Source organism: Strix aluco, chromosome 6 (genome assembly GCF_031877795.1).
Source record: "Strix aluco isolate bStrAlu1 chromosome 6, bStrAlu1.hap1, whole genome shotgun sequence".
NCBI lineage: Eukaryota > Metazoa > Chordata > Aves > Strigiformes > Strigidae > Strix > Strix aluco.
Genome location: NC_133936.1, coordinates 36,728,149 through 36,800,237, shown reverse-complemented (window position 1 = coordinate 36,800,237; position 72,089 = coordinate 36,728,149).

Below are 72,089 nucleotides of genomic sequence, written 5' to 3'. Positions count from 1 at the left end.
TATTAGATTTCTGAAATCTTCTGCAAATCATGAAAATAGAAGATATATCTCCTGTCAGAGATACTAACTTAGTGGCAAAACCCCCTAAGTATTGTAAGACTTAAAAAGTAGGATGACCTTGTGGCTTAATGGTAGATCAGGTCTGGGGAGAATCTAATAATCCTGGTTCTTTTATAGACTTCCTGAGTGACCTTGAACAAAATCGCTGTGCCTGTGTTCTCTATCAGGAATGTTTCTTTTCTCCTCTTCCCTGCCTTGCCTGTTTAGACTAATTTCCCCCCTCAAGGAGCTCTCAGTATATATTGAGTGAGTTCTCTCAGTATATATTGACAGTGACACAGTGGAGTCCTGATCAGCTACTTTCTGCTTTACTAATAATCGTTAAGCAATGACCATAAGTTTGGGATTTGAATTTATTCTGTAGAACACTGACTTGTGTGAGCTCCTGGAACTGAATAGTAGTTTCTGAGTAAAGCCACACAGGTACCAATCTCTGGCAAACATCAGCTAGCTGCATTCCTTCCACATAATTTCAGAAGCTATAAATATAAGAAAAAACCAACAAATACCCCAAATCAGAAAAACCTAGTTCCCCTCTTCCTCTCTTCCAGAAGTATGAAGCTCATGTTCTGACAGATACGTGGAACAGTGCACAGCATTGATAGATTGGGGCAGATCTGCAGCGGAACATTGTGTGTTCAGTCTTGCCAATAATCTTGTCTGGATGTTATTTTAAAATATATTTTAAAATAATACGGGAATAATATTTACTCTTGTTTACGTTCTTACATTGACACCATCAGTATGATCTCCAGTGTGATTTCCTGACTCCTAAATGATTTAGCTTTTGTTAATATACCATTGTTTAAGAGGACTAGGGTTCTGAGTGTGAAACACAAAACTTTATTGTATACTACTGTGTATTAATGCTGGTATACGGACAACAAAAAACCCCAACAAGTTAAAATATTTTCCATGAAAAGATTTGAAGCTCTATAGTTGCTGATGCCTCACCCAGCAACTGCAGATTTCTTTCAGTTACCTAATATGAGGACGATGGATTATATTTCTTCTTTTTTTTTAACTCACATCCATCTCCAGTTGAAATTGCTAGAAATTTTCCTTATTATGTCAGTGGAGATACTGAAAAATTACTTTTTAACTGGTGTTGTCATATCCACAAAGTGAGCACATCAAAAGGAAGAATGTGATTTCCTGAATCTCTGCTCATAATCTTTTCAAGCTTGTGTCTGTTGTCATTGTTTTGTTTGGTGGGGGGTTTTTTCAGCAGTCATAAAAAAAGGTCTTAGTGAATCTTTTTAAACTATTGTGTTGGTGCTGTTTAACTGGTTTTGTAACTATATAGGGCAAAGTAAATCAGATAGGTGTTATCCCAATTTAAAACAGCGTGATTCTTGTTAAAAGCTTAATATACTAATGCTGTCTACAGTATCTGGCAGGGCAGTAAGGACATTATCCTAACGCTAACCTGCAAATATATTTTTCATTAGGTGTGGGGTTTTTGTGGGGGTCAGTCCATGATCTTACTTTACCACCGTTTGTCTGGACAGCCTTGCAGATAAACAAAACCCCCAAATGAACCATTTAGTGGGAAAAGTTGTGTATAATGTTTTATACAATACATGACCTTTAAAGGTCTATTTCAGAAGTGGAGCAAAGAAATAATCACTAAGAAAAATTTATTTTGGCACCGTAAAGTGAGGCAGTCTTGATACTACTGACTACTGAGTAATTTCAAGTGATATGAACCTAAGTGTGGTATGTAATTCTTCCTCTCCACTTTTACTTCAGTTTGTACAAATGACATTGTCTAGCTGGGACTCAGATTTGCAAAAGTATGTTTTTAATGACATTACAAAAAGATTAGTACTGACAGTTTTTTATATATATTTCCTATGTGGGGCCAACTCTTCCAGCCCATTTCCTTCAGTGATATCTGCAGAGGATCTGATAAGCTTTATACTGCTTTTCACAGGTCAAAGGGCATTGTCTTCCCCTTCACTCCAGCTGCCAGCAACAAAGTCAGACATGTGTTATCACCATCACACAGGAAGCTGTGAGCCTGCTTGTGTTCAACAAAGTACAAATACAGGAAGAGCGTCAGGTTAGTTAAAAGCTGATGGAGCTCTGCTAAGGTGGTGTATAGCTAATAATGCTATAACCCAATAATGTTATTCTATATGCTGTGTATGTTTCAGTATCAGGGAAGGGTGATGATCTATTGTTGATTGGTTTAATATTACTATAGCCTAAGTACAGGTATCCATTTAAAACCTTTTACAGGTGGTATCATCTCCTGAGGTGGGGCTGCATAATGTTAAAAGAATAATTACTTATTCAGTGAAGAGCAAAGCTGCAGTGGGATTAAGTGATAATGAATTGAACATGAAGTTCATTGGAACAGATACAATTTCACACTGTCAATTAATAAACAGGATGTGAGTTGCCTTAAATTTGTTCCAGATTCCCTCATTTTAACATACAGTATGTTGTATATCAAGATTAAAATGATGTACAATATATTAGCAAGCTCATATAATGAAATGCTGTGAGTCATGACATCTTAGTGTTGGTAGAAGCAGGTTTTCCACTTCTCTGTAATTTTGGAATGTGAAATCAGCTTAATGGGAGCTTTATGTCTTCAGCACTGATAGCCAGTATTTTGGAACCATGTTCATTAGTGCTAAATTTGGATCTATTTGCAGCTTGTCTTCTGCTTCCGGTACATTGTTTACTGCTTCAGGAAAGTCTTCCCAATACATTATACTAGTTCCTATCCTCTGGCTTTTGCTCAGCACAGAACAGATCAGGTCAGGCACACTGAGTTCCAGCTACTGTCTCTAAGGAGCAGTTCAAGCTCTACTATGATGTACTGCTACTACCTGGAAGTTCTAGGCCACACCATAAATAACACATGCAGATATCTGTGGGAATAGAGAACTGCAGAAGTAGAGTTAAGCCCACTACTTGCCCATGCCTTCAGGGAAGTGAGGAATGGGGTCTTTATTCCAGTGGCAGTGAATGCAGCACTGCATCAGTGAATTTACTCCAGTTTGTCCCATCTCCCTACTTCTTAATCTTTGTTGTCACACCTTCAGTGGCTATTCCAAGAGCTTAATATGCTTTCAGAAGGGCTTTAAAATGTTTTGCTTCTGTTGAGATCACTAGATTACTTTAAATGTGTAACCAGCACTTGAGCTATAAGGCATCCAGTGCCAGTGTCCTGCCACTTTGGAGTGCTGTGTGGACGGAAACAATAAGCAAACATGAAAGTCTTGTGAAGAGGTGTGATAGATGGGTAAATAGGAGCATGTCACAACTCACACCCAAACTTCTGAGTTCCTAGTCTGCCTGTATGTCTAGCAGGGGACACCTGCTAGCAAGAGCAAGAAATGGTGCATTCACAGCAACTGAAGTTCAGGGACCATGGTGGAGCTTTTCATCTAACCCAAGGAATGGCACCACTTGGGGTCAGAGGTTGTCCCTGAAGACTGCTGGCATTAAGCAGTACTTTAGGTCACTGCTCTGAGGTGGAGAATAAGGGTAAAAATACTTGAGCTTTCGATCATGACCTCTGAGAAGTAGGCCATCATCATGGTGTCAGTGAGGAAATGCTCAAAATTAGACATATGGTGAAACTAGAGAAAGAAGAGATGAGGCTGAGGGAGACCTTTCATTCAGTTGCCATTTAAACTGCTCATTCAGAGCAGATGACCCACTCAAAGAAAAGATATTTGGAGGAGTATGCATGTGGTTCTACAGGAAATTTGACTGGTATTATTTTTCTTCTGCAATCTTTGAATTTTTTTGAGTGCTCAGTCTTTTGAGCAAAGACAGTCAATGGACTAATTTGAGTTGAACTGCTGAGATCCAGTATTTAGGTTTAGATAAGGTCTGAGTAGGTGAGCTGTTTGAATGTACAATTGATCATCTTAATTACTGTAAACCTTTTGATCTTTGTCTATCTGCAGTTCATAGAAATGGCATTAAACACTTCTAGTTCTGATATTGTAGAAGGCTGTTTCTTAACAATACTGTTCAATGCTTTGTGTTGCTTAATAACAGGTGTCTATACCCTCCAGTGAAACTCTGAACTGTATATACATGCAAATTGGAGATATTGGAGATGCTCTGAAGAAAAAAAGGGTTTGAAACATGTCTGACAGCTCTGCCCTTTCCTAACTATCTGTTTTGGGAAACGAGTAAGTGAGCTTTTCTGTCTTGCTGGACTTGTCTTTATGAAGGTTTATATAGATAACTTTGTAATACCATCAGTGCATGAAGGGGTAGTTCAGAGCATTTGTATCTTGAAAATTTTCAGAAAGTGGTTTGCACAGGCACTTTAAATGTTGCTGTGCCTGTTGTAAGCAATAGGCTCCTTCCCAGTTATGCTCAGCAGGAGGCTTGTTAGCTGGGACCAGTATGTCTGTACAGAGCTGTCAGCGTGTCAGAGCTCTGAACTCTGATCATGTTCTGGACCTCAAATGCTGCTGCAGAAACAAACCACTTCCAGGATTAGTTCTAAAATCGTGACACTTGCTGAAACAAGGGTGAGTCTGCTGCTGGGATTATCAGCTGAAGAAGGGACACCATACAAAGAGATAAAGTCAGACTGCTAAGGAGCTGAGAGGAGATGCTACTAGACAACAGCTCCCCTCAACTGAGAGCTAAATGTCAAGGGGTGAGAAGCAGGCTGTGAGTAATTTGGACTGGCAATTGTGTCCTACTGTGCTGGTTTTCAAAACCAAGCAACAAGAGGGAAGGAATGAACGATAAGATGGATGAATTTACATTGTATAGGGATTGCATACTCAAAACATCTACAATGTGTTTTACCTACCCATGGGTAAAGTCCTGGATTAGAAATTATATTATATAGGAAGGAAGAATCAATCTAATCCTTTTGAACCATGATAAATTTGCCCTCTACCTAGGATCCTGTCTTAGTTTTGAAAGTTGTTGGCTTTCTCATACACTAAATAGGTTTCTGAAAAATTTCCATTAACAGCAGTGAAAATTGGCTTGCTGTTTCCCAATGCACCAGTATTAGATAGGCACTGAATTTATCCATTTATAGAGTCAGTAAGTCGGTGTAGTATAAGCAGGTATTCTCTTCACTGTTGAAATGTAATTTCTGAGATACAAAAAGTCTGTGAGTAGTTTCATATATATATCTAGACAGATGCAGATACAGAGATATGTCAGGCCAGATCAAATTTTAATGGGCATTTTGCCACATATATTCCTCCATTTTTAGTCCCTTGCTCTTCTACAAATCATATTTGTGGAGAATTTATGCTGAAAGTGCTCTCATTAAAGAGAAGTTGCTTATATGGTGGTCCTGAAAGCTATGTTTATTATGCACCACTGGAACAAGAAGTTATACCAAAACTGCTTTTTATATCCATGAGTCATTTGGATTCTACCTGAGTATTTCCATGGCATGGAAAAATTCCTAGATGGCATAAAGCCAGCGGAGCTTTTTTTGTATCCTCTGCTTGAGGTATAGTAAGCATACAAACAAGTGACAGAGGTGGAAGAAATTCATACTGACTGGTAAACACCTCTTGTTCTTATCTTGTGCAATTTTATCTGATGGCTGCCTTTCTATCTTAAGACAATCACTAAAGGAAGCCAAATAACCATTACCCAGAGAGTAAGCAGGAACAGAATAGTGTCACTGTACTATGATGCTTTTCTTCATGTGATAGCTGTTCTGATGTTGGGAAGAAATCAGCAGAAAATAATTCAATCTAAGCTGTTTCATTCCAGTCTCACCATCCTCCTGAAGGAATTTTATTTGCGTGGAAGCTGCTTCAAACTGGGCAGTACCACGTTGTGAAACTGTGCTTGTTTTCTGATCATTTGTCACAAGAGGGCGTTGGAGTTCTTTGCGATTTATAAAAGCTGATGGTTCTGCTTTAACTAGTAGAGAGGGTGTTTTGGTTACTTTGGGGTTTCTTTTGCGAGGATGGGCTTACTGTTGGATTGTACTGTTTTTAAATAATAGGCTATAAAATTGTTGAAAAGCTTAGGTCAAAACAATGGGCAGTCAGTAAGAAAACAATTGTTCCATACTGGTTTTTATTTTGTACTTCGACGGCAAATATATAATTGTAAAAATCATGATGTAAAAAGCTTTCTTGGGCATGGTCATCCTGTTAAGCAGTGAAATTCATAGAATAGGAGCTGGGAGGAAATCTCTGTGAGAAACTTCATTTCTTTAGGGAACCATCACAAGGTGAGTCCAAGTCATCAACTAACCAGGCTAAAGTAGATGAAATTGTGATGCTTTGTCCACCTGAGACACTGTCCCTGTTTATGCTGGTATTTGTAGGATGCCAGCATCCTGTATAAAGACTCTCCTCTTGCTTTGTGGTAGAGTGACAAATGTCATTGCCCTATTTCAGAATCCTCACTGTAAACAGGTTTTGGAAAAAGTAATAATAAGACTCTAGGTCCATTAATTTTTTTTCTGGATAATCTCTGAAGGATCTGACAGGTTAGGGGATTCTAGACATCCTTGGCTCATTCATTCACTTCTAACCATGCAGATCCAGGAGGAAGAGTGCATTCTTGGAAATGCTTGGGAAAAAGTATAGGCGGTGTTATGAAGATGGTTAAGCCTCCACTTTTCTTAATGGAATAGGATCATGTGGCTCAAGGAGATGGTGTCTTTCATGTTTGGTGAAGAAAAAGTTTGGAAATGTTTATTCTCCAGGTTTAGAGAAGAGCTGTCTCAAATGGTAAATGATTGCAAAGATTTTGTTTCGATCAGTAGTGGATTATTATGATGCAAGAAAGATAAAGCAGAAATCCTGTGTCTGTGGGGAAATCCTCCTTGTTCTTTCTAATTCTGGGAAGAACTTAGTCATTTCTCTTTGAAGTGTTTGTTTATATGCCCTTAATTCTTAGAAAAACTTTTTTTACTCATATCTACATTAGCCACATTCTGTGTTTCTATTGTGTTGTATAGTATATATTAACTGCCTGTAAGCATCAGGAGAGTTGGAGTCTTCTCTAGAAAATCTCGCCATGCAGCAATAAACTGATTTCATATCTTGCATGTCTGGAAGCAATTCAAGATTTTTAGAACATCAGCAATGCTCCTGGAAGATCTCTGTACACAGCTGAGTGGCTTTGCAGGGCTGTGGCAGTGGCTTTTTCATTTTATGCCTTTATATTTACAGCATCTGAGAATATTTATTGCATGAGTTTTCTTAGAATTAAAGTAATAGAATACAAAAAATTGTAGTATTTGTAGGAAAGACATGGTTTTCAAGGTAACAGCACATATACTTTGAGAAATACTACTTTAATGAATGAAAAGTCAGGAGGAATAATTTTTAACCGTTGTTAACATATAAAAGCATACAGTCAGAAGACTATATGCATCCCTTGTGAGGAACAGCATTACAGAGGCTCATTTTTTGTTCCTGAAAAGGAACACAGCTTTTTCCTTTCAGCTTTGTTTAGTTTACTTCAATATTCTGTTGAAAATCCCAACCAAAAAAGGAAAAAGAAGAAAAAAATAATGAAAGAAATGATCTCTCGGGCATTGCACCGGTGAAAAAAATAGCTTACACTTAAGTGGGTTTTGTCTTAGAATTACTGAAAAATTGAAGAGGGATTATATCCTCACTCTTTTCTACTGTTGTTATTGAATACAGACAAGTTCGCAAATCAAATGTAGGGCATCATAAAAACTTGCCACAATGTGAGCTACAATTTGCTTTGTATTTACTCTTGGGAACTTTGAACAAAGGTCAGCACAAGTTTTGTTACCCCTCCCATTTGCATTTTCCCACACTTTTCTTTTTCCCACAGTTGAATGAATCTATATAGTGCTTGCTTATGACTAGCATGGTGTTTTATATTTAAAAGGTGACACATATTTTTGAACCCAAATATGATGCAAATTCATAACTGGAGTTCTATGAGATACTGTCATTATTTCTGTCCTGTTTCTGTCTGTAAAATGAGGTCTTTCTCTCCTCCACCCTCTTGTTTTCAAGTCAGAAATCCTTTTCTTTACATTTGCAATTGTTTCTCCACTGAAGAATGTTTCAAATTCTCTTTTTTCTTTCTTTTCCCAACAGGGTTTTTTCTTTAGAATGCAGCCTGAACATGCACATTTTCTTCAGCACTACTTTCTTGTGACCAAGAATTCAAAATGCGAGGATAGGCACTGCCTGTCCACCATGAATTGTAGACTGCACCCCATTTACCTCCTCCTAGCTTATTGTTTGTTCTGACCTTGGTGCCCAGCTGAGAGACGTGAAGAAGACTAGCAAAACCTTATTAATTTGGCAGGAATTACTATCTCTAAGAATAAGATACGTAGAGACAAAAGAAAAAATGTACTTTTTAAAATTTGTTAAATTTCCCTTTGAAACATCAGGTAGAGACTTTGGATCTTTTGCTTTACTAAGTAAGAAATTCCTAGTTCTTTGTTATATGTGATAGAGTTACAAATTTATAAAGGTTTTAAAAACAGCTGGTAATAGAGAAGATTCTTGTAGGTCACAGTCTTCCCATCATAAAGTCTTTGCACTGTTCTTCAGCTGTTCAAATAAACATACCTCTGCTTCTTGTCTTCCTGCTGAGAAATGAGTACATAAGCCCAAAGAAACAGGTGTCATACTACACTAGCATGCAGAATAGCATTTTGTTTGGAAGACCTTTCTAGTGATGTTGTTAGTTTTACTTATTGTCTTTAATTTTAAAGATATCAAATTTTAAAGCACTTACAAGGGTGAAAGTTAACAGGGAAACTTACCATATTTGTATATCTTTGAAGACAAATTTATATTTGACCGATAAAACTATTTGTCTGTTGAGCAGGAGGTTGGCCTACACAACTGTAAGTTTCTTCCAGCCTGAATGACATTATTATTCCATGCTGGTGACAGTTACTCTATGATATATGAGTAATCTATTTATCCTAGACAGGTAAGCCTGATAAAAGACCAGATGGGCCCATCAGTTATTGCTCCTATTATGTAATTATTGTTTTCGTGTTGCCTTTTGGTGGTCTGCGTACAGGCAGAGCTTTTGCGTCGTGGGATCCTGTTAATCTCAGGTGAAATTTGTGTACAATCTGAACAATGAACCAAATAGATTTATAGTGGCACAATGAAATGTTTGGCTCTGGAATACCAAGGTCCAATGAATCTGAATTGACACCAAAGCAATGTTATCCCATGATCTTGAATATCCTGTGGTTAGACCAGTCTAAACTGTTTTGCAATATGGTATGAATAGCACATATAATATGAATCACACAGAGTATACCGTGTATTTGAGAAAGCCCATTTAAAGACTGCACAGAGAAAGGCTTAGTTTTCTGAGGTGTGCAGAGCTGGCAGCTAATTGAATTTATATTTGAACTCATTGTCGACCTATTGTCAATAATGGGTATATTCTCATACACAGGACATCAGACAAAACAAAGCAAGTTTTATTGTATTCTCTTCAATAAACTTCTTTCCTCATCTTCAGCACAGCTGAGATGCCATTATAATAGCTATAATACTTTTCTAAAGGAAAAATGCATTCAGCAGGAAGGGTGAAAATAATCCCTGTAATATATTTTAGTTCTAAAATGAGTAAAGAAAAATCAGCATGCAAAGCTCACTATTGTTAGCCTAAAGCTTTTTAGATTACTATTCTTCTGAAATGAAAAAGTAATGAAAAAATGGGTTAATTTTCTTGTGAAAAATGTCATAGAAATTGGAAACTTCAGGAAATTTTTTGGGGAAAAGAAATGAGTCAAACCTTCTCTGCCAAAAATTCAGTATCAATGATAATAAAAATTAATATTTTCTGGAGAAGAGCACTTAATAAAAATTTCCTGACCAGCTTTAGTTCCAATTATTTTATTTGATAATATCTGTATTACTGCAAAATGATCCTCTAGGTAAAGAACAGGACATTCAAGAGCAGTTTTTCTGCTGGCATTTATTAACTGTGGGAAAGTCACCTTTTCGCAGTTATATTTGGCAAATGTAATTCCAGTAGCATAAAGGTTATAAGCACTGTGGTTTCTATAATTAAGTGTACCTTCACTTGCTCTTTTTTGAATTAATTATATTTTTCTATTATAAGGGTGATATTTCCAGTATTCTGTTCCCATGGGAAGTTTTCTCAGCCTCATCAGATGCCTTGTTGTGAAAACGCATGCCCAACTCTTTGCTAAGTTAGCTGATTATTTTGTATCAAATATCACCATCTGTTATTATCTGACAAAAATACAGATGATCAGGCTAGAGGTGCCTTAACGTCGGTGTGAGTTCAAAGTTCAGATGTTAGATACACTGGCATAAGCCATATCTTCCTTCCTACCATAGAATTTGAGTGAGAAAAGGATTAGAGGTGCTGCTTCTGTAGTTTGTTCCTGTTTCATTGCAGAGGCACACCCTCAGAATGTGGGAAGCGAATGTCTTTCTCCTGAATGCAGATTTGAGTGCTGTGATTATTTGACCTATAGACCGTTTTGCTTTCTGCAGACATGTGCTAGATGGACGCTGTGGGGCATAGTGAGAATGGAGTTAAAATCTGGGAGAGAAGCCTCCGGTGCTGCTGAGGTTTGCTTTTAGTTAGGAGTTCAGCTTTGTATAGTGCCATAAATCAGGTAGCCATAAAAAGAAAAATCGTTACACAATTCAGAAGGAAGTGGAATATGATGAACTCCTGTTTACAGCCCAAGTGACTTCCTTTCAAGCCCTCCTCCTCCTTTAGGAAGCAGAAAATCACCCTGAGCTATTTGACGGATTAATGTCTTATTGAATATATTCAATACATATTCATTCCTGTTGTGATGGACATAGACAATTTAACTGGGGACTCTGGGGCTCATTGTGCTCGGCACTGGCCAAATGCATATTGAAGAGGCTGAGCTGGCTCTAAAGGCTTTACATTTTAATTATCAGACAGAGAAAGGAAAGGGCTTTCTCCTTCCTGCCTAGTCCACCAGCTGTAGGGTATTTGACACTAGTCTGTAATTCTGGCAACAGAAGCTTCTGAAAGTTGCTTTTCTTGATGGGGGACCACACAATTACAATATAGCTACTCAGCCTGTAAATGGATTTTCAGTAAGAGCAAAGCTGCTAAAACTTGTATATAGTCTTTCTGCTTCATTAAAACACTGGAACCCAACACAGCTTTTAAACCAAGGCCCAAAGCACTACACTGAAGGTGGGCTGTAATCTTCAGTTTGACTGTGTTCTGTCATTCATTGTAAGCTAAATTGATACAGTGTGTTCATCAATGAGATATAGCTTGACTGATGACTGTCAGTGGTATCTCATGGTATTATTGTAGCGTTTAGGAACTCGGTTCTTGGGCTCTGCATCCATTGTGCCATGCAGGAGAGCATACACTACAAGTGATTGGTCCTGCATTAGAAGGTTTGTAATCTACATGTAAGAGCAGAGATAATGGTCAGGTATGGACAGATGAGGAATTAATTCAATGGTCAAGATGACAGGTGAAAAAATCCTTTAGAAGTACATATAAGGGAACTTGCTCTTGAACCCTGGGGTGCCTTTTATCCCGTTTTCCCAGGAACAGAAAAGAGGAAAAGCTTCAGCATTTTGGTGAAACAAATAACTTACTTTAAAAGCCAATCACTTAAACAGTTTCTCATGGCCAGCCAACAATAAGCTTCATGTGATTTCTTACCGGTTTAGCATTCTCTGTTAAAGTACAGCGTGAAGGAATGAGCGGAGTTTTTATTGACTTTTCTGCTTAGTCTTCACATCATGAAGTGAGACCTCAGCCTAATACTGTGAAAGGATGTGAGAAGTGTTCAGTGTTTTAATCTATGTACTGTCTACAGAGAATACAGTTTTTCAGTCCACCCGAACTGCTATGCCTGCCTCTGTAAATTATGTGATTCTGACTAATATAAGCACATCAAATTTTCCTTTATTACTAGTGCACAGTGTTAGATGTGATCATAAAATACACGTCTTCATTTGTAGCTTGGATTTTAGAAATCCCCATAGACCAATTGAGGAAGTGTAAAGAGACCAACCCGAAATGTCCTGGGAGAATTTCCAAAAAAAGCAAAGCAGCAAGAAATAGAAATCAAAATAACGTCTTTAATTTTCTCTGCCCTAAATCCTTAGAACACAACTACTGTTTCAATTTTCTTGCAAAGTCACACTGTTATCATTTTGATATTTTGTAGCTACTGTAGACTAAGAAATATTTAAGGCTGTAGTTAGCGACTCTCTCTGTTGTCTCTCTGTTGTAAGGTGCCTCTTCAGCCCCTGTCCCCAAACTCTTTTTAATATTGAGTGCCTGTGTCGAGCTTACCTAGAGAACAGGCCTGACAACTGAGAAAGAAAATACATGCAGCCATCTTAGTCTCCACTCTCCTTACTCTCCTTCCCAGTTCTGAAGAGGACTGTGACCCATGCAGACTGGACTGGGTAGGGCTTGGTGTTTTTCCCTCTGTTGCTGCCATAACTTTTGCCTGTTCATGGCCTACTTTGTCTTCAGATCAGTTCATGATTCTGGCCCTGCTTAGAACAAGACACTGTTCCAAAAATGAAGTTGCAAGAGATAAGCTAAGCTGCAAAAGTATTCTCAAGGGAGTGCATGGAAAGCTTGCTTATAAATTTTGGGAATGGGTTCCTTAATTCTTATCTTGGTTTTGTGAATAAATCTGCAACAGTTGTGAGACTTCTGAGACATCAAAGCATACCATCACAGATCATGGCAGCATGAGATATCCAGGATAATAAAATTAATAGGTCCTATGGCTGCTTTCTCTACTGGTTAGAGTTAACTCGTTTTTACTGATGGGAAGGTGGGTCCGTGGTGGGATTTTGCTATGTCACTGTTATGATTCTGTGGTCCTAGTGATTTTTTTTCTGATTATTCGAAACATTAAAAAGTTAGGATTTAAGATCTGACATCCAAACTTCCCATGATAAGCAAAACTTTTAATGCTGCACCTGTTAAAGTAAGTCATTCTATTGCACTTAGTGGAACTAGTCATGTTATTTACAGCTTGATGTGCACCTAAGTGATTTACTGAAGACTAGCCAAGGTATTCTATAATCTCACCCAATGCATGTTTATTATAATGCTGTTGCTGGTAAATATATGTGGATATAGAATAGGGAATTACAGATTGCTGTGATGAGTATTTAGAAGATTAACCTTACTAAAATAATTCAACACACTTCTTGATAATAATTCATTCTTATACTTTATTAATCATACAAAATTGTCGGTTTATAACACATTAGCACTGAGCATACAATACTTCAGAGCTGATGCTATATAGTTAGGACTGATGATGAAATCCTTGACATCTCTGAGATCAAGGTGGCCACTTCTTTTTTCTCTGATTTTCCTTGACTGTGTGTGATATTCCCTCCCAAAAGCAGTGTCACAGAGCTGCTTCACTTCTTTTTGGCTTTGCTGGTCATCCTTCTTGAGTAGTAAGAAAGTTGTTCTGCTTATCTTGTCTGACAACTTTGGTTACTTGAATGCCTGCTACAGGTACTCACCTGTCTTTGCCTGTTTGGTGGTCACATTGATCACATATTGTATAAAATTTTTGTACACAATGTCCAGTTATGCCATCACAGTATTAGAAAATCCTTAGATACTGTTGTTAGTTACACTGTTTTAGTATATTGATATTTGGGTCCAAGGCAAGTGAATATTAATTATATCCTGATTAGTACAGTTACAATTTATGGGTGTTAAAAGGCCACTATTTTGCCTACAACGCAAACTTAAACCAAGATCAATAACAGATTCTCTTAAAAGAGAAAACTTGCTGTAAATTTTGAATAAATTATATAACAGATGAGAGCCATATTAATAGATTATTATTAGATTCAGTTTAATCCCTCTCCTGGAAACATGGAATAGAGTATTATGGAATAATTTTTTTTGGTTTGTCCCCTCACTAGTATTGTTCACTTTTCTATAATAAGACTGTGATGCCTGGCATAATACATGATGTAATACTGGAATCTGGGATACAGTCATAAGAGACACTTCAGAAGTTCTTTTCAGACTAAACATTCATACAACCAAGCCCTGCAACCATTTAGACAAAGGTGCTTGACTCTCACACAGTGAAAGACAAATCTAGATGTTGCTCCCATCTCCCCGGAGTACATTTTCCTTCCTTCCTTCCACATATTTTTTCTGAAGGAGGACGCCCCGTCTCACTCTCACACCAACACCTGCTTCTTTCAGTGACTGTCTTCTCCCCCCAGCAGCTACAGCTGGCAGCAACTGTTTGCGCTAGGCTACAGCAGACACAAGAGGAGGCTTTTGACTTTTGGAAGAGCTTTCATTGCTCAAGCAGCCGTTCCTGATGTTCCCTGGGGGAAAGGTCAGAAATCTGGATGGAAACTGGTTGGATCACATGAATTTGGGTGTCTTTCACATAAAGTTACTGTATTATACTTTCTAAGATGTTCAAGGAACTTAAAGCTGATTTAAGAACAGGCTATTGCTTGTCAATATATGAACATAAAGTAATTTCTAAACTGCCATTTTTTCATCAACTCTATGTGTGCATCTTTTTAAAAATTAATTTTTACAACTGCAAAACATTGTCCTAAACAGTTTTTTTTCATTAAGCCTTTTCTTCATAATACATTTGAATTGTAATAGTAGGTATAGAAATCTGTAATATGCCGATTGCTAGCAGTTCTTCATTCTAATGTTTTTTCATTAGAGCTCTAACTAACAGAAAGAGCAGTCCACCAAGGGAATGCGAGTGTCATAAGAATACACCAATATCCTGTAGCAAGAAAAAAAAAAAAGCAAACATCCACTCGTTATTCTTGTTCAAGAACTACTACAGCAGCTGAAAAGCTGCCTCACAGTCAGCCAAACAATGGTTCAGCTAGTTGATTTGTGATGTGCATGATGGAATTCTTTTCCACTGGTTTGTGTGAATTTTCTTCAAAGCTAGCTATTTTTACAAAGCAAGCAAATTATTTCAGATTTTTTTTTTTTATGGGGTAAATAATATACTTCCATAAATTAGGACTGTTGTCTATAATGGCCATTAGATCTCACACACAATTAGACTTTGTAGCTAGCATGTTATCTCCAGTGGATACAAGCAGACGTATTATCCCTGCTGCTGGAAACCCACTTGTGCCTGTCAGCACATCTGTCCAGGCAGAACAGAGATGGTGATGCATGCTCTTGTGTTCTCCCTAGACTAGTGCCTTCTTCTCTGTTGGTCCTCAGCATATTGAAGTAGAAATGTTGAAGATGGCTGAATAGGTAATAGAAGTTTTTTCAGTGCACATCCTGCATAGTCTCAAACATCTTCTCTTTGAAAGTAAGTGATTTATCTTGGTTGGTGATTCAAAAATATTGAAAAAAAAAAAAAAACACCTAACTTATTTAGTATGCTTTTTCATGAAAAGACTGTGTAAGGTGGAGGAAACAACAGTGTCAGCAGACTGACTTGGGTTGAGTTGCATTATGGATTTTGGGATAAAAGGTGCTTACTATACATGGGCATGTGCAGTGACCTGTACAAGCGCTAAGTTGACTCTCTGTCCCCTTCCCCCCAAACTTGTTTGCTGTTGCTGGCTTAGGACTGTGCTCAGGGTTTACCTTGAAGGCTGTCCAGAGTCTTAAGCAGAGTCTTGTGATGCCTTGTGTGGGACCCTGGGAGCCTCTTGGAGCATAAATGCTCTGGAGTATTCACCTTTTGCTTTTAACTGCAGCTAGATGTGCCAAGAGCCAGTAATGGTCTGAGAAAGTGCTGGCTTCGGAAAATAATTATTTTGCTTTAGAAAAGTGCAGAAGGTGTTTATGCTCTTTTGAATGTTGTGTTTATCAGCACCAATGGAGACCTTCTGCCCCTGAATCAAATACAGTGCAATGTAAGTTTGGCGAATGTAGCTCAAAGGCATTGCTTCTTGTGGATTGTTTTCCTTCTTGACAATACCGCTGCTAATATTTCAAATGCCTATAAATAATTATATCAGCTATGTGTAATAATTACATCATTGTTTTGGCTAAAATATTTAAATTTGTCTCTACCAATGTAAAGTTCATACATTAATATCACTAAGTTCCCTGAAGTGTCCCTTTAATTCCCTAATGTGCCCTATAAAAATGCATCTCTGTAATACCTTAAAGGAGAGGATATATGTAACAGTTAATTAACTTAATATTCTATTTTCTCTTCAGCCTCCTTAGTACCGTCTCTTAAACTAGAGAGAAAATACAAACTTTGTGGCATTTCCAAGAAACTAATAACAATTTATGTTAAAATAATGCTTATCGTGTATACAGTAAGTGACAACTGTAGTTTCTCTAAACCAATACATAAGGAATAATGTATTTCTCTATTCTAATTTATGAGTTTGATGAGCTTTATGAATGGAACAAAAATGTTGTTCCCATTAGCTGTTGGTTGTTTTTAACAGTATCCGCTAAAGCCTTTGGCTTATTTTTCAAAGGGATTTGAAAACATACCCCCATGAGATTCAAGCTTGGTTAATTACATTTTGAAATAATCCAGACACATGCACTGTTTTCTTAATGTTCATTTTTATTGTGATATTCCAGGATCAAAAAAAGGGCATAGATTGTGTTTGCTCTTCTTTTCTTCCCTGCAGACATATGCACATCTGGAGTGTTTAAAAAAATCTGTTACAATTTGAAGTTAAGAGATTGCGTCTAATGTTAATACTGGAAATCTTTGTAGTGGTTTTTGGCCTGCAGTTTATTGAGCAACCTTATGATATTTGTACCAAATGCACAATAACATGTAGCAAAATCGTTGTTACACATCATCATGCTTACCTTTCAATTCTGTTTCCTGGAGATTTTTTTTTTTTTCTAAATTAGAAATTGAAAATGGCACCATTGATCCTTCATGGTTTGGAACTGTTGTTCAGTAAAATGCAATTTGCAAAGTTAGAACCATAATAAAGGGATTTTTCGGGTCCCTTCTTTCAGAGAATTCTGAAAGGAGCAGTGCATTGGGAGTGCAGTTCTACAAGCTGTGAATGCCACTCTTTGAAGTGTTTGAGTCTTCAAAATCCCTTGGTAGCCTCTGGCTATATACCGTGTTCCAAGAATTTGGTCCTGCATGGCTGACTGGTTCAGAATGGGGCTCTTCATCAGTCTCTTCTCCTCACACCCCTCTTTGACCATGTATCCAGAATGCTAGTTTCTATGAGAATGTTGTGTGTATGTTCTCATTATAGTGTAGGGCTTCCATTTTACTTTCATTTTCACCAAGGCATTAATAAGGACTGACAGCAAGCATATGTTTTACTGTTGTGACTGAGAAAATAATACAGGCTTTTTCTTTGCACTCTCCCGGGAGAAAGAAAAATAGTATGAAATGACTGAGGGGCAGAGACAGGAGGACACTGAGAACTGACTCTCAGCTGATCCAAAGAAAACACCTGCAGCTGTACATGAAATAATTGCAGAAAGAAAAGGTTACAGTCTTGCTCAAGTACTGCTCTCTGCTTGCTCTATGGCCATTATTATTTCAGTGTATTTGTGCTGGTTACTGAAATGATTTGTTCTGGTAGCACTAACGCCAGGTTAGTTTCCCCATGACCCCCCCAGCTTTTTTGAGGCACAGTTGCATTTTAAAATCAAAGCTAGACATGCAAAGCCATCACCAAGGATATCAGGGTTATATATTTAACTCACAACAGCCAATGTTAAATGTCGCTCATACTGAACTGTATAGTATTACATGGCTTGTAAAAGCCAATCAATGAAGAATTATCTTTGACCTGAATGATAGCCATCTGCATTTTCCTTTTTCACCACTAGCTTCTCTCTTCTATCACATTGAAGATTATGCCTAGCAGTTAATGGAATCCAAATATTTTTAACTTTTTTTTTCCTGATTTTGTCTTGATAACATCTATAATTTCTATAATAACATCCTGCTTTTCAAATGTGGCTGTCAGAGTATTTTACTGTGTCAAATATTAGATGTCATTAGATCATTATTTTAAACATTAAATCCTGTGCAGATTCCTTACGTGGCAAATAAGCATTTTCAATAGAGCATAAGAATACTTTTTTTTTTTTTCCCAAGTCAGGTTCTGTCCCGAGGACCTATGTTATAGAGCTAGCATACCCTATTAAAGGCATACAATTAGGTTGCTCAACAAAACTTCAGCACTTTCAAGTCACTCTTATGTTAAAACATAACACAAAAAATGAGCTGTACTATTTGTTGCACAACTAGATATCAAGCCACACAATCTCTTTCTGATTAAACTTCTTAATTAAATAATGCAACTTTGCAAAATTCTTGTAACCACAACCAAAGATGACTGACGTTTGCTTTGGTTTGGGCTTTTTTTATACAGGCACAAAATTCAAAAGCAGATCTCTTGGAATGTGAGAAGTCTTTTGAGTAATCCATGAGTAATTCATGATTCTGCATCAAACTCCAGCAAAAAGAAACTTTTAAATATGGGAACATATTGGTATTATGAATTTGACCAACTGCAGTAAAGTCATCACAAAAATCAGTCTCTTGAAGTACATGTTAAAGTTCTGTTTGACATTTTTCTGCAGCTGAAACAGCTGTTTTTTGAACCACACAAATGAATAGAGTCTACCTTCCATTTAATGTTAACTAATTTAAAAGGAAATCTTTTAATAATTTATAGGAAAAATAGTTATGAAATTGTGGAATGCAGGGTTAGGCACAAATATTAAAGACAAAGACTGAGCAAGTACTTAAAAAGACATCTCTATTATCTATAATTTTTATTAGATTTACAGTTTCAGTTTTTATGTTTATTTAAATCCAGATATTTAAGTGCAAGCCATGGGTTCCTCCTGTCAAAGTATATGACTTACAGTAAAAGTTTGTGTGACTATCAGCAGAATAAAACTTTCACAAGTCAGGAGTTTTAATAAACATATGCCTACAAAAGCTGCAATAGTTTGAAATACATTCCTTTTACATGCCGTAGAGCTGTTCTGAAGGGGAAATGCTTCTTTAAAATCAGACATATCTGATCAAACCCCACCCAGTCTAGCCCTTGTGAAGATGCTGTAGAGCTATCTCCTAAAAGGATATCTTTAATTAAAGAGAGGCCCTGCTAGGCAAAGTGATCTCCTAACCCTGCAGGATTGGAACAATGAGTGACAGGAAAGAAGCAACTCTATTTTGATGTGAGGGACTCCTACGCGGAGGAAGGAAAAGTCTCATCAGGAGACCTTCCATCTGCTTCAGGATGTACTAAAATTGAAAGCATTGCATATTCCAAGGACACGATTGTACATACTTCTAACTGTGCTGTGTGAAGTGATTTCTTTTCTCCATGTTATGAGGCTGACAATAGATTTCTATAAATTGGTTAGTCAAAGAGATTACTAGAAATTCCAGTTGTGATCACTTTCTGATTTAATATCCTAACCATCATCCTGTACTGAATTCTGGTCTAAGTCTCCTATACTTTCTTTGCTGCTGCTAGATTTTGTACAACATCAGTAACTAATCACTGAGTGTGAATGTTAATGATTTAAGACTACCATGGTAGTGCTAATACTCCTTTGGAAATAGAACACTGTGGCCTACTCCCTCACTTCCCAGTGTAATTTGTGAAATTAGTATTGGTTTATCGCTTACAAGTGACTCAAAACTAAGTTGTCCTAAAAGGTTGAAAATGTTTGCCCCTGACTTTGTGGATATATTTTATTCAAACCCTGGGTAAGTTTTTCAATATACAGTGAATAGATTTTTTGATGTAATTTTCTTTGTGGTTTCCCTACAAAACTGAGAGCTAAAATTCATATAGAGTAACTTACCAGTAGAACCAGAGCAACTGTAAGTGAGGACAAGGAGAACATTATTTTTTGTAAGTAAGTTTAATCTACTCAAGACAGGCATTTTCTATTTTCAAAGTTGATTTCCTTTTCTATTGCACACTTCAGGCTAGAAATACTGTAACAGCCTTGTAGTTAAAACCAACCTGAATTGCCATGGAGACCAAAAAAATAGAAGTGCTTTCTATAGACCAAGTAAGGAATAAGCAAGACTGGGAATGTCAGGGTGGCATTTCTGGAAATTTTAGATATGTAAACATAGTTATATGTAATTTTAAGTGTCAGACTAATAGTCTTTTAAAGTAATTTAGAAAGGATGAATGTCATTATAAGTTGTGTGGTTGGCTTTTGTTTATTTGTGAGAGGATGATTTACAATTTAACAAATGTTTTCCTTCCTATTATTTTAGGCATAAGGCAGAACTTATGCTTAGGATCATTAGGTCTGTAGATGGTGTTACTGAGCTGGGGGTACACCTTGAATGAATAGCTGCCTGTTGTCCTGGATCTTCCATTTGCTGAGGCAGAATGTCTGCCTGGGAATCCTTCCTGCTTCAACCCTCTAGGCTGTGGTCAGCCAGATGGTCTAGGCCCAGAGGAGAAATTCAGTGGTGGAACAGCATATGATATTTGGGATGACCAGCACTGCCTGTGTCTTGTTGTATGATCTTGTCATACAACATTAAGTCTTCACATTAAGTCTCTGGAGTACACATCCGTGGCCTGGGCTGTATCAGCAAAAGTATAACCAGCATATCAAGGGATGTGGTTATTATACTCTACTTAACCACTTATTAGGCCACACATAGAACACCGTGTCCAGTTTTTGTCTCCCTACTTCAAGAGACATTGAAAAGCTGGGAAGGATCTAGCTACCAAGATGATTAAAGGGTTCTAGAACTTGAAAAATGAAAAAAGATTGAAGGAAGTTGGTTTGTTCAGCTTAGAGAAGAGAATGCTCAGGGGAATTGAATCACAGTCTTGCAAGAGTGGAAGGTATTTGTGGACAAGATGGAGGTTCTCTTGTCACTCTTCATCATGAGAACAACTAGACATTGGAACAGGTTACTCAGAGAACTGGTGGACTGTCTCTCACAGGAAATATTTAAGACTTAGCTGCACAAAGCCCTGGATAGCCTAATCTAAAGCCCCATTTTCAACAGAAGGTTGAACCAGATGATTTCCAGACATCCCTCCCACTCTAGGCTTTTCTATGGTTCTATGCTCGGGAGAGTGGCCTAGTCAGTGGCTACCAGATGGGATGGCCAAGTCCACTATGGGCGAAAGTGATCGAGTCTATGACATCTCTGCCTTTGCTGTCTGCAGGTTCATGCATTTTGAGGTCACTGATGTTATCCACCATACCCATCCCAGGCCTGACCCTATGGCTACCACTTCATTGTCATGCAGCCTTAGTGGACTACCAGTGTGGATTGATGGAAACTTTGTCAGACTTCACCAAAAGGGCTCATGATGCTTTTTTCTTCTATAACTGCAATGGACTGAGTGGGAACACAGGAACCTTCTTTCTAAGGAACACCAAGGGTGCTTGCAATGTTTAGAGGTCCAACTGCTTTGTATGAGAGGCAGGATACCCCTTCCACTGCTGCGTCATATTTTACAAACTTAAACCTCCTAAACCTATGATTGTTTACCTTTATTATTTATGTCCCTGCTGAGATTTATGAGCTGCTTTAAAGATTAAAAAAATCCCTCCAATTAATTTTATAAAAATGAGGCATCCAAAAATAATCAGCATAAAAAAATTTTACTCTCTTTTTTTATAAGATTAAATGTTTTGCTGTGTTTTGCATACAAGTCTCAGAGACTGTACCTTCAAGGCTAAATGTTGGGGAGCATATGAAATTTTATCCTTTTTGAAAATCTGTTATTTCTCCTTAAATTATTCTGGTAATAGTCCTAATTGATAACCTTGCAACTGGTCCTTTGAAGTTTGATGACCAGCAAACAGACTTCTAGTCAGTCAGGAAAATCTGTGCATTACCTATTTCCAAAGCATTTGTTGTGATTTCTGGAAATGAACATTACTTCAGCATTCTGAAGAAACTTTCAGATTTGCATAGAGCTAATACAGTTTTAAGTAGGTTTTTTTCTCTCCTAAAAATAAATGCCTGTAGCTTTAAACTTTTCTATTTTCAATTATATTAATAGAGATAAGTACAGAATCTACTCAACATATAAGTGATTGATATTTTTTCTTTCTTTAAGTGCTAAACAAGTATTACAGTATCAGGTATTTTAATCAGCCTAAATCCTTCCTGTCTCATGGGAACAACCCACAGATACTGATAAGGACTAGCAAAGAAAGAGGCTGATCACCATAGAATATACACCTGTTTATTACAAACAAATACATCACATTTTAAAATCTCAAGGACTTAATCAGCATGAAGAGAGTTTCTGAGGGAAAAGATATGGAAAATTGATACTGATTTTTCCCCTCTGAAAAAATATAATGTGGTTTATTGGCATAAGCAAATGGACAAATAATACTGTTATTTGTGAAGGTAGGAGTTTACAGGAATTCACTGTGGAGGGCTGCATCTCAGTGAGGGTATTACACACAATGTGTTAAAAAAATAAATACGATGAACACTAAACTACCAAGACAGATTTCTATGCTTGTAGAAATATACACTGCCTATAAAAATCAAGATTTTAAAATCAGCCCTAGGGTAGGAAAGACATTAATATGACTCTATAATAATTGGCAATTAACAATTAACTCTAATTACTCTCAGTTCGAAATATTATGCTCATTTTTTCTAACAAAGATGGCGCATGCATAACATTAACACACATATGATGACAAAGGGACAATTTGATTTTCTACCATACTGTAATTGAGTAAGTATGAACAAGCAACCAAACCTTCCTCTAAAGGTTTCCATTCCAACAAGACATGATGGATCTCCTCTGTTGTACTAGTTTTCATCACCTTGAAGATTTGGGCTACAGAAGAACCGAAGAGCAAAGCACAGTATTGACTACAGTAAGATGATTACAAAAGGGAATTTTTTCACTGAAGTCTCAATTCATCAATACTGGGCAAAAGGAAATTATCTGGCCCTCATGAATACCAAACCACTGTCTGTAATAAATACAGAAAATACATTCTGCGAAAATACCAGAGTCCTGAAGAGAAGTTAGCATCTCAAAGGAACTTAGAACTGCAACAGGTCATTATTCAATATTGTGAATAGCCATGCAGTTCAGAACAAGGAGGAAGACACTGTTGATGCAGGTGGATGTGGAATAATAAAAAGAAAGCAATCAAAGGCAGTTGAGTAGACACAAGAACCAAAGCCACCAGGAAACAAAAAAGGGCGGAAAACAAAGAGAAATAAACAGTAGACAAAGATTATTAAAAAAAAGAGATAACACTGAAGTTAATAAGAAGGATGACAAACGAAAGAAGAAGGGAAGGTATTTTAAAAAGAAACTAGAATGAAATGTCCAAAAGAACACAAAACACTCATTAAAAGAGGATGAGATGGAATACCTTTAGCAGCTAAGTGAAAAACAAAATTATAAAGCTCTCAATAAACATAACAATAATATAGAAAATAACAGATAAATCTAAAATAACAAAAATGAAGAAAAGAAATCACAAATCAAGATATACTAGTTACTTCCAAGGGTGCTTTCCATTCCAGATAAAATTTAATTTTCCATTTCTCTTATAATGAGACTACATATTTGTTTCATGTCCACTTCAAACAGAAAGTAAAAATACCCCAACATACTCTGTATGTTCAAACCCCTTACTTTAAGAGATCACTATTAAGACTCAAAAGGGAATACCTCATAAATTAGCAAATGGTAAAGTTGCTTGTGAACAACCTTTTCTTCCTATCTCACTCTGTCTATTCTAAGACTTTATTACCAATTAAACAAAATACTTAAGAACATGCTCCCTATTAATCATACAAGGTAGCCACCACTGTTGTCAACCTTCCTTGAAACTATATGGATCTGAATGAAGAGAAAGAGCTGATCCGCGGTCTCCAGGTTTTACCCTCATAATTATTTTAAAGGTTGTCATTACCTAGATTATAAGGTCTTTAGTGCAATGAACTTCCCTCCATTCCCTGTACTTATGAACTACTCAAGAAGCTCTAACAAGAGAGATGTTTTCAGGACACTGCTACAACACAAATTAAACAGTGTTACTGTGAACATATCAGTAAGAACTGAAGACACAAAGGAGAGAGATTAAACGGCGAGAATAGACTGAGCCCCTTTCATTCTGACTGTGGGGGCTGATTTTAGGACTGAACATTGCATTGTGAACACAAGGCTGAGCTGTGTTTCATAAAATTTTAATTGGCTATTTGTGATGTAATTAGATGAACGCCTATGCAGTGGTTGTTTTGGGCATATAGCAGCTCTCAGAGTTAGCAGAAAGGCAAGCACTGAGGTGATGGCTTGCAGCTGACACAGTCATCAGGTTTTATGTGTTCAGTTGAATTTTTTTCCCTTAAATATCATAATTAGGACACTCAGTCTTAGGTGATAATATGACATACAAATTCAAACTAATGGTTTTCTAATTGTCACCTAAAAATATGCTCCTTGGCCTAAAGTAAAAAGATATATCAACATAGTACATATATATCTTTATCTATATCCATATATCTATATGGATGCACTATGTTGATAAATATATGTAATATTTATCAGTTTTAAAATGAAGAGTTGCAGCAATGACAGTTAGTGAAAGATTTAATTTCACAGGAAGAGAGCCAGCTTTCAGTGTCAGACAGAAGAGACAAACAGGGCAGGACTTGCTATTACTGAAGAATCATGTTCTATGATATTTTTTCTATAAGTTCTCACAAATTTTTGAAGACTTATTCTGCACTGACAGGATTAAATATAGATGTGACCAAAGTTTACTCTCCATAAAATATTGGTAACGTAGTTCTAATTTTAGGCAGAAATGAAGTCTGGTTTGGATGTCCTGTACTTCCTCAAATCAGTAGGAATTATTTGTACTTTCATGAAATTTCATATCTGTTAACTTAGAAACAGCAGTTTTTCTTTCATTCCATTAGGTTCAGAGTATAAACTCACTTTAATTTTTCTCCTCTTTCTTTATTCTCTACTTAGATTTTAATTTAATACAGGATAAACTATGAGATGTAAGGCAATGGTTTTCTATCAATAATGTGAGTTATGCATGAATTCATAAAAATATGAGCTTCACAGTTGACTGGAAAATGCCATTATACAGAATACAACTTAATAGAAGCAAATGCCTGTGCCATTTAGAACAGCTACATCCATTTTTGTTTTTAAAGGCTCCTTTTCACCTAGGAACCCTGCATATAAAGGTTTGCAAGAAGAAGATGGGGACTTTCTGTCCCTTATGCTTTAGGTATTTTGTATTTTGAAGAATTATAACAATCACTTCTCTTCCGCACCTCCATATGTCCTTTAAAAGTAAGGGTCCTGAGTAAACAAACCTTGTAAAAATTTTACTCCTGACAACAGTTCCTAGAGAAGTGAGATTTTATGATACAAGCAGACAAGTTGGACAGACTGGTGAAAACTCACATGGGGAAAAACTCACATGGGGAGAAACAGGGGGAGAGACAGACAAGGTGGGGAGAAGGCAGACGGACAGACAGGGGACGGGCTAGGGCAGGGAAATGGATAGGGGGGGAATGGACAGGTGTGTGTGGGGGGTGTGTGCATGGGAATAACCTACACCAGGGGATCCACCCAGGGTAATCCACAGCAGATAACTCACCTGGGATAACCCGCAACAGATAATCCACTCGGGATAACTGACTCACACTGGATAATTCCCACCAGATAATCCCTAGTGATGCCCCTTAAACTGCTGGCATTTCACTCCAATTTGGTTGGGTTTTTTTTTTTGCTTTTCCATAATATAAATTTGGGGTTTTTTGCTTTTCCAAAATACTCAATTTTCAGGGTTTTTTTGGCATTTTTCCACAATGTAAAAATTGATGATTTTTGCTTTTGGTTTTGTGCATGAAAATGGGTTTTAAGGCTTTCTGGCTGCACAAATCTAGGTGGATTTGACTTTCCCGGGAACCTGAAACTGTTTTTTTTTTCCCTGAAATTGTTTTTTTTTCCACGTTGTAAACCCAGAATCAGGGGGTTTGGGGTATTTTTGTGCCATGGCAGTAGATCCTGCTCTGTGTGCACAGCCCTGCAGGGGAAAGTCCCATTTGGGGGGAATCGGCCCCAAATTAGGATGAGAAAAGGGGGAAAAAAGGGGTAAGGGGCAGCTTCTGAAAGCACTTTTATATCTCAATTGATAGGGGGTGTTGCGTTTTTAAAGCCTTTCTATAAATAAGGTTTATTTACATTTTAAAAACCTTCATTTAAAAGAGGACCTAGTCCCACAGCAGAGGTTGTGTTGGAATAAGGAAACCAGTGAGAAAGCTGCAGGCAGCAGGTCAGACATTGGGAAAACCTGCAGTGCCTGACCCAACCACAGTCCATTGGCTCAGTGCTGGGGGGTGGGTGTCTTTTTTTTGGTCTCCTTTTCTTTCCATCATGTTATCAGACTAATTCACACAATGCTTTTGGACTGTATTATTCTATTCATTTGTTAGGTTCTCTAATATCAGTTTTAACACATCGACAAAGCACACTTAGAAATCAATCTCCCTACTAGGATTTTTTTTTTAGCTAAATTTTTTGTTTATTGAAGACTCATAAGTTTTATAAGCTTCTGACTCAGACTTAATCACTATACCACACTAGATCAATTATCCTTAACTGCATGCTTTAAACAACTATATATTGCCACTGAAGTCTAAAAAGGTACTTACACAGTGAAAATTAAGCAAGTGCATAAAAAATACTTTTGGTCTGAGGTCACAGTTTAGCACTCTAAGATTGATTCTGTAGTATACACATAGAAAACAGTACTAAATAAAACTTTTCTTCAAGGGACGGCAGCTGTTGTAAGCTGAAACTCTTGACCTCTATAAAAAAGCAACAATTATAGGTAACTTTGAAAAATGATTAATCCATTTATAAAATAATAATTAAATTTATCAGCAAGTAGATGGTTAACTAAGTTGATGCATCTTATTGTAGTTATGTTGCTTGAAAGTCTTGTTTCAACATATTGCTAGAGCAACTGGCAAGTTACAGTGGCTATTATGGGGTCTAAAATAAAGACTATTGGGACTACATCAACAGTAAGACCATTTATATAGTACAGTAGCTGATAAGACCCTTTATATGCACTAAAGACAACTGAAAGTCCTATTTATTGTCTAATAAAGAACAGGGGGTCCTCCTCTATGCTGGAACTCACCCTTATACAATGTCTCATGAGTATTCCAGGAAACCAGTTAAAGGTTCTTGATAGAAGTAGGGGTAAAAATGGTGATTTATGTATGCCCCTTGCTTCCACTTACAACTGAAGAATGAATACTCCAGCTTCTCTGACATTATAAAAATGCTTCTCTGGATGACCTGGAGATTTTTTGATTAAATTACAGGAGCTAGAAAGGGGAGGAAAACAGAGTTCTTAATTCTAACCACAACTTTTCTCCACAGATTGTATTAGTATGTTGTAACACACAACCTGCCTGGTGACAGAAAAGAAGTTGTTGACAACACTGTTAAAATACCTGAAAGATGATTAATTTTGGAGTAGGCAGACAAAACTAATAATATGTTAGTTAGTTTTATAAGGTGATCTAATTTAAACAGTTTCACAAGATAAAATACAGTTTGTGTGGCAATACCTACTAACTTTGCTTTTTTGTCACTAACTTGAAAATAACGCAGCAGGAAGCTGAGAAACCTGCTTTTTATAAGCAATTCTTGTCTCTTTATATATCTTGCAAAGAAGAGTCTTGCAAAGAAAAGCCCAAAACTTCCTAACAGCAGATGTAAAGAGTAGCTGTTCTAGAACATCTATCTGAGCCTTTGGCTACTCCTTATCTGAGGTTCTGACATCTACAGTGTGTAAATCCGTAGGCATAACTGTATAATACTGTCTTTATGTCTGTCCATGGTTGCAGTTAGAGGCAAAGAGATGTAATGCTTTATTTCAGGGTACCATATTTCCTGATTTTACTTAGAGAAATTCTAGTTCACTTCTCCTTTACAGTAGCCAGTAGTGCTTTAGGCATGTCTGCTGTAGCATGTATTCACACAATGTTGATCAGAAGTGTGTTTGTGCTTTAGCATTTTATTCTATGATGAGCATATGGAGCTTTTTAATACACATCCAAGTCTGACCCATCACCTCTGGTCTGTTAACAAAACCCTCTGCGATACACAGAGGGATTGAAGACATACAGAATAGAAGGATGCTTTTCTTTATTGTCCCCAGAGTATTTTAATAGTGTCTCAAGAATAATGTGGACTACTGTGAAACACAGTAAGTAGAAAGATAGCAATAGAAATATCAGTTAGTAGAGAAATGCCTAATAAATCATCAAGCTGACCATCAGCAAAAATTACGGCTGAAATGAATAAAGTTAAAAATGTATCAAAATTTTCACTCTCATACTAATGCACTACCAATTAAATGTGTACACCATGGTATATCTTTGGGATGTATTGCAATGGTAGGGGAGAAACATGAATGGATGGGAAGTAAATAATACAAATTTGAGGAAAAGAATAATCTTGTATATTATTTTGTTTTCTTTCAAGGGAGCAGATATATAATATTTGAACGGAATTCCTTGCTGACAGGTCTAGCTAAGTCTCATTCTTGCCATCTGTCTTGTTTTGCATTCAAATCAGATCAGTGCCTTACGAAAAACAAGAAAAAAGTTTCTTGGTTTGTAAAGTGTTGTTTGTTAACTCGGGTGAAATTGTTAATTCAGAGCTGGTTTAACTGAAAATGGTATAATTTACAAAAGACTTAATATGACTCCTCATTAAAAAGGAATTTAATTTCACAAGTATCCTGAATGCCTATTAGTCAGCTTGACCATACTTCTTGTGTGGTAAGACAGACCCACATAAAGTAAGCAGAATCAGCTTTGTTTCAGGACACTGAGGGCTTCATTATATGACTGTCTTACTTAAAACCTATCTTAGGATCCTATTGTTACTGACAAGAATCTCACATTTCTGGTGTTTCCCCATGGATGGCCTGTCGTCAGTTCAAGTTATTAGTTCCTTATCTCCTTTCTATTTTTCTCTTCCCCATTTTAGTTCTGCATCTGTTTTCCTCTATATGTCTTACCTGTGCAACTTCTGACCTTTCTTTAAAGTTTATCTTTTTCTTCTCCGTCTTATTATGAAATGCTTGAGGGATCATTGCTTATATGAACCTCTGTAATAACTCCTGTACCTACTGTAAGTTTACGTCATCTGTAACAAACTAGTTCTTTGCCTCATTTTTCCTATTTCTGCCCTTTGAAAGTAAGCCTTCCTTATAATTAATCTTGTTTTTTATAACAGTAAAGCTATTCTCAACCAGTTGACTTCTGCAGAGTTAATTCCTTTCTTTATGATACTTACATTTCAAATAAAAAAATTAACTTGAAATCTGAAGATATAGCCATAAGAAATGGATAGATTCTCATTTAAGTAGTGATAAAGACAAGGAAGTGAGCTGGCTTCCTACTGGAAGGGAAAAGAATTTTAATGCTCACTGACATAAGCCTTCCTACACCTAACAGCTTGTACACATTTGTAAAATCTTTCAAAACAACAATTTCCACAGAAGGAAAATAGCCAGCTTGCAGACAATACCTTCAGTGACCTCAACATCCAAATCCTAGTCCAGAAAACAAATGTTTCTTTACTACTCAGATGTTCTCAGCAGAGTCATAGTAATTTACCAAGAACTTATGCTGAGGGCTAATGTCCTTTGGGGAAGAAATATTGTATTTCAGAAATCTGAGACATGTTCTGCAGACAAAATTAATGATGTTATAAAACATTATTATAATTACTCATGCAGAACTTGATTGATGCAGTATGTTCTGAAAGTTCCCATCATGTTATTCATAATTATCTTCTTTCTAAAAGCAATGAGATGTTCTGACTATACAGTTTCCCTTCTGGGAAAAGTATTTTGTGTCTTGCAACTGTTCTATAAAGAGATTCTTTATATACTTAAAGATAACACAAAAGGGTAATTGTGATTTAGAATTGCTGAAGTATGTCAACCAGGATAGACTGCTTTACTTATTAGAGCTGTTTACAGTACAGAGAAATGCGTCTTGAAGTGCAGGGAGGTTCTGATATATTTCAATGTATTTACACAGTGTAATTGATCCCATCAGAGCTGTATCAATCTGTTCACAACCTACAGTTTTAATATTGCATCATGAAGTCCTGGAAAACAGAGATGGATGTTACATCTTATCCTAGAGGCATATGGATTAGTATGAAGTCCTATCCCCCTCTTTCATTAGGATTTTCTCTCTTTTGCTGATTTATTTTTTTTTTTTTTAAATTCACATGGCTTTGGCAATGGTTAGAGGGAGCCTAGTTTGATCAAAATATTTCATTTTCTAGATTTGTTCAACTTTGGAAACTTTTCTGCATTCTTTTTTTTTTTTTTTTTTTTTTCTTTCCTTAGAGGTAAAACATAAGCCTGGAATGAAGATATCACCTCTGTTTTCTGGAGTCTGAGGCAGGAGGTAGACTAAACACAGCTTTACCTGTGAACGTACTATTTACTGCACTAAAAGAACAATGCCTGGCTGTGGCGAGTGATGTCTCTTTTGATATAATGTCACTCTCCCCTCTGTGATCATTTTATCTTCTTTTGATAAAGGCATTCTTAATACTTTTGTAGAGAACCCCTGTCTCTCATATCTAGTGTGATGGAGTTCCTGTGGTTACTGGGGTCTAGTTTTGTTTTGTTTTGTAGAAACATATCAGAATGGCTGCCATTATCCCATTGAAAATGATGGTGTGTTTTTAAAATTTCTCTGTCCCAGTTTTCTCATTCTAGGGTGTCTCTCTTTGTTCTCAGTAATTTAGCATCTGAGTGCTGAAATATCTTTAGTGACTGTTTATTGCAGTTGCATTTTTGTGAAGTAGAGTACTAGTCCCAGGTTTGATGGACAGCTAGACTATATAGGATCTATTTATGTTACACAATGCAGAACAATCCTGAGATCCCCAGATAGCTCTATTAAATTGTGTTGTAGAAATATGCAGCATAAAGCCATTAGAAATACTAACTGGGGTTCTGGAAATTATACAGTTGTGTTGTTATAGCACCAAAATAGGACTAATTAGCACTGTTTCTCAAATAATATAGCTATTATGCCTCCAGGTTTGGAGTTTGAATGTCCCTGGACAGTGCTGTCCTGAAACAATGAGCAGTGATACTCCTGGTGGCTGTGGTTCTGTGAAAGATCAAGGCATAGAGGGTGTAAACTTTGCTTTGATATGGATTTGGAACATGGAGAAGGAAAGCATATTGACTAAGAGCATAGAAGCACTCCAAAATAATAAAATTAGCATTTTAGACCTAACTTGAGTGATTTGCCCAGAGTTACCCCAGGAATCCAGGGAGTTCAGTTCCCTCTCCTCTGTCTGTTCCTAAGGACATACATACTAGAACATGGCTTTTACTATGTCCTATTTTCTTTACTCACCATGCAGTCTACAAAGTATACTACTAATCATATTGCTGTGTTGTTCTTTGGGCTTTTGTGGTTTCTTAGTATTAACGGGATTGTTTGAAAAAGGAAACAATGCCAGGATTTTCAAGAATTCCAGCTTGGACGCAGGGGAGTTGGATGGAACATTTCCTCTGTTGTATGTCATGAAGTTCAATGGTCAGCTTTGATGCTCTAGTGTTCAGGCTCCACTTTTGCCATTCAGAGGGGTGAAGCAATACTGTGGTTCAGATTCCAGCTACAGTATGAAAATTTTAGCATCTTTCCAAAATTATTGGAGTGTAGAAAAATAGGGTTGGAAGGGGCCTCAAGAAATCATTTAGGCTATCCCCTTGACAAAATCTGTTCCATAATCTTTCTGACAGAAGGAGAAATTATTAGGTAATAGCTTGAAACAGAGTCATACAAAAAATCTGATTTACATTCTGGGTGAAATTTGCCCTTATTCAGAAGCCAGCATAAACCATCCCATTTTTCCTCTTAAACTTGCATTAAGATTTAGGCTGATGCAATTCTTTATGATCTTTGTGGGTGGAGACCTGGTGGCCAGAAAGATTCGATCCAGAGAGGGATAAAAACCTAGTGGGAAAGAGTCTTTTATTTTTTAGCCCACAGTGTGGTGTTCTTGACTTAGTATTTTTCTTTTAATGGATTAAACTTTCTTTGCCTCATATATCATGTATTTCCACACTGCTGTCAGTATAGCAAGTCAAACAGAGGTTAACATATAAATGATTAGCCCAGAGCTGGCCATAGTTTAGTGTACTGTGATTCATAGCTGCTCATGCTCTCGGATTTTAAAGTAAATAAACCAAATCCTTAAAGTTTCCTAGTTTCATCTAATAAGAATACTCTAGAAGAGCTAAGAACAGATAATTCCAGAATGTGTATGCTGCAAATGAACTCAAACTGTATCCAGAAAGATTAGGCACTGTTTATTTTTAGGCCTGTTTGGTTCTGTGCTTGGTTATTTTAGGGACCAGATCTGGGCATTGCAGGTATAACAATTTTTTTAATAATACTACTACTTCATTGAACATACTTCAACTTTAAAGAGCATTCAAAATTTAATCATAAAAAAGCTAGTGATCCTAGAGGGACAAGAATAAAGGCTGACTTGAACGATTATAATATCACTCACTCCTGTACATCTGTCAGTTCGTACCAGCTGAGGATCTACATATTTCCTTTTCTCTGAAGAGCATGAGAATAAACTGGCAGCAAGTTTGCAACATCTCTGGTAGCCTTCATGTACCAGGAACGTGCATAGATGGTAGTTGTTCTCCTTCACCACTAACATACATTTACATCTATATCAGAGATAACTTATAATATAAAGTATAAATATTTTGGGGGCCGGAATGTACAGCAACTATACTGGCAAATAAAGAAACAATGTTTTTCTTTTTTTAAAGTGTATACCAACACTTTTCAGTGCTTACCATTTTCACCACTGAAGTTTTCTTTTAAAGTTGGGATTAAAAAATAAAATTAATATATTTAAAGTCATACCAGGTTTGGAGTATACAACATACCATATTTTGAGGTAGTGTAGACAGATCCTAATAAGATTTTTAATAATTACATTATATTGTTTAGAGGCAGAAAAGGCTTCCTCCCTAAAGAGTTGGAAGTCTGAGACAAAATATACTTTTTTTTCATAACCCCTTACAGAGCTCTGTAAACTGGACTTTTAAGATAAAACTCCTTCTTCATGTAGTCCTCACAAACAATGAAATGCAACTGCCACAATGAAGTGGTCAAAAGTTACATGAAATCCTGATTTTTATATCTTGAATAATCACAGCATCTTGCTCTATAGAACAGCCAACATTCAACACCTTAGAGCTAATTTCCATAGGCATTGTAACATAAACAATATTAGAATATATGGATTGTCATAAGGTGTAGAATTCTTAAAACAACATTAAATACGTTTTTCCTAAATTGATGTGCAGGTAGAAACAGTAGAAGCCAAGGCATTGTCCTTGTGTCATGGGCCAGAGTTGGTGAGACATTGCATTTGCTGTCAGAGCTGAAGGTGGCTGCTTCATCTGCTATAATTTCATGAAATAAATTCTAGCATAATTTGTACCAGAGACCTCTGGACTCCAGTGAACTCACACATCAGTATAAAAATCTGCTTTCCTCAAATATTTATGAACTTCATTGTGTTCTGTGGACTGTCACGTGGATGGAAACCACTGTAAAGTCCAAGCATTTCCATGTGTTGCTGAGTGTAATCAGGAATACACAGTTTCTGTTCAGGTTGTTTGAAGCTGACAAAAGCATGAGCAAGGATCAACATGTTTGCACATTTTAAATTTTTTTTTTTCACATTTCTAGGGTCTGTAAGACCACGTATCTGTTTATGATGGGGTATCCAGTTGTCTGGACTTGTTCTTTTAGGTTATCTATGTAACAAATATAATATAAAATGCAATATCCTCTCTTAGACAGATTAACCACCTGCTAGTCTTCAGAGTCATTATGTTATAACTTCCCCAAATCTGTTTGTTATTTTAATGCTATAGGTGTAGTGAGTGGAGGTTTCCCTAAAGGGAGATCACAGGGATAATTATGGTTTAATGTGAACTAGATGGAAGGCAGCTGTGGTAAATGGAAGTAGATTAGTACATTCTGACAAGTATATACACAGTAAAGCCTCCTTTAATATGCTTGGAAAAATGCAGGCAAGAGCTTCTCAGTTTCTTTGTGGCACATGGTTACCTCAAGGGGAAAGGAACAAGCACAGTTACTATAACACCTGTTGCATTTTATAAGCTCAGTAAGGGCTGGAAAGAAAAGCTGTCTAAGGTTTCACGCAGTCACTTCAGCATAGATTTCTATTCAGAATTGCATATAAATTATGACGGTGCCTGGAAGCCAATAAGAAAATAGTTGCCAATGTGAAATCATTATCTCTTAGTTGTATAATTCTTCTAAAATAGATTAAAAGGTTTCACATACTAGATGCTTTGTCTTTTTAAGGCTTGTGTTTTATTATTTGTTGAAGCTACTGCATTATAACAAAGTGACTATTGAGTTTCCTGACACTGTGATCTCTGCTCTCCAGAGTATAAGACCCTGCATACTTTTCCTATGATATAAAGTATAAATACTCACTATAAATACTCAAAAGCTAACATTATGGTGAAGGCTTGCAAGGTATTGATATTATGTGAATTTAGGCCGTAACAAAACTGGTTTGAGAAAACCAATTTGGTGGGGTTTTTTGAAAACAATAGGGTCAGTGAAAAGCTGGCATTTATTCCTTTTCCTTGCTCACTTCAGTGAACTGCAAGATTAGATGTGTATGATCAAATCATTCATCTCTGGAACGTCAAAGTCCCACTCCAAATTCCTGCTTAGGTACCCATATTATTCAATTTCTGAATTTGTCCAGTTAACAATATCCAGAAGTAGAACCTTCCTGTGGGATCCTCAGGGGGGGTTAAAGTAGGAAATCTGGGGGTTTTTTAGGTAAAAGGCTGCATTATCTGGCCTATAAGTATAGGAGACTGTTGCTAAAACAGTTAAGTCTGTTGGGGCAATGTGTGGTAAGGTGCACTTTGGCACAGAACATGCTGGGAAATAATTAGCAGCAGAGATGTTGCTTTCCTGTAATGAAAAGAGTGCACATGTAAGGATTTATTTACAGATTAATTTGCCAAATCTCTGGTGATTAAATATTTGATCACTAAACCTTTACCCATCTGTTTCTCTGGAAGTCTTTAAATATTACCAGTTTTACTTTAAAATAGCCAGTAATCTGGTTTCTCATCTATATGATAGTTTCTAGAAGGACGAGATTATATTGACAGTTTAGAATTGCTAAATCCATTCTGTTTCTCCAAGTCTTCTTAACTTGCAGAGTTTAAAAACAGAGAAATTCGGAATACTTTATGTGTAAATCTTTGGTGCAAAGAAATACAGAAGACAATCAGAATAGTAAGAAATTAAATAGTCAATCTGAGTTTCTGATTTCACTTTTTTCATTTTTATGGCACTTCAACACAGACTGAGACTTAAAATACAGTAGAATTCCTTCCATTCCTTTTACAGAACCTCAGCAGTAATGCAGGTTTTTAGATGCATATTTAGCTTCAGGGAACGAAGATCTAACTACTCAAGCTGGAACAAATTCAGGGTTAAGGAATAAAATTCTTGGAGTCCTAAGATTATAGTTAGTATTGAATTGACAGTTACTTTTGACTGTGAGTTATATTTTATCACTATTTTTTCCTCATCTTTGCAGATCATTTAAATTAATGAAGGATGGTACTGATGTGACAAAAGAATGCAAGAAAAATACAATGCAAGAAAAATGTGGTATTTATTAATTTTATTAAAATTATTAGTATTTATATATTTATTAAAGTCTTATTTATTAAAATATTTATTGAATTCATACATTAAAACTAAATGTAGACATTTGAGCACTTTAAAGTAATATAAATAGACCTTTTTGCATTATATTTAGGTTATTTTCTAGTTTTAATTTGTGAGGGGACAGAAATAAATTCTCAGAATTTTTAAATCAGAATCATGAACCAGTACCATTTCTTTCATCATCAGATTATTGAAATTTTCCAGGTTACCTGTAGTGCCTGCATTGAAGTGAAGCACATTTTTTCTGAGCCACATGCAAGAGAACTGAATTTGTTTTTTGTCATGAACTTTCCAGAATAAACTGAATAACATAATAACTGAATAATAAAATAACTGAATAAACATTCAAAAATCACTATGTTAGAGGCACAAGTATTGACTGCAATGCCACAATATTGAGGTCAGGAGGGCTTGGCTGTTCATTTTCCTAAAACAGAGAACAATTTTCTTTATTTTCCAATATGGTTCTTATAATTTAGATTTTAAGTTTTGCATTTCTCCCAAACACATTGAAATCCTTTGACTCAGTCTCTCCATACCACTTTCTTCTCCCAACAGATTTATCACAGGTGCAAAAGAGTAAAGTGCTGGGAAGAGTGGAACAGCGCATGTGAGTGAGCTGGACAGAGGGGTGTCCTCCTGCTGAGACCCTCTTTGCTGTTCCCCTCCTCTCCTTCAACAGAGACAAGATAGAGTCCTCAGGATAAGAGGCTGAAAATGGAAGAAGCCACCTAGCAACAAGGTGAGAGAGCATCATGACATACTAAGCCCTGCCTCACAAAAGAATTTTAGTTTTCCAAAGGTAGTGCAGAGTTCCTGGGATGTTGTCATTTGAACCCTGACTCTGTGGGGTAACGCCAGAACCTTTTGTTCTGCTGTCAGCCCCAGAGCTGTCCTTCCCACTCAGGTGTTTTCAATCTCACTGAAAATTACCCCTCAGCAAACTACCTATTGAGAAGAGCACTAATCACTGCTGGAGGAGGAGTTGTGGAATGGCCGGGCTGGGGAGAAAAAGCGTCTGTTGCTGTGCCACTGATATCACCGGTAAGGAGATAAAATATTTGAGCTAAATTCTTGGGGTGGGATGCTAAAGCTTTTGTTTAAGTGTTTGTATCTCAACAAAGTAAGGTTTATTCACAGATCAGTGTTGTATGTGTGTGCACTGCTATAAATGAAATATTCTAAATTAACATTATTTAACAAGCTGATATAATGGTTTTATGTATTTTTCAAAATAAAGATTGGAGGGTTTCAGTGAGTTCTCCATATGTTATCAAAACTTGGTAAGTTCTTTCCCCTACATACCCTTCCCCTTCAAATTTTGCAGAATAAAAATGAGTAAAATGAACCCTTGGAAAAACTTAGATGTGTAATTTTGCCTACCTTCCATTAAAAGAAAATCTTCCTTTTTAAGAAGGAAAGGAAGAATTTCTAAAGGTAAATTCTTACTTAAAGCTCAGCCCCAAAATTTTCAGATAAAGGTGCAGCTATCTTTGATTTTCTGTCTAGATGACTGTGTGTATTTCCATAAATGGCAAGACTAGTGCTATTATGGTTAGTATTTCTCATAAAATTCTTGAGGATACAACAGTGAGGAGTGGAGTTGCATAGTGGTGAAAAGATGAGGAGGATCTCAGAAACAGTAAATTAATCTGCTTATGAAGAGGCAGATGAACCTTTGAGTATTGAATTTACACATTCAAATAGTACTATTTGTGTGAAGACATACTAACCCCGAGAAATGTGATTCAAAATTTACTAGTCCTCAGCCTTTTTTTCTTTGGAGAAAAACAATACATAAACCTCTCTTGTGTAATTTGCCACAATGGGTTTCATTTCTAGCCAAATTATAACTAGGCTAAGCTTTGAAGTTTTCTTATTACCTCTATTTCTTCATATTTTGTTTGTTTGCCTGCATGCATGGGAATGTGTGCAATATGTTTTTGGTAGGTTTTTTCTGGAATACCAATAATCTGCATGGACTAAAAAGTAGTAAAGATAAAAAGGTCATAGAAGCACAGTCTGCAATACCTCTCTAGCTCTACTATTCTGTTTCATTATGGTTACCCAGCATTTTTAATAGTGGGGTCCTAAGATGAGGGTATAATTGTGAGAAGTTGTGCAGATGGTAATTTCTGTAGTGTCTGTTTGAATGTAGTTTAGATGAGTTGTTAAGGACATATAGGATGCATCTGTGTCAGGCCTGTGGTCTGTCTAGGCCAGTACTCTTTCTCTCTGAGAGGCAAATAGGAGATGCTAGTTAGAGTTTGTGAATCTGGCCCATATCTGCAGATCATTCCCCTTTGTACTGCCAAAGTCGTTGGATTAAGACTTAATTATTTGTTTTATTTTTTCTCTTTGTAAGAATTTCCCAAGTGAGATTTAGCAGGAGACTTTGCTATTTTTCCTTAGGTGAACCGAAGGTAAATGCTGTTTGTTACTGCAGAAATTAAATCCACCGCTTGTTTTACATGTTTAAGAAGTTGTGCCTGCTGAATGGATGTCCGTTTGTGTGTAACCTTAAATGCATTCTACTGTGAGTTCAAAAGATTGCAAATAGTGGTTCTGTATGAAAAGCGTACTTTATTGGCAACAATCACATGTGTTTTCTGAATCACTTGAAAGCTTTATGCAAAACTACATATTTCACTTATCAAGCTGCAGATATTTTAATATCCACTTGTGTTAGTCAATTTAAATAAGGAATGATAATCAGGTTGGTCATGGGTCACCCCTAAGTTGTCAAGCTAGTTGTTCTTGCAAGTGTTTAGCAATCAAAGCTTTGAGAGCCAAATTGATCACCAGCTATGTAACCTCATCCCAGTTCAGTCATACAGCAGGAATTTGTTAGTTTTGTATGAGTTTAACAAGTTAGTTCTCAGTTCCTTTTTAATACCTGTAACTGAGTCAATCAGGGTTATTACTGCTAATAAAAGTCTGGAGCAGAAGTAATCTAAATTCTCTGTAATCAGTGTTCATGCACACTGAGCTTGTTCTACTTCTTTCTGTCTTTGCTCCATAAACTTGTTTTCTCTTTCTTTCTCTTATACTTGTTTTCTAATCACTTTATATTCCCACCCTTCTTTTTTCTCTTTATTTGTATCTGTATTTGGTTACTTATGACCTTTTCTGTCTTACTGCAGACCTGAGCAACCTTAGAAGAGCTGAATTTCTTTACTGTCATTTTACCTCATGCTCTGGTTTCTCCTGCTGTAACTTGGCGTGGATGGTTATCCACATCAGAACCCTGCTAATGTGATAACATGCGCTGTCTCTCTGCAAAAGCTCAGGATCAGCTTTCCAGAGTCCCAGTTGCTTTTAATGGAAGAACGAGTTATAGCTGTGGCACTGCTTTCCTATGATTTCTGCTGGTATGAGGATCCAGCACTGTTGGCTGCCAGTGTAGTTTACAACAGAAGTGGCTTTGTCAGAAAATTAGCCCAATACCAGTACTTTAGAACAGTTCTGTTCTAATCCCATGTCTCTGCTTACCCCAGTAATTGTTAGATCCAGCAGATAGCCTGGCCCTAGATATATGTAATTCCTCCTGTGGTGAACTTTCTTCAGATTAGGGATATGCATGAAATGATACTCAGTGGAAGGTTAATTTCTTATGTATTGTAAATATGAGGTTTTTCCCTAGTCCCTGACTCCAGCAATAGTTGCTGTTTTGGAAGGTTTGTGTCAGACCAAGTACTAGGTTGTTTTGGTTTTTTTGCTTTTTGTCTGGATTTTAAGTAACTTGGTTAAAGAGGTTGATTCTAGCACAGGTAACTTGTGTTGATGGAAAAGATAGTATTGCAATTCTGGAGAATTGTGTGAAATGAACTATGTCCCTGATGACTGGGAACTCTTAAGAAATGTAGTATGTTAAAATTACTTGATGGCAGAAGAGAGATTCTGTGGAATTCCATGGAAGCTCTTGATCTTTAATTTCTAACTGTTGGAACTGCATCTGACAATGTAATATAAGTGGTCCCATTCTAAAAGGTTTAAACAAGAAAATTGAAACAGTGAGTGCAGGCCTGTCACTTGACAGAATATCTTGAGGAAGAGCTGTATGACTTGAATAGGTTTGAACAATTTATGACTAGAACTACCAAAGCAGCAATATGTTTCCCCTGAAGGCTTTCCAGATTAGTCTATTACTCACCTCAGAGTTTTAAATCTTCACAATGATCAAGTTATTCTGATGTTTATAAAATTTATAGAAGTTGGAAAGAATCAGCTCCCTTTAAGCTTCACTGTTTTGGTTTATATCCTCTCGTTCCATCACAGCTGAGTCAAAAGTTTATCCATATCTATGCATTGCCAGCCAGTTATGTCACTTTTTAGGCACAGCTGAATTTTTCCTGTAGCAGTCATGTCAATGATGACAGATGTCTTCTTTTCCATATTCATTTTGGGATCACGTGACTGCAGAGTCTAATTTTTGTAAGGAATATTTGCCTCCAACAAATGTCAGATTGACCTACAAAATGTTTTAGTCTATACTCCCTTCCAGTTTTATTTTCTCAAGCTAGCTGGATAAGAGTTATTTCAGTTGTAATTAGACCATTATAAATTATGTTCTATCATTTATATTCCCTCAGGAATTCTTGAGAGCAAACATAAGGCGAGACAGCCATGGAGCAGTGAGGGCTGGCTGCTCCAGGAGGGAAGGTGAGCCAGGAGCTGAGCGTGGTAACGCAGATAGCAGTACCCGAGTGAGGTAAGCAAGGCAGGTCCAGCGAGGGGAACCAGGGTCAGACACAGCCCTGGCATGGCCGGACAGGGACACTGAGGCCAACTGAGGCCAGGCCAGGAGATCAGCCCACAGGTAGGCTGGATCAGCAGGGCCCATGATGAGGCACAGGGTCAGCTGCATCATGGCAGGAGGTGTAGCTCAGGCAGGGGGCAAAGGATAGAGGCTCAGCTTAAAAGCAGCTCCCACGGGAAGGGGGTTGGACCCCGGGCTGCAGTGCTGCCTGGGAGACTCTCTGCATGGTCGGTGAAGGCAGGGGGACAGCCTGCAGCTGCACGCTCTCACCTGGCCCTGAGCCCAGGCAGACAAGCCTCCAGGAGGGGGAATGCTCTTAGGAATCTTGCATATGCTTTGCAGTCCTTAAACTTTTAAGAGTTGTTGAACACTGCTATATTTACTTATTCCATTCTCTAGTAAGATTTCTAAATCCATAGTCAGAATCTTGATTTTGTTAGACTACTGGAGGCTGAAGATCCTTGACAAAATCTGGTGGATGTTATGAGTGTTCATGGGAGTTAAAGACTTATTTTCTTCTCAGCTTTACCTCTTCCACATTTATTGTTACTATCTTGCCATTGCACTGATACTTGAAGCATTGTCACCTGAGGTATGACCCATGTCAAATGACATATGTAAACTATCTTTTGTTTATTCTGTGTTGTACCATTTTATTGATATTAAGTAGCAGCATCTGTGGGAAATGTCACCAGCTGCGCAGAGAAACAAAGCCGTAATGCAGGGCTTGGTTTCTCTCACATGTTCTGCTTAGTTCCATGAGATGCCTTTCTTATAGCAAGGCTGTTTTAAAAGTTTTGTGTTCACAATTCCCCTTGCTTCTGGTCTGCCAGAGCAATTATTTTTGTAGAGCTTTGCAAACTGAATATCCAAGTTAGTTCAGGGTGAAAGCAACACATTAAGAAAGGACTTTTTTTTTTAACCCTGTATCAGTTTAGGCTTTTAATTGTACTAGTTGTTCTGGCATAAATGAGAAGAGGAAAGATAATGGGGAGAATGTGGGAGGGCTGTGAGCATCAGGGAAGGCTACTGAAGCCAGCATTTCAACTATCTACCTGTTGGGTCTTTAATTTTAAAGCATTTAGTGCTAGTACCAGTTTAGGGTGTTCTCTCCATCTTCCAACTCTGCCCTTGCTGCTTCCTCTGTTACATGATGGGCCAACACTTCCACTGAAGTGAACTGGCTTAAAGGGAGCATGGAGCATGTGGAGAGCAGGAATACCTTGTGATGATTTTCCTTCTGTTTCCTATTGTGAAACCATGTATCTGGAATGCGACAAATTAACCATGCAAGCACTTATTGTATACCGCACATGGAAAGGCCATATTAGATACCAGTTATAGATTCTTACTGATATTTCTGATGTGAGAAAAACCTATGTTTAGAAGAAATGTGAAGAACTGACCAAAGCTTTGTGGGTCTGCTCTAGTAAATCTTCTTCGATGATCAATTTAAAATGTAGCTAATCTTTTTGTAGAGAGAAAGGTGAAATAAATATTTAGTGGGAATTTAAAGCTTTTTCTAAAAGGAAGCATGGTCAGTTTGGAAGAAAAATTCAAAATATGCATCAAGATCATAGAAACATAGATGGATGTGATGATATTAGTGCATGTGATTCAGTTTATGCCATGGTATACTGACATGAAGGCAAGAAATAAAATGTGCCTAATACTTGAATACCTAAACTTTTGAAATACATGTAGACACTTAAAGGAGAAAAATGGGACCTTTTGCATTCTGATAATTTTAGGAAATTTGATGTCACCACTTAAGCTCTTAAAGGATAGTAGTTCTCTCTGAAAATCTAATTCAAGACAGCAGGGTTATGGTATAGAAAGCAGCTATTAAGGCATGTGAAACAGAAGGGCTTCTAACTTTGCTTTTTAAACCTTTTTGCTTTTACTTAGTCTGATGTCTTAAACGTGACTGGTGTTGTACTTACAAAAGTAAACAGTGTAATAGTTAAAAACTCACATTTCTCTTCCCTGCTGGTTTTAGCCTTTCCCACAACTGTTGGTATTTGCTTTAACTATAGAACCGAAGTGTTAAAACAGTTTTAAACCTACCACCTGTCATTCTTATTTTTTGCTCCACGTTGCATACATAATTTCTTTTTTCTTCATACAAACACTGTAATTCTTCTGGATTATATTTCTCCTTGTGTAAAATAAGGCTGGTGACTCTCTGACACTGTATTTCTTGTGCAGAATAAGACAGAAGCATACCCTCCCACAGAAAGACAACAAATGCATCATATTTTACCAGTGGCATAAATTTCCACGCTGTATGTTAAGAAAGTGATTTCTCAACCCCTTAAGGTTCTTTAAAAAAAGGGTGTTTGGAAGCTTTTAGTAATTCAGTGCATGGCACTTTACACAATTCTGTCAGTCCTTTTATCTGCATAAACAGTTTTATGACTATAAGGGTGAAACGAATGGGGATTTAGTCCTGCAGTTCTAAGTTCCTTTGCTATTGTTGGCTCCCAGCCAGAGCAGCATGGAGTAAACATGAAGGATTTCTCTCCCTATCCCTGGCATTTGATAATAGTGGCTCCAAACTGATTGCAGCTAGCAAGCAATTCAATGACCCACTGGAATTCCTAAACTTGTATGCAGTGACCTATGCCATTCTGAATGGAGCAACAGTATGGATTTACTTAGACTTACTGAGTTGGAGAGGGTGATGGCTGCCTGTTAATTTTACTTTGACCTTATCTAAACATTTTAAAAGGTCAAAATAAAACAACAAAGGCTATTACAGTAATGCAAATCTGTTTCATGTTGCTACCTCATGCATAAACCTTTTTCTTAATGTATCACAAAAATTATTTGTCCTACCAAAAAGACTAGCTACCTTTATGCTTTTCAGCTTTTGTGTGGTATTTTTAGAGCCTAAGCATTACACAAACATGTAAGAGAAAATGAATCTAAGAATGAGCTGTGCAACTCTGTCATGGGTCAATGTCAATAAAGTTTTTAAGATATTTGCTTAACAGTTCTGTCCTGATCTCAGGACTATAATCTTCAAAACGGCCTATTAAGGTTTCCTTGCCTAGTTGGGGCTCTAACTATAGATTTGAAAGTGATGAACTGTTTATCTGTCTCTCTGCATGGATGGTACTTAATTATAGAGTATCCAAAGTATGTGTACATCATAAAAAGTACCCTAATATCATTGGTGATGTTAGATTATTTTATCCTAGATTTTTGAGAATATATGTTATTCAAAGATAATTTGGATTTCCCAGAATGCGTATACTCCTCTTTTTTAGTCATTTGTTACTGGAATTGAGTGGAATTAATATATGTATTTAAAATTATTTTCCTAAACCAGTGTTTTGGATTGTGACAGAGACATCATTGAAAATGAGTATTTGTGTGTTTCTCATCATCTGGAAAACACCTTAACTGAAACAGGACTGTGAATGTTATACTGAAGAATCTTTATTCTGGCTACGTTTGTATGACAGAATCTAGCAGAGTTCGCCCCTATGCCTTTTGTTACTCTGTTCTCAGAAGAGCTAAATGCTACATCCCAGGTATTTTGAGTCTCTAGGGTTTAATTAGTCCTGATTTCCTAATCAGATTCATTCCCAGAATGTAAATCATTTGTTTACCACCAACTGCTAAGATGCATAGTCCAAACTATCATTGAGAAGCTAGTTCTTCTCCAAGTACCAAAGTATCTTCATGCAATGTGCAGTCCCATCTTTGCTGAACTGGGGCCATGTTTTTCCCCCATGTGTTCTTGATATCTAGTCAGGTTGAGCTGTTAAGCAGACAGAACCTATCCTGGTTCTGTGTTAATTATCCAATCTTTTGTAACTTTTTTTTTTGAGAATGTGTTCTTCTAGTGTAAACCCTGCCTGTGTTCCTACAGGCCTTCAAAGAGTCACACTTTCAAAAAACTAGAGAAGACAATAGCAAAAGACAATACAAGAATCTATAATATTAATCTGCTCAAAAAATAAAATTTTGTATTTTTCATATCTTGTAAGCTGAGATAATTTCCTGACTTGGTATTGCCTCATTCATTGAACCCTGGGTAACCTTCTCTCTTAATTACTTTGAGAAAGCATGTAAGTGTAAGCCTACAGATTAATTTTTATTTCTGTGTGTACTTTACTGTCTGCCAGAAGAAACATTTAATTTCCTGGTGACAGGAAGTCCTCTTTAAGGAAAGAATCCCATTCTTTCTGCTGTTATTATGAGGTCCAATACTTAATTGCTTTCTCAATCTTCCACAAAGAATCTCTGTGAATTTGAATGAAATACATACATGCAGGAAATATTGTTGATCATTACTTGTATTCTTAACAAAAATATAGTAATCTAGACTGAAATGCAAATGACATTGCTAGAAGTTAAATACTGTTTTGAAGAGCCATAAATGTCTCTTATACTTTCAAAATAGATAAATCATCTCAGATGCATGTGCAAGTTTAAATGTATCATAGCTTTCAAAGAGCAAATTGCTGTTTGTCAGTAGGTGTCGAATGTCTCTTGACTTCTGGCGAACACTGTAATATTGGAGGCTGGCTCTGTGTCAACTTCTGCTGATGGAATCTGCAATAGCTTCCTATAGATAGTAGTCAGTAAAACCTCTGTAATATAAGCCGCTGCCTAATAAAAAGTAAAATCCATTCCTGCCAGTGCCAACTATGACAATTTAGTGATTTGAGCCAGCTCTAAGCTTTGCCTTTTGCTCCTAAGAAAGGTTGATGTATCATCCTGCTTAGCTTCATTTGTTTGGGGCTCCCAGATCTTGTCTCACTGCTACAGTTACTGTAGTCAGAGGAATTATTTCTGGAGTATAGAGTTGAGACTGATTGCAGTTCAAAATATATTTTATTGTTAATCCTTTACTATTTAATTTAGTGGTAAAATCTGGAGGATGCCTGACTTCCAGGTGTGTCTTACAATAAAGGTGGAGTAGCCTGAAGGGTCTTTATTGAAAAGAGAAATCAATTCAGTTACCATCTTGTAGTTTTGATCTCTTATTATGTTATGGTTTCTTCTGGTCATGTTTCCAGAGTTTCACTGAAAAAATCAACTTTTATTGCCTACTTCTGAACAGTAAATACATAATTTTAGCAAGAATCATAATCTGGGAATTCCATTACTACACAGTAGGGTATGAATGTCCGCTTCTAAGATCAACTACAAATTTAGCTTTCTATCATACATCTCTACCAACAAGTAAAAAAAACACAATTGAGAAAATGGGCAGATGAAAATTAGGATATGATAGATGAGGTAGATGGAAAAGTAAAATGCCTTTTTTTAGGAAGAGGCATCTCTGAAATATAAAGCATTCTTGGACACCACAAGAGTAAATTTTGTTTTACATTTCTGCACTGAATGATTTTTTTTTTTTTTTTTTACTGGAGTATTGTTATTAGAGAAATAACACTTAAGATGTTGCTCCTGAGATCTGAAGTCCAAACCACTTAAGGTAATCCTGAAGTTCAGGGTAAATAGAATAATGACCCACTTGAGATAAAAGTCTCAGTGCCACTCCAAACTTTTTTAATTTGTGAAAAGTAATATGTAATATGAATGTATATTAATCCATATGAATGTAGATTAATCCATTAGCCCAATTCTATCAGTTTACATGTTAAACGTAATCTGCACTGTCACCAATAAGGGTTAAACATCTTCCAAGAGCTGTCATAGTCAACCCCATCTCCCTTTCGGATGCAGGTGGGCAGCCCTTCTAAAGAGCTGTAACCAGCAGTATGCAATCATCTTGCTTATCATAATGTGTAATGTGGATACTTTATATTTTAATAGACATTTTGAAGGGATTGTCTAAGCCACTTCTGGACCTGACCATAACAAGATATCAAACATATGGCACAACAGTGCTCAAAAATCCCTGTATAGTCAAACACCCAAACAATAGGTGCTTGTTTGACTCTTTCTGAACTTTTCAGATCCACGTGTTCAAGTTGGACACCCCCTGAGAAACAGGTTTTCATTAATATTTCCTGCTTTTAGAATTACTGGAAGTTTTGAGCCTTTCCCATCATCCATCACAGTTCTGACTCAAAGAACTAGACAGTGAGAGGGTACAGAAAAGCAAAAGTAATATTTAGAAGGTTTTTTGTAAGTCTTTGCTTAATAAAGACATAGATGACTAGAGCTAAGCAATATCTGTTGTAGCTGCATAAAATAAGAAACTATAAAGGATGGGAAAAATGATCTACCATAGTGACAGGTCTGTGGCACATGTGTCAGAATAAGCACATGGCCAAAAGTATGTGAACCGGGCCCAAATACGTAAGGAACAGAGCTGAAGAGGGCAGAAGGTAGAAAATAACACGTGGCATAAAAAAGATTTGCCTTCACTAGTCTAGCAGCATAAGGGCAGAGGAGTTTGGCAATCTTATGCTGAATTCTAGGTCTCCCTATAATTGAGTTTACTCAGGATGTCAATTTTCCACTTTGAAAATGGGGATAGTATATTCTGACCTTGCTGGAATGTTGTGAGGATAAACTTTAATGAATTTCAGAAAGCCACTCTGATGCTACTGTGCTGGCTGAACCTCTAGTTAGATATAAAGAGCAGCACTATTCTAGACTAACAGTTGAAAAATCATAGATAGTGGGATTTACATAGGCAGCTTTCACAGGAAAAGCATGGGAATTAAATTTTGTTTACTGAATGCAATTAACTAAAGCAATACAAAACCAAAATAAAAATAACCAACAAAAAAACCCTAATATTTACCATTTGTGTGACAAAACAGAAAAATATTTTGTAAAGTTGGCAACATCTAAAATTTGAATGAGAATAAATGCAGGGTGAAAAACTGAAGGAAGTTAGAGACTTATTTTTTGCAAGCTGGTTTGCCTGCCCCTAATTACATTCACAAAATTAACCTTGTGTTGAATCTGGATGGATTCTAGACTCACATTTGGTGAATTACATGTAGAATTTAGAATCAGAACAAAAGTAAAAGAACATTATATGGCTATGAACTACACATTATTAAGATATATTTCATCATAAGACTTTGTAGTTCACTGTGGGACAAGGCCTGTAAATGATTCCCTTTTGTCAGTGTTAATATCCTTTTGGCTTCGTATGATAAATTTTAAGCTTATTTTATTTCTTTTACATGAAAGAGAACCATACAAATACTTTTAGGATCTGTCCTATGATTTCAAAATAAAATCAATTTTTAAATAAAATTGCTCATCACATTGTTTGGCTGTCCATTTCTAAAAATGGTCACCGCACCTTTTACAAACTGTAATTTGTTATCTGCTCAGGCTGTAAAGAGTGGGCAGCATAAGCACATGGTATTTTTTTGCAATAATTTGTGTTTAGCATAACCTTATTCTTACGTGATAGTTGGACTTGCCTTATGCATGTACACTTTAGACCTGGCTAATAATTATTCTAGTTGGTCTTGTGAGTATGGAATAACTTCTTCCCCCCAAGAAATTCATTGTCAATCATAATACCTACTTCAGGATATTTTGCCCCCACTGAAGTCAGTGACAAAACCCATCAAAATTTCTAAATATGTGTCAATATATTAAATGTGTTTAAAATAGCTCGTGGTTCCATAATGCTTACTTGAATCATTGAGGATTGGGTCTAAAATACTAGGTGTAAACAGTGGATTCTTACTACTTCCCCAATTAGGGTTTTTTATGTTTTGTTTTTGGGTTTCTTTTTTTTTAAAAAAAAGAAAGGAAAAGCCTAGTATGTGTTTAGAAATATTTGGAACATAAAGTACCTGCATGGAAAACTTAAGCAGTTAGTTGTTTTCATTATTTTAAGAAGATCATTGATTCTCATTGTGGGTTTGATGTCTGTTACTTTAGTCAAAAAGCTGAGATTGCATTTCTTGGCACTGCTCCCATGTATGACCTGTTTTTTCATAAATCTGAAAAACAAGCTGTCTGTAGCAATCTAGTGCATTTTAGACATGTAACCATCATGAACAGAACTTTCCTCATGAGCAAAAGGCTGCCTGCTGTAAGAAAATTGGAACAAGGTGCTGAGCATCATAGAAACACCTGCAAAAAGAAAACCCATCATAACAAACTAGTTCTCATCTCAAAGAAAACATAATCTAGGTGGATATGATGAAGAGTTGGGGAAAAAAATATTAACAGATGTGACAGTAATTGTTCTGATATAAAACAGATGTGTGAGAATTACATACTGTTATTTTGTGATATTTAAAAATGGATTAAATGTTAAAGGAAAACAGGTGAAAGATGTGTGGGGAATTAATTTTTATACTGATTGGTTCATTTTTCTAAAAGACTTCATTGTCCCTTTGCTCACCTTTGAAAAAACAGTTCCATCAACTGCACTTTGGTGGTTCTACTGTTAAGTTATAAATTGTGAGATAAACCCAAAATTATTCTTTTACAGAAAAATGTGTTGCTTTCTGTGTTTTCAGACATGCCTGAGTGTCTTATTTTTTCAAGGTGATCCCCCAATGTGATCCCCCCACCATACCGTCTGTCACTTTTTGGTATACTGATATGAATCAGGTCCTACTCTTTGCTGTGGGCACATAATCCTGGATTGGATTTGAAAACTACATACACAGAACATCATGTAGGATTAAGGTCCTTTGCAAGATCATATTTTTCAAAAGGATTAAGAGGAGAGCTTGTTTGGTTTTTTTTTTTTTTTGGGGGGGGGGGGGGATGTCAATGGCAAGTGTCCCATAAGGGAATGGAAGTTAAAGAAATACGCTTATTCTGTAATGTCTGGAAGGTTAATTTCTAGCTGTAATAAGGAATCATAGAAAACACTATGAAGTAATATAAGTGAAAAATCATGTTTGTGAACTGTATATTTTAGCCATTGTTTGTTCCATTTGCTCTGTTTTAGAATAAGAAATGCTGGACTAATTCCTGATATTACAGCATTATTCTGGGTTTCCTAAGGCATCTGACAAATATACCTAGAAGGAAAAAAAGGTGGAATGCTTTGAAAGTTAGTGATTCTGCTAACTCTGTGGAAAATAGCAAATATTGTAAAGTCTGATAGCGGCACTTGGCATTCAGCAAAGTGAAAAGACAAAGGAGGCAAGAGGATGCAAAAGGCAAAAAACTTAAATACTTGGTGCATTTTTCTTCATGGTATTTTCACATTCAAAATATTTTAGATTTTTTTTATTTCATCTCAGTTTGCTATGGGTGTCTTTTCTGTTAAAAATGTTATTTTTAAGGATAGCTTGCTGTAGGAATCATCCTTGGATGAGCCATAATGCTGACCACATAGTAAGGTTAAACCCTTTCCATACCTCCCAGCTCCCTTGCTGGATCAAATGAGTCATCTTCACATGACGTTTTGAGGAAGAATTGGAAGTGATGAACAGAGTTGCACTTTTATTACTTATAGTTCTTGTAGTAGCCACAGGAGTTCTAATTATTTAGCCATGCTCTGACTGTGATGATAAATTTCTCCTGCAGTTGACCCATTGATTAAGGACAAGTTACGTGGTAGAAATCTATCCTAATTACTGCTTCAAGCCTACTAAAGTAGAGTATTTCTCCTGAGAATCTGTGCTGTTCTTCCTGGGCTATTTCATTCTTGTATGTTCTTCTTTAGGTTAGATTGTGGCATCTACTGGGAAAGATAAAGTGCCTACAAGTAAGCCACAGTAGTTATGGTATGATAAATAACCAGACAGACTTCTGTTGAGATGAAACTAGAAATAAATGGGAAGAAAATAAATACACAGGACACTTGTAATTTATGAAATAGCTAGTTAGATTTGTGTGTGTGATACTTGCAGTAGCTTTGACCCTTCAGAGGTCATGCTTCTGGGAGAAAATATTACTACATACTTTTAAGAGATCATACAGTAGTAAATAATTTAATTTGGAAAGTGTTCTCATTTCTCATCTGCTATGATAACAGCATAACAAACACATGGAATCATTGTGGATGGAAAATTATAATATTCTCTGTTTAGCTCCTTTTCTTTTTCTATATTACCTTAGGTTTTTGAATGACAGGAAAGCAATTCAAGTCTGTGTTTTATTGCCCATTCTCTTAAAGTAATGCCAGAGGTATACTGAAGGTTATTATTTATATCTTGTGCTTCTACAGTGAGTTAGGCAGACATTAGCAAAAGCCAATATAATTATAACTTTAACAGACTTTGTAAAGTAGCTTGAAATCCTTGAAAATTAATCTTGTGGTAAACTAATGTTGCAATATAGTGAACTGAGAGCACCTACTGAACTCAGTGTTGCAGTTGTTAAACAGTGATTAATTTCTATGGTAAATAGCAAATGGTCAGTTCTTTCTGTCTTCAGTTAAAACAGGGAAACCAACGTATCCAGATATCTGTACATCAAGGGTCAGAGTCAGAAAATCAGGTTAGATTCATAGGTGAACTTTGTAAGTTGGGCCAACTTTGATATGAAAGAGAGAATCAAGTTGTCATTTTTCCATAGTAAGTAATTAATGTTGTTGGGGTGGATTTAGAGCAGAGTCAACATATTTTATAAAGTATTCTGAAGTAAATAATGTTAGTTTGTATAAGTAACAAGGCACAGATGGAGATATTCATACCATTTGCTTATAGGCATATAGTTTAAGTGTGTAAATTAAGCAGCTAATCGGTCCAGGCTTCTAATATAGCTAATAGATAGAAAGAAAGGAATTGTAAATATGCCATTAGAGGGTCCAGCTCCAAAATCCCTGGCTTACAGTAGCTTTACCTGTACCAATGAATAATGACTTAACTGGGTCTCTGCTAGGTCTTACCTGCTACTCTATGGACAGGTCTGTCTAGCTTTATTCACAGGAAAGCTCCACTGAATTCAGTGAAACTACAATATCTGTGTACAGTCATCTCCTCAGTTTCTATTTCTTTGCTAGTCCACAGAGGATGGCATAGGTCTTCCCTTGCTAACTAGTCCCTTCATTTCAAACAACAATGATCTCTGCTTTTAGATTTGTTCTAAAATTCAGATTTGTGTTTTGCTTCTGTCAAGAAGCGGTCGCACAGAATATGTAAGGCTGGTGCAAGAGGGAATAGCTGAATTTATACTTTGGATATTTTGTCTCTTTGTTTAGGTTGTTTGGGATTTTAACTTTTATTATTTTATTTCAGGAGAGATGATCTTTGATGCAGCCAGTGACTAGGGTCATTAAGATTTCAGCTCTTATCTTTCACAGACCTAAAGCTAACGTTTTCAAACATCTTCCCTCAAAATAACATGTCTTTTTGTTTTCTGTTTTTATCCTCAGTTTTCGAGGAAAGCCACAGCAGTATGTGATGAGAAGCAAACAAAGTAAAATTCTATGATTTTTATTGTTGCTGAGAGCAGATCTTCTCTATCTTTTAAATGCAACACTGTATTCAAGTCTGCTGCAATTCATAACGATGCTCTTATAAGCAAGCGTTTTACTATGATCACTGTGGTTTGGTACTAGTAGGCTATATTAGAACCTTTTCTTCCTTCATGTAACATACCTTTCATTTCCTTCAGAGACTTACTGGTGCTCATGTAGTATTTTCTTTTTTTATGCTGGTTGATGAAAGCTTAATGAGACAGAAGTTGGAAATCATTGCGGTAGGGAGTGGTTTCAGTTTGTAGGTTACAGGAAAATAGAGTGGAGTCAAACTTGAAATAATACCAGTTTAGCAAATAAAGTTAATGGGTATGGCAATATTTTCTATTTTCTCTATCAAAACTCTGTAGCTGAAATCTTAGAGTGGAATGGCATTGACAGCACCGATGTCGACAGCAACTGTTTCTCTAATTAATAAAGAAACACGTTTCTCTGCAAAAGTTTAATGGTAATAGCTTTCACAGCTAAAATGTTTTACTTATCCTAATTCAATTGTTTCTTCCCTGTTTCTTTTACCACTGTAGCTAATATTGCTACTGTAATTCAGGTATGTTAGGAACACTGACAAGGATGAGTAGTTGGTAGCCTTATTCTGTGTCCACAACTGGAACAGTTACTCTTGTGTCTGACTGGGAAAAAAAGGGCTGTTATCATTTCAGTGGGTTGTATCAGGGCTGTTATCATACCAGTAAGTATTTAATAAAAAGGTAGAGCGTGTTCATCTTGTCTTTTCAGCAGAGAAGATCAGCTACTCATCTTTGCAGCTAATATCTAATAGAAGGTTTATCTGTGCAGTATTCTTAATTCCCTAGTGTCATTCCTCTCAGACTTTGTGCTGTATCAGTACCCAGGAGAGCATTTTTCCAAATAGCCTAGTTACTATTAGCTGACAAATACTGGGCAGTGTTCTGCTATAACTCCTGCTGTGTTCCAGTTCCTGGGTACAATATGTTACCCAGGAAAGTAACGTAAAGGAAAGTGAAAACTGATTTATAAAAAAGATCATATACACTGTTTACAAGACTTGAATGCAACTCTGTTGCCCATCACAGCATTTCGAACGTCATAGAAGAGGCTTAGTATTGTTGAAAAGGAAGAACAGACAGCTTTGAATGTGGTTTGTACATTTGCAAAAGGGGAAATGCTAACTCTGAGATTAGGATTAGTGATAAAACCACAGACGTGAACATGTATAAAGAACCGATGTACAGAACTGGTGTTCTGTCTTATCGATCAGCTGTACAACCTTTAGTTAAGCTTGTTTTTCCATAACCCTGACATCCTAGAAACACAGCATTTGGAGTTCATTCTTAAAAATCACCTGACTTGGATTTGATTTATTTTTCCTGCTTCTCATCAAGTGCATGAAGACCAGAAATAACTTTTTTTTTTTTTTTGGAAGAAAAAGAAAAAGAAATGAGAATGCTAATTTTTTTTTGGTGGGAAGAGATTTCTTCATCGAAAAACCCCAAAGCACTGGAGGATATGAAATATGGTTGCAAGAAATGCAGCTGCTGTTTTACAGCACAGGACTTGCTTTGTGGAATGGTTTCTTTGGAGGGCGAGGCAGGGAAGGTATCTCAGCTTTATTTTAGTTAGAGTTTGCATCACTCAGAACCCATACCAATAGCTTTAACTGTCTTGGAGAAAAGTTTCCAAGATGTTCAGTCTTTGTTGGAATACTAAATATGTTCTGTATTATTGCTTTCCTTTTGTATGGATAATTGATTTTGAATGACATAGTGGAGTCTGCTTTTTCCCTGTTATTATGCCCAGTTGAAAGAGTCCACAGTACAAATAAAATTGGAACTTTGAAGGTCAAATACATTTTAAAATGTGTTCTTCAAGAATATTTGTCATTTTGGAAGATGACAGAAAATATGCAGAGAGGAACATAATCTGTTAGAAATATAATATTCTGTTTGGGGAACTGTAATTTACTGATATTCATGAGAGTCAAACACACTGTCTACGTGTCACTCATTGCAGAAAAGGAAATGCATTTGAGAACATTTTATTACAATTCTATGGGCTTTCAAAAATTATATTTGTCAAGGCTCATAGAATAATTGGAATATAGTTGAAGCCAGGCTTCTGTTAGGAGTCTATGATTAGCATATACCCTCAGTGTCCTCACTGGGTTTTAAAGGCATCATAAATATCTTTCTAAGTAGAAAAATTTTGAATTTTTAATGTAGGAAAGCAAACTGTGCCTGAGAAAAATACTTTGGGATATTTTGTACCTAATAATAACATCAGACTGATTTATTTTTTTCCTGCATGGCTATCTTTCAGGGAGAAAGTAGTCTGAAGGCAGAATCCTCATCTACTTCTCCAAGAAAATAAATAAAAACTTTGTGGAAAAAAAAAACCTCATAAACACCCTTGTAAGTTTAAACTTGGTTTCTGGCCTCCTACCTGGATTGCTCCCAAACAGGGCAGAGAGTGTCTTGGAGATGGGGAAGGTAGTTAACACTTCTGAGAAGACTGTATGCTCCAATGACAAATGCTTTGCTTTGCTAAGGTTCCTGAGAGGTCTGTATCCTCTTCTGTCCCTCACCACCCTTATTTGTTACCCCAAAGGAACATTTCCTCTTCTCTGCAAGTAGTAGACTTAATGCTTTGGAAAGATTTCTGTATTCCTGACCAGACTTTTAAAAGCAGGGCTTGTTAGACGCTTTCCAGCTCATTAAACAAATTAAATTAACTTATTTAGTCCTCAGGCCTGGGGATGGCAAAATTCAGTTCTGCGGAGGTGGCAGCCTGGCCAATCTTCAGCCTCCCCTTCTGTGTGCTTTCATTTCTCCTTCTTTATGCCCAGCCCTTTTGGAGGGATGCCTGACAGCTGCATGGTCTTTTTCCCCCGAGCTTCTCACACAGCCTCTGCTGTTATGGTGGTTTTTGCTGTCTCATCTGAGACCTTAGGCAACTGCCGTCTTTGTTGACTGTTAAAACTGATGCATGGGATCAGCCCTGTTTAGAACAAAATTCTTCTACTAGAAAGCAATTATTTGAGATACAGTATGTACTGGGAGGATATCTCTCAAGAGGTGACGGTGAATACCTAGCTTCTGTGTAAATCTGTCTGATACTAAGTGTTAATTAAATATTTCTATTGAGAAGGAACATATGGTATTGTTTGGTATCATGAATTAATTACTCAAATGAAACAAACAAAATGAATTACTTTTCATTGCTGTGTGTCTGCATGCATGCACATTTTAAAGACACATTTTAATCAAGGTTTTAAAATAAATGTAGATAACTGTGGCCTAGACAAAAGCTGACCCAGCCAAAAGCATTCTGTAGCTTGTCACAAGATAGTGACATCATTCACAATGTACAAATACATCCCTGCCAAAATTTTTTAAAACACAACAGCTGCAAGTTTTCTGTTAGATGGGAAAAGATATTGAAATAATATCTTAAGGAAATTTATAGTTAGGGCAGCTTCTATCACAAATGCTTTGATAAATCTTTAAAATATAGAATGAAACAAATTGCTCTGTTAAAATATTTGTGAGTTAAATTTGTGACAACTAAAATGGATTTACCTAAACTATTTTACAAATCTATTTTAATTAATTTGAGTACAGATAGGGGTTGCATGCTGGTGGAAATTCAAATTTTATTGCAAAGAGGGGGACTGACATTTCCTTTTAGGAGCACAGTAACTAAGATGTATTAGTATTTGATAATAAGGAACATTGCTACTCTATTGTTTATCTAGATTTTCACCTGGATGACCATTTTTTTTGGACTCTAAAATGAGGAATTTCCCTGGCCTTTTAGATTTATTTCTTGGCTCAGCATATACATTTAAGTAAGATATCTGTAGATAAATGGATTTTGCAGAAACTTCATATATGAAATCAAGATTTCATCAAAGGTCTGAACAAGTATGTGTATCCAAGCCATGTTTACTTCAGATCATGGTTTTTATTCAAAGGAGCATTGACATATTTCATGGCTGACAGTATAGTCAAAACCAAAATAATGCCATGCTGTGTAAAGTCAGTGGTCTGTCCAGCCCATCAGTGCCTCCAACAGTGTAAAGGTGAGGCTAGTCAGGAAGCATGTGAGATTGGACAGCTCCTGCTATCCGTGTGTGTTGGGCATAATTGGCAGGAGTTTGGTTAGTGGGGAGGCTGCAGGGAGACCTCTATGCATGTAGGTCAGGGACTGTCCTGTGCCAGACACACCTGGCTCTACAATGGACCCACTGAGCACCAGAACTGAACCAGTCAGGGCAGTTTGTGGTGCTTCTGCAAATGAGTGTTTGAGAAAGGGCAGTAGCTGCTAGGCAGAAGAAATTCAGGAGATCCAAGAGACAATGCCAGGGCAGGAGGGACACCTGAGCAGGGGCAAAGCAGAAAGAAGAAATACACCTGGGCAGGAGGAACAGCAGAGAAAGAGAGACACACCAAAGGAAAGGAGGAGGAATGAGACACCAGAGCTGGAAGGGTGCCTGAACATGGGCAGGAATGAAAAGCTGCCTCAGTGGGCCTGCAGAGAAAGCATAAGAGAAGGTACAACCCCCAAAGGGACAGTGCCCAGTGGAGGAACCCACACCAGAGCAGTGGAGGAAGAACTGAGGTGCAGCAAAAGAAAAGGAACCATTGTTAAGTGGCAATCAATTAAATTGATTGGAATTCCCCAGCTGTTTTGTTGCCTGTGACAGCTTGCCCTTTGTCCTTTCTCAGCATCCAGAACTGTTGTTTTGGTCATCTTAGAGGGTAGACCTCTGTGCTGTCTTTGTTTCTGGGTTTCAGATCATGAATTTGTTGAAGCTTTCTCTGAACCTTGATTATATTGTCCCCTTTCAGCCTTCCCCTTTCCCCCTGAAGAGTCCCCAGTCTGTTTAGTCTGTCCTTATAAGGCAGCTATTCCATCAACTTGATAGTTTCAGGTGCCCTTCTAAGTTGCCTTTTCTAAGGCAACCTTTTCAGATGCCTTTTCTAAGTTGATTACATTCTTTTCAGAGGCATCCATCCTTTCAGGATGTGGATACAGCAAGATTTTATGCAGTGACAAAATGAAGCACTTTGTCTTGTTTTTCATACTGTTCCTGAATGACGTCTGATGATGTGTTGGCTTTTTTGGCCACCACTGCCTGTTTGAGTCACTGATTTCAGAGAACAGCCAGTGATCATTCCAGTGTCCTTTTCGTAAGCTGTAACTGCCAGTCCCAACTTCAGTGTCATGTTGGCATGGTTTACATTCTCCCCACCTCCCCCCTGCTCCCTCCCAAGCCCTGCAGTGCGTTTGCTTACACTTCTCTACATGAAGGTTCTTCTGCCACGTTTTTCCTGCTCGTGGAGTTTCATGACTTGAGTTACTTGCCAGGGCATGGCATTTGGCCACCTGAAAGAGCATGGTATCATCCACAGACTGGGAGATTTATTACTCTCTCCCTTCTCCAGATCATAGATCAAGATGAATAAAGCTGCCTTCTGCTGTCCACTCACTTGTGCACACTCCTGACCCTTCTCCCTCCTGAGAATTGTCCCTTCCCTTAGACTGTATACTTTGCTTGATGCCTTTGAAAAAGACCGTAGAAGAAGACTGCAGGCCTGTGACTGCTTGGTTTCTTTAATAACATAACCATATAAAGCAAGATCTATGCAAATTACAGCTATATGTTATTGTAGCCACTTCCAGAGCTACAATTTAAGGCATTATGCACTTACTATTTAATCAGTACAGCTAAGCTTTGATTCTGATATTTGTCAGAAGAGGAAGCACGTAGACATGATTAAAGAAGCAAAAACCCTGAAGGCTTAATATCTGAAGTCGAAGTACATAATGTATGCATTCCTAGAAGTATTTCTGACTACAGTGAAATATGGCTGTCAGAGGATATCTTTAGAGGGTTTCTTTTTCCTCTCTTCAGACTTAATTTGTTAGACAGAATTAGTTATAGCATGGTATAATTTCCTGTCACACTTGGAACAAACCTCAGTCAAGTACTTTATAGTACAGAGTAATTAATAAGGGGGGAGAACATTTGATGGAAGTACCTTTTATATAATATTTTTCATTCAGACACTTTTGTTGAATCACAGTAAACTGTAGTTTATAATTTATGTTATATATCATGTAGGTGTCATATATCATATGAACAGTATACAGATAAGGTAAGAGATGAAAAGTTAGCCCGTTAAAGATAAAAGAAGTTTGGCCATTTTATGGAAGAACCACTTTGATTGCCAGTGTTTGCAGAGACCACTATCATACTCTCCCTGACTCTGAGGGATGGCAGCCAAGCCATAGAGATTGCTCTCTGAGGACAATTATGCCTTTTCCCTTGCTCTATTGCTGTTTTAGATGTAGTAATATTCTAGCCAAGGATCATATCCATGTTTGCTTAGTGAATATATTTTCTGCTCCCTCTTATTTGCTAGCATTTCTGTGTAGGCAACACTCAAAATTGTCATTTGATTTTTAGTTACCTGATTTATCAACCTGTCACCGTAGAATCAAAATTTCTTAAATGTGAAGCTATTAGGATGAAACAATATTCAGCAAATTTTAAATCCCTTCTGTTACTGTAAAATAGCTACAAGTCCTACTGGTACAGACCTAAACTCTTTAAATACTTGCTTTTGTATTTACAGCTGAACACTTGTAGTATTGGGTTGCAAGATGAAAAGGATTGTTGCAAGAAAGTTGGACTTGTACTTTGCCACAGCCACAAACGAAACAGCTATCAGAATTATTTTATTTGTGAGTTTTGTCAACAGATACTAATCTTCAGAAGGATTCCAAGTTGTTATAGTGTGTAAACAGATACTTCCAAACTGTTTGCTATACACAATAGTTACTTGAATTTTCTTGTCTGTTATTTTGACTTTGTAATTGTCTGTCTTGCTGCTCATCTTTTTCTCAATATTTGCACGTTTTCAATATATGCTACATTGGAACAACAGCTTACAAGGACAGAAAGCTTTTGCTATCCTTGTAATATTGCAGAATTTATTATAAAATATAGTGGGTTTACTTGTTAAGGCAAATTTGCCTGCCTTCTCTATCTCATGCTTTCAGATATTTTTAAGTTCTCAGGACACTTTTGCCAAATTGCAACTAAATATAGCATCACCATTTGTACAGATTTTCTTAAATATTTGACTAAATTATTCTGCTTGTTAATCTGGTAGCTTTCTCACTTGTTACGAATTTTCCTAGTTCAAGGACTTGTTAGATGTTAATGGCATAGCTCCAGTGTAATCAGTAGTATTAGAATGATGCATACCAGCTGGGGAATGGATCTCATGAATTAAACTACTTGTACTCAGACATTCAAAGTAACCTACAAAAGAACTCTTGAAGCCAATGTTTTGTTTTTTAAAAATTCATTCTGAGGAAGGAGAGTTAAATATATGAAAAAAATGAGTAATGAAAAACAAAAAAATATGATTAAAATTTGTTTAGAATAATAAAAACCAGAACATTTTTGAAAAAATGGCCAAAATAAATACATGGTTTAGGTCTTTTCCCTCTTTTTTTTTTTGTCTGATGCTAGTTCTGAAAATTGTGCTTCAAATTCGCATGTTATAGCATCTATAGTCTGTATCTATGGTGACATAACCAGAAAAAGAATATGGTCATGCATGTGATTTTTTTCTTTTTTTAAATTCATATGGAATTTTAAGCTTTACTATGTAGTATAATTGAGATTAAGTTGTCAGTTATTTGCCACAATTTATAATAAAATCATGTAAGAATTGAGTTGCACACACACAAAAATCTTGCATGATGTTGCAGATGACTTCATTTACCATTTAAAGAGTAGACCAGTCGTGATGATGAGTATAATCTGTGGGAAAAGCTAGGATGAAGAATTGTGGGGTTTTTTCCATTTTTTGTTCATCCTTGTGCAGTGATACATATATTAAAATTTGCTGCTAAGAAAACACACTTAAAAATACCTTTCAGATCTCAGTGTTTCTCAAAGACTAGATATTTAAATGATTCTCTATAGTCCAGATAAGTTAACAGTAATTACATCCCTCAAACAAAACTGAGTCTATGGTATCACTGAGTAAGTGGTAAGAGTAGGTGACTTACCCAAGACTGAATCCTTTACAGGAATTGCCTCTCCACAAAAATACACTAAAGGAAACAGCAAACAGCCCTTATAATTTTGAAAATAAAACCTGAGAAAGTTGAGAGGTACATTCAGTACTCTCTGTGAAAGATGTTCTGTTCTCTGGCAATTTTAGTTATAATATTGTGTAGAATAACCAGATGTTTTTTCTAGATATTGGCATTAAATTAAAACAACAACAAAAAAAAGAAAATAGTTTTGGCTTCCAACTTCTCAATAAATCTAGCAAGGGAACAAAAGCCAAGTATTGTGTTCAATTGTTTGTTTCTACACAAATGCTATTCTCTTCCTTAACTTGATTTTGTAATGTACTTAGTTTGAAGGGATTTGAATTTTTTTGATTAACGTTGATGCTATTGTGCTGAGTGAAATCATAAGCTTGTCCAGATGAACCATGTTGAGAAAGATGGGCTGTCTCTTTGTGCTAATACTGAAAAGATTTTGAATAAAAGAGTACAGGTCTGAAATTTAGGAGAACGCTTGTTTCATACTTGATCTAGCCATTGTACTGTTTATTATCCAGGCTCTGTGACTCAGTTAATCCACATATTATGAAAATTACAAGCTGATATATTTTTTTATGGAAGTGTTATGTGACCTCTGAACAGTGGGTGCTAGTGTTGTTAATATATGAAGCATGAAAATACAGTAAATGATAATACATTTGAATGACAGGACCATTATTTAAGTTGGAGGAATTAATAAAAGTAAGTCACTAAAAACTTGTCAGTATGTGAATGTCCTGTAGAAGCAACGAGACTTCAACAATCCAAACCAAGCATAAGTGAGTTTCACTTAATAAACATTCTCTTCCTAGTGGAACAAAACAGTAAAGGAATAATTACTCCATGTGACTCGTCATCTTGTCATGCCTTTTCTCAAATATAAAAATTTCCATTTGTATATTTCCTCTGTGGTACTCTCCCTCTTTTCACCTTGTCTGATGCTGTCTCAGGTGTTTTGGGTGTTGGTTTTTTTTGGTTGGTTTTTTTTTTTTTTGTACACTGCCTCCATATTCCTCACAGCTGTGTCTTTGGACTTTTTGGTGTTATCTTTAAATGCACCAAGGTTCTAGGAAGCTTTTGCTTAACTTCTATACTAATCTCCTGCAGAGAATGCAAAAGAAAGATGTTTTTAAAAAAGAATCAAAAATGACACGAAAAAACTTCCATACCCTCAAAAACCAAAACCCCATCAAAAACCCTAAATAAATAGAAAACTAGCTTTTGAATCTTCACAAGCCACCAGAAAACAGCATACAAAGTGTTTTTAAAACTGTAATTATAAGAGTTTTCCTCCAGGTAGACTGCTACTATTGTTTTAAAGCGTATCACCTTGGTAGGATGCGTTCTTCTCTGCTGCAATGTGGGAATCTGCTGACTGAGCAATTGTGGCTGATGGAAGACATTTCTCTGTTGAGGGATGATCAATTTCTGACATGTGGTCCAGGGCTATGCTGACATGGAGTGTGTTCTACTCCAAACCTTTGCCTCTTTCCAGAAAAGTGGGGCTTGTGTACAGACTTTATTCTGACTTTATAAAATGAAAATCCTGCTAAGTATCAAACCCTGTTCATCTTATTTCAGGCAACTTGCTTAAGATGCTTGGGGCAACATTTGGTTTTAATTTGAAATATATAATATTTAATTTTGAAATATAAGACTGTCTCTTGTAATTGAACATGTTGCACATTTAGGAAAGCTAGAATAGGTAAATTTCTCTTTCAAATTTAGTACTTCAGCATGGTAATGTAGAATATACATTACACTTGCCTGATTTGGGGAATTTCTGAAATAATAAAGAACATATTGGATCACTTTGGTTACCTCAACAAAGGGAAGTATTTTTCACATTTGTGTGGAATTAAGATGGACTAAAGGAAACAAAAAATGGTTAAATCCCATATCTTTCCTGCTGCATATGATGTAATTGTTTTAGCTTACCATGTTGCGTTATGAGTGCATGTTATTCTTGTGTATGAAAATGTTTGCTTCAAGAAGATGCCACTGAAAAGCATCCAGGGGCTCTAAACTGGAATGCAAAAACTATTGAAGCTTTTGTTGTGGTTTCTTTTCTTTCACTCAAAAGACAAAATGATCTTGAAATCATAGCTGAAAGAAGGACTCTTCGTCTTAATTATGTTGTAGGATTAGATCTAAAGGTAGTAATCAAAGAGCTTATGCCCATGGATTAATTAAAATTGTGTGAATAGTAAAGAGAACTAAGATGAGTAAGTGACTAAGTAAATCCAGTAATGGTGGCTGGTTTAGTTATATGTTCTATAACAAAGGCAAAACTGTCCCCAAACTGTGAAATTGGAGTAGGACCTGATATTGTGCAAGACTTTCACAGTAGGCAGCCTTGCTTAATACAGATGGCATTTTCTTTTTTCATAAGTGCCTAAAATATTGTTCACTTGCTAATGATTATTTTGCAATCTGCATCATTCACGTTTTTCTATACCTGTATATAGAAAACCAGAAGATTAGTACTTGATATGAGCAAGCAAATACAACTTGTTTTTCAGGATCTGAAATCTGTCAGATTTCAGTAAGGCCTTCTGTGGCTGCTAAATCCTCCTTTCATTCAATCAGTCTGTGGCACTTCATGTTTATTTGATGTCTATTTTGAAACTTTGCTACAGAGATTATATGGAAGGCAGTAGGATTAACATTAAGTATGTGCTTGGGTGCATGGAACCTTCGCAAGTGGAGAAGAGCTGAAAATGATACCAGTACTCAAGGGCTTGTGGGATAGGGAGGATGGGGGAATTGTTGACAGTTACAGCAAAACAGGAGGGAAGGAGTTGGGAGGAGAGAAGAGGAGCTGGTTTTGACATGTTGATTTTCATTTGGCGAGAGGACATCTGGAAAAGAATCTGTGGAAGCAGTTTGAATTACAAGTGTGAACAAAAGGGAAATGAGTGAGGAGGAAAGAAATCCAGGAATCGTTGACACCGAGACAGTAATTCAAATCCTTGAGAATAGCTAAATTTGCCCATGGACAGCCTAATTATGCTGTGTGCATGCTATGGAGCCTATTCCATCTTAAAAATATAAATCTTCTCACTTAAGTAGTAATTTTGTGAAAACTGAAATAAGATTAATCTTGAAACCTGGGTATCTGTTGTTCAAACTTAAATTTACAATACTTATTTCTAGTAAAATTATGAAGAATTGCAGAAATCCAGAATTGGAAAATATCTTCTTATTGGACCATTGCATGTCTTCAGAATTACAATGGTAGAAAATCAAGGTTACTTCATTATGTAAAATTTCCCTGAACACACAATGGACAACATGATAAAACATTTCTGGTTTTAGCAAGGAAGCAGCAAAAGAATTCTCTTGCAATAATGGTTGATTTTATGCACTGTATTTTCCTTAAAAAGAAAAAGGAAAGAAAAAAAAAAAAAGCAATAATCCCCCATGTACGAGTTACTTTTTAAATATGAGGAATTTTTGTTACCACGATTGTCTGAGTTTCACACGCCTGGAAGTTACTGTTCACGCCCAGTGATAAAAGCCATGCAGAATACTGACATAACCGGGTGTACTGTAGTTCATCTCCTGCTGACGTGTCTGCCTTTTGGATTCAGAAAACATCAGCTGTTCAGAACACTGCAGTTAATAATAAATGGAGAAAAATATCAAGAGAGTTAGTTTCTTCAGGCATTCAGGCTTGTGATAAGAGTCAGGTTATCTGCTTCTCGTTAGAACTTATTTCTTTTTCACAGAATTAAAAAAAAGGTCACATAGCTTCTCTTTCTTGCATAAATAATTTACTGATATATAGGGTGTAATTTTTTTTCCCTTCCATCTAATCCTAACTACTTTTTTAGTTGTTTTATCACCCATAATTTATATACTTTGTCATTTGTCCTCTTTTTTTTTTTTTTAGGAAAGGTACACAACCTGGTGTTCATAGCATATCTCACCTGGAGCATGGTTAATTTTCAGTAAATACAGGCCTTGCTTTAGAAACATGATTTTCTTAGTCTGTAACCGTTGTTGATGTATGGTTTACCATTTCAGGTTTGGGGTTTTTTTTTCCTGATGCTACTTCACTGTGATGAAGAATGGTCTGATCAGGAAAATGAATGCTTTATTTTTAATTGACAGTATTCAAAATATGCAGTGTTGAGAAATCAGTTGTAGAACTCAGGCAGTCTTCTTGTCTGACTTAATATCCCAGTTTACACTGAAATCAATGCAATTTAAGGAAGAAATAATGTTTTAATGTTGGATTTCAGAAAAGTACATAAAGCATATTCACAGAATTGTCATGTGGTTGCCATCCTTTGGCATAGATGTGAGTGAATATCCAGAGTTCTCTGCTAGTATTCAAAATCTGTTGCTTTGTTATGGGTTGTTAATTGAAGGTCTTCCTTATTCTGAGAAGTGATCTCAGGCTGCAAGATGTGAATTAGATTTAAAACAAAATAAAAAAAATCCCCAAATGCATTCAAATTCAGACCTGCATCCCAACTTCCCCGAACTGCTGAAGGTCAACTTTTGTCACTTGTTGATTCATTCCTGTGTCTTCTTTCCAAGCCTGGCAGAGGAATTGAAAGTAACATTGGCTCTGAATTGGAGGCTTATAAATAGAATCCACTCTGCCTTCATATCCCTTCATAAAAGGTAGTTGTTGGTGGCTTCGTTAAACAGCTGCTTGCATGCCCCATAGAATGGATTAGCATTCTCCTTCAGTGTAAAGATTAAATTGAATAACTGATTAAATTGATATATTGAATATAAATTCAATAAATTGAAATCTGAAGTGAGGTTTATTTGAGAAAAATGTAAAACCTGGTACTTTGGAAGAGCTATATGAAAACAAACTGTAGAGCATTATACTATTGCTCTTGAGTGGCAGAGGATGTGGTTACAATGTCAAAAGTACACAAGAGAGCAACCTACTTTGTTCTTTATTATTTTTACTGAATAATTGGGAAGGCCTTATAGTACTCAGTGAATTCTTAAATAGAAATCCTGGTGACTCAGAAACTTCTTGGATGTTTAGTGTACACACAGTTACCTTCAATTGTTGTTTCAGAGATTTTCGTCCTTGTAGCTGACATATAGAACACAGTAATTAACACCCAGGTGGTAGATGTCTGTATCTGGTGAACTTTCTGGGTAAACTGCCCTCTTAACAGCAGTTTAGTGTCTCCTTTTGGCTAGAGCATTTGTATGTCCTGTTCCTAGTGTTTACAGAGAGCATAGCGCTATAGTAGTTGAAACTTTATTCCAAGAATTGTCTGTAATGATTGTGCAAAGACTTAATGATGAAGCAGAAAAGAAATATGTTCTAATACCACCCAGCTCTTTTCCAAGGTAGCTCTGACCATCCTTTACTACTTAAACTGCATAGGCGCCACTCTATCTGGTTTTTCATTATGCCATATTGAAGCATACAAGAGGTGACAACCACCACTTTCTCTGTAAAGTGCAGTTCATTATTCCTGTCAGTTTGGCGGTTGCTGTTTCTGGCAGCAAAATAGTCCTACTTCTGTCTCTTAAACCTGAGAGAGCGGGATAACATGCTGAACAAATCCATCTACAACAAGAATAGTCTGTCTCTGATTCTTAGTTCCTTTTTAGTTTAGATCTGTTTTGAATTTCCCGCCGAGATAAGTCAAATCTGGACCCAAATATCCCCAAACAGTTTGGTTTGATTGCTTGTCTATGAAGAGACAAATGGTGTTATGCCATAAAATTTTGTTTCTGATATCTTTCAGCTTTCACATTTTTTTCTTTCATTTTCTCCTATCTAATAATTTTATTCAGATTTCTCTGAAGCACAGCATGTTTTAAGGTTTCTGTAGTGTATCATTTATGAGATACTAGCAGATCAGAAGATCGGCAACCAAAATTTATATGGAATTTCTATTCAGATTCTTTTTATACATAAGAAACTAATACAGTGTGGTAGGACAGAAATAAAACAGTACTACTGTGTATGAAGTAACTGATGCTAATACGATTATATTTTTTTTATTGAATCCTTAGTTACTTAGCACTGCACAAAATAGCTCCTTTATTTCATCCTGAGGTTTTGTTCCTGCTGGGATAAACTTGTTCATTTTCTGGCCCAAGCATTAGTCATTAGATTAGAACAGGATCTGTGTTAGGCGGGAGAAAAAGGAAAAATCTGCAATCGAATTAGTCCCAGAGCTCTCCTCATGAGAGCAAAAAGGCAAAATTTCACTTCATTGCTCATGGCGTAAAAAGGAGACAAATCTTGTCTGCAGATGTTTTTTTGGTATTCAGGGCCACACCTGGTGCAAGAGTTACACTATGTATGGCTATGAAGCTCTGGCTAAGAGGGGGGGAAAAAAAGGCAATTTGCTGGAGGAAAGAAACAGCCTGCATTTTGGGAAATGGTATGTAGCTGTAGCCACATTTCACAGGTACCCTAGCATTGCTAATGGACTTGAAGAGTAATGTGCTAGTCATATAGAAGAATATGCATAGCTGGTGCCTCTTCTCTTGGCAGGAATATGAATGTTAGGAGTTCCACAGTAGAGTCCTTTTGTGTGTGTTTATTGTGATGTGAAATATTAAGGAGGAGAAAAAATAGCTGGATTATTTGGTATGTGGAAGGAGCACTTTCGTCATTAAACATAACCATAAACTCTCAGAAATGTCTTCATGTTGTGGTCACTTTTCAGTTCCCTGTTGTTTACACATTAATAATGAACCAGTAGATTGTGCACCTTATTTGAAAGGCAGTTTATGGTTGGTTGCTGTTGAGAGAATTCCTGTGGAACTAGCTGTTCTCAAGGAGCTGCTAAGGGGACTGAAAATCAGAACTCCTGACCTCTATTCCCAGTTCTGCTAACTTAATGTGTGGCCTTGTCTGAGACTTAACCTCTGCATCTGAGTCTCAAGTTCTTTAGAATGAGCATAAAAATTAGATTTCCTCTGGGCTATTCTGGGTATGAGAGTGCATCCTGAGATGGCAGTGAAAAAGTACTGCTAAAATGCAAAGTGACTTTATTGATAAATACACCAACTTTGCCCGCGCCTTTGTGATTTAAAAAAACTTCACAACATTAATAGCTAAACTAAGTTGACCTGTTAATTGCCTGCAGCATATAAAACTGTGGTGGTCAAATAGTCACTTTGGTGCAGAGCATGACCGAGCTATATAAAAAACTTTAGAGAAGTGTTGCTGCTGACTCCCTGAAGTTTATTGATGAGGTGGAAATCTACTATTCCATCTTTATTATCTGTTGCTGTGTCAAGAAGAAATTTAAGGAAGTTACTTGCTTTATTCTGCTTCATTTAGGGTGATCATATCAAGGTAAAAGTGACAGTGCTGAAGGGCTGTGTCCCTCATTCCCCCCATATCCCTCAGGGTCACCCATGAGCTTGAATGCAGAGGTATCTGTATGGTGTAATGCTGTGCAACACTGAACCTTATGTAGCACTGTGCAAAGCACTGTTGTGACACTAACTTCCATCATGAAGTCAAATCAGCATAGCACTGAGCCTGGGAAAACTGAAGAGAACTAGTTAGCTTTAGTGCTCCTGGATTTGGATTAGTTCATCTGACGTTAAATCAAGGTGTGTTTAAGCCATGTTCATGATACACATGTCCGAAATAGTCTCTGTTTATTGTTAGCATAGTAGGTTGTCTGCACAGCAGTGTCAGTCTCTGTAGTTTGGAAAGGCAAAATATTAAGATTAGAAGCATAAAATCTTATTCTGGACCAGCATAAATTTTAAAAGAAAAACAGACAATATTTGTATATGTATTTAAAACAACTATTTGAGAGGTAAAACACATGCAGCTAAACTTCCAGTCTAAATTCAGAACTGGCATGTCTGACTGAATGTGATTAAAGGAGGAAATCTAGTTTTGACCCAGAGATCTTATTTCTCTGAGCAGACATTTAAAACAGGAAGATGTGTAGAAATAGATGCAAAAAGTCAGTGCTGTAGCCTGGCAAGTGGCAATACCATATGTAATCTATTATAAGATGAATGGCATGTTGAGAAATGATTCAAGCTGGCTAATTTACGGAGCTCTAATTCTGCAGCAGTGTCCTGGAGAATACCAGCTGAAACAGCAAGTCTCCTGTTAAAACACCGTAGACCTGTGTGCATGCGTGTGTGTACATATTTAATTGTCATATTACAATAGCAGTAATGACTGAGGTTCAAGACATTTCCTGGGACTTAGAGATAAGCTGGGATTCAAAGTCTGAAGCTCGGCCAGGTGCCATCAGCTCTCACCAGCCAGTCATTAATCCCCAGGAAATGCCTTGCACTTCAATCTCTATTCCCTATCTGAATGTTCTCTTGGTAAGATTTCAACTTGTGTCTTAAGATCTTGTTAATAATCAATTTTCCACAGGAACTAATGGCTTCAATAAAATATAGTATTTCCCCCTGTGTCTTTAGTGCTTAATGACCTTCAGCTATATATGATTTGTGAAGTTGAGGGGCTGTGTTACCTCCAGAGACTTTGGCCGCTCACTGAGGTATTCAGTAGTAGTTTTGTAACATCAGGCAGTGAGCTTATTAGGAGTTCAGCTGACTTTCATGACAGATGTCTTCTCTATCTCTCTTCAAAGTCTGTTCTTCCTGTATTTATAGCATTTCAATGCAAGAGCTGTTAGCTGTTACACTGAATGTGTTTGGAGGAACAGGATTTTTGGGTGTCTTTTTTAATGTTCACATACCAAACTTTTCAGTGGAATACCGGGAGTGGGTTAATAGGGAAAGGCGCAGGAAATGTTAGAGGAAGGTGTATCCGGGGAGTGTATTTGCCCATCCCTTTTAGGAAGTGACAATTGAGTTCTATGTCATGTCAGTCAGCTTAAACCCACTTGATGCGGCCAGTTTCCTCCAATTCATGGTTGTGTAAGTAGAGCACTGATAGGCGCTTCTTTTCTAAGTTTCAAAGTCCCCTTCTAGGAAAAAAAAATGCTATAATTCCACCATTTCCTGCAATTGTTCTACCTTAAACTGAAGAAGATATGTGTATAGCTGGGAAAAGGCAGGATCCTGGAACTCTTAATTGCCGTTGTTACCTGGTTTGTTGCCAGAGGGAGGGGGGATATGATAAGCTGTGACATCTTCATTGATAATGGACTTCTACAGCAGCATATTAAACTGGACAGCCAACTGAGCAACAAGAATTTGAATATATTTCTCCATTCATAGAAGTGTAGAAAGCAGAATCTTCCTGCCATTCTCCTTCAAGCCCATTCTGTAACTTCTACTTTGATAGCCACGTGGTAAGAATTAAATTTACTATAGCTGCCACCTTGTCAAGATGGACATCTGATGCCCGGCCATTCTTTATCCCAGTTCTGCTTAGCAGCTTGAAAACACTGCTGAACTGTTATGCACTTGGTATCCTGTGTGTATGTCCAAAACATACTGTAAGAGAAATATCTGCTACAAAACACAACTCAAATCCTTTCAGCTGTATGGCACTGAAAATAGCAAAAACCAATTCTGTTTTACTATGGAGAATGTATCGCCAGGTAACTAAACTGTTAGCGTAAAGTACAGTTTAGAATTGAACGTGAATGTTTTTAGAGCTTAGAGTTATTTGATAGTGTAAATTTAATGCAAAGAGATGAACCCAGATTCTGGATGGCAGTGAAAATTTAGCCCAAAGTTCACAGATCAGAGTTTCTGCAATAAAACAAAAGATCTACTCTCAGAAGCACATTGCAAACAAAGAGAAATATCCACCCTCCTATCTGTGCAGACAGGCAAAAATCAGGCCTTACTTAGAGTTCCGGAGGTAAGAGGCCTTTCCAAGCCAGACATCTAAAATGTCTCAAGCCTGGTTTGGGAAAATGTTCAGAAGTTCTGATTTTTCCCAAATTTAAATCAATGTATAGTCTACATAAGGAAATAGCACAAAATTCTTAATGAGAGGCTGATATTTCTTACTAGTTTCTTAGCAGTGATAAAGTACAAGCATTTTCATGTAGTTGAATGCCAGTGCCTTTGAAAATGGTTTAAACTAAACCACGAAATGACCCATTTACCTCTCAGTAAGTGACCCTGTGGGAAGTTAGTAGAGAATATCAATTAGGTTTAAGATTGACATTCCAGCTTGTTTTTCATTTCCCTGGCTAGACAAGCCCTTATGTGAGATTGTTTTGTTGTGCTGGAATCAAGGTATGGATCTTGTTAGGGTTTGCAAACTGTGAAGTCTATGAAATTGCTGTTGTTTTTCTATCCCATGTCTTTGAAATATAGTTGAATCAGCTCTAATGCGCAGTGGCAGTATTCCAGGTTTCCACTTTCAGATCTCGGTTGAAATCAGGGAGGGTGAGAGAAGTGTTATATGTAGCCAAAGCTGCCAGATTAAAAATAAGTAAAATAATTCTAGCTATTGCTAAGAATTTAGGTATTCTTACTCTTGAACAGTAATCATTGTTATATCCTAGCTAGTGTGTTTATTTGTATAGGGTCTGTGGGGTTTTTTGTTTTGTTTTTTAAATTTTCCCTTTATAAATCTTAGAGGTAAAGAAGAATACTTTGGAGATATTTGGCATTTTCCTCACTTAATTTTCCTTTAGAAAGCATAACAGTTTGTGTGCTTCATTGAATCAACTTCTTTATAAATAAATGTCTGGCTACTTATTTAATGGATATTTGTTTTATAGTTCAATACTGTGGTTTATCTGTGGAAGAATAATTTGTTACTTAGAGAGCATTTTCCCTTCATATTTCTCAGTTCTTATCTAGATGAGCCAGTAGGGAGCAGTATCTTTCTTGGCATTAAATTTTATATTCTCCGTATTTGCTGGCTGCACTGTAGCTCACTTTTTCTCTCTCAGACTGTGAACACTTTGAAGCAGACATCCTCATAAACAAATTGCCATTATGAGAAGCGGATTCCATATTGGCACATCAGCAGAACAGATGGGAGATTCAAAACAAAACAATTTTTTGGAGAAGTTGACATGGTGTTACTTTTTATTAGTAAGTTTACTCCCTACCTAGCTATCGGGAGGAAGTGATAATTATATTACGTTAGCTATGAAGTGTGTAGTTAAGTAAAATGCAGCATGCAGACAATCTAATGGGATCCCTTGATTAAAATAGTCACTCACAGGTGTAAATGCCTTCATGAACGAAGCATAAATGAAAAGCTGCTGCTGTTAGTTTCTGTAAAATCTAAGGCAGGTTTCCCTATTTATAGATTTAATCCCTGTAGAAACAGAACAGTGGGGATAAGAAATTAATTTGGAAGCAGAATTTTCAAACAAAATAAGTTCATGTTTTGACTTGAGTTTGGTTTTGTTTTTCTTTTTCTCTGGGTTTATTCCTTCATCAATATTAACAGAATAAAAATTTGAAATTATGTCTTCTCTTCCCAAAGTATTACATTAACTTATTACTTTAATAAGTAACAACACTATAAAAGAACTAAAGTTAGTAATAATTAAAGAAACCTAAAAATCCTCACTCCCTGTTTGCTTGCTTTTTCAATGCTAGGTAATTTTAACTATTTCATTTTTGCAGTTTTGAAGATGTATCACATTGTAGTACATCAGTGAGAGTATTTATTTTTGCTTGAAAAAAAAAGTGCATGATAAAACCAGATAGGGAAAATGCAGTAACTGAAGAACCTTTAATTCAGTTTTGTGTGTTAGATAACTATTCTTCTGGATTGAAACAGTTGGTTTTGAAGTATGTGAAGTTATTTTTACTAGCTTAGGGTTCAAAGTTAGGTATTTAGCTTGCACATATTATTTAGTTTATATTGATATACTAGGCTTTACTGATGAGCATGGAAAGGATTCCCCTCTGTCTTTTCTAGACCTGTGGTACTTCATTGAGTAATCCTGCATCCATTTATTTCTCTCTTCTTATGTATATTTGTTTGCTGCTTTCATTTACTCTTACTCACTTTCTGTATTGACTGCTCTCCTATATTTGTCTTGGCTTTCACCTTCTTTTGCTTGTCTATTTTCACTCTCATCTCTTTTTGTATTCCTGTTCTTCCTTTGCCAGTAATTTTATTTTTG